Source organism: Heptranchias perlo, chromosome 35 (assembly GCF_035084215.1).
Source record: "Heptranchias perlo isolate sHepPer1 chromosome 35, sHepPer1.hap1, whole genome shotgun sequence".
NCBI lineage: Eukaryota > Metazoa > Chordata > Chondrichthyes > Hexanchiformes > Hexanchidae > Heptranchias > Heptranchias perlo.
Genome location: NC_090359.1, coordinates 3,476,931 through 3,549,019, shown reverse-complemented (window position 1 = coordinate 3,549,019; position 72,089 = coordinate 3,476,931). Strand labels below are relative to the sequence as shown.

At 45.3% G+C, this 72,089-nt stretch overlaps 1 protein-coding gene across 1 annotated transcript; it reads right to left on the bottom strand.

Moving 5' to 3' along the window:
• Positions 1-46,055: 46,055 nt before the first annotated feature.
• LOC137301985 (probable G-protein coupled receptor 139) lies at positions 46,056-50,899 on the bottom strand. Its single transcript, XM_067971700.1, has 2 exons — positions 50,803-50,899; positions 46,056-46,951 (listed from the first exon to the last, which is right to left on the bottom strand). The coding sequence occupies exons 1-2, from the start codon at positions 50,897-50,899 to the stop codon at positions 46,056-46,058; spliced, it is 993 nt and encodes a 330-aa protein (XP_067827801.1).
• Between the last annotated feature and the right edge of the window lie 21,190 nt (positions 50,900-72,089).

The following is a 72,089-nucleotide window of genomic DNA, read 5'->3' as shown; positions in this document are numbered from 1 at the left end:
CTATTACAAGCCCACCGATTCCAACAGCTACCTTGATTACAATTCCTCCCACCCCGCTTCCTGTAAGGATTGTAATCCCTTCTCCCAGTTTCTCCATCTCAGTCGCACCTCTTCTGATGATGTCACCATACACACCGATGCTTCTGATATGTCTTCCTTTTTCCTCAACTGAGGATTCCCCACCACTGTAGTTGACATGGCCCTCGATCGTGCCCATCCCATTTCCCGCAAATCTGCTCTCAACCCTTCGCCGCCCTCCCACAACCATGATAGGGTCCCCCTTGCCATCACCTTCCACCCCACCAACCACCACATTCAACTTATCATCCTCCGCCATTTCCTCGACCTCCAGCGCGATCCCACCACCAAACACATCTTCCCCTCCCCTCCCCCTTCAGCATTCCCGAGGAACTGCTCCCTCCGTGACTTCCTCGTCCACTCTTCCATCACCCCCAACACCACCTCTCCTCCCCACTGCACCTTCCCGTGCGAGCGCAGGAGATGCAACACCTGCCCTTTCACCTCCTTCCTTCCCACCGTCCAGGGCCCAAACCACTGCTTCCAAGTGAAATAGCGGTTTACTTGCATTTCTTTCAATTTAGTGTATTGTGTTCATTGCTCATGCTGCGGTCTCCTCCAAACTGGGGAGAACATACGCAGATTGGGTGATCGCTTTGCTGAACACCTCCGCTCTGTCAGCAAGCGTGACCCTGACCTGCCGGTCGCTTGCCATTTTAATCGCCCGATTAACTCCCACTCTGATCTCTCTGTCCTCGGCCTCTTACACTGTTCCAATGAAGCTCAACGGAAGCTCTAGGAACAGCACCTCGTCCTTCGATTAGGCATTTTACATCCTTCGGGACTCAACATTGATTTCAATAACTTCAGACCATAACCACTGCTCCCATTTTTTTCAATGTATATATTTGTGATTTATTGGACGGCAGCTGCTCATTATGTTGCTGATGTTGCTATTTACAGCCACTCCATACCGATCTTTTCCTTCTTAACTTGTCCCATTAAAACCCTCCTTGCCTTGCACCATCATCGCTTTTGTCATTTAATCACTCTTACCCTCTATCCTATCACAGACCTTCCCTTTTCTTCAGCTGTGTGTTTGCTCAAGCATCGATATTTAGCAGAGGAGAAAGAGGGGAAGCTGAAGGTATGGACGAGACAGAGCCGAGCCAAATTGGAAGGGCAGAATTGTCCAGTGCTTGCAGTTTTGCTGGCGGGACATGTTTGCCAGTCGCCGCGAGGGGTCAGTTGTGTATTGACATTGTCGGGCTGAGGAACGAGACCCCTGGGTACTGACCTCTCCACCGGGCCCCCGGGCACTTACCACCACACCCCGCCCAAGGCTCTGACGCTCCACCCCGCGACTCTGACAATCCCAGGGCACTGACCCCCAGGACACTGAATCCCCAGGAGCATTGATCCCCAGACACAGTCGAATCCCCCCAACGGACACTAAAGCCGCCGTGTACACTGATCCCACCTCGCCGGACACTGGCCAGCCCCCTCCCCAAGACATATGTCAAGAATGGAAAACTATAATTGGGCACAGACTTGAGAGACTGAGATTTCCCACTGGGGCAGAGAAGGCGAAGTGGTCATTTAACCAAGAAGATAGATGAGGGCTGTGCAGTCGACGTGGTCTACATGGACTTTAGCAAAGTCTTTGACAAGGTACCGCATGGTCCGGTGTTACATCAGGTTAAAACTCACGGGACCCAAGGTGAGGTAGCCAATTGGATACAAAATTGGATTGACGACAGAAACAGAGAGTGGTTGCAGAGGGTTGTTTTTCAAACTGGAGGCCTGTGACCAGCGGTGTGCCTCAGGGATCGGTGCTGGGTCCGCAGTTATTTTTTATTTATATTGATGATTTGGATGAGAATTTCGGAGGCATGGTTAGTAAGTTTGCAGATGACACCAAGTTCAGTGGCATTGTGGACAGTGAAGAAGGATATCTAGGATTTCAACGGGATCTTGATAAATTGGGCCAGTGAGCCGATGAGTGGCAGATGGAGTTTAATTTAGATAAATGTGAGGTGATGCATTTTGGTAGATCGAATCGGGCCAGGACCTACTCCGTTAATGGTAGGGCGTTGGGGAGAGTTATAGAACAAAGAGATCTTGGAGTACAGGTTCATAGCTCCTTGAAAGTGGAGTCACAGGTGGATAGGATGGTGAAGAAGGCATTCAGCATGCTTGGTTTCATTGGTCAGAACATTGAATACAGGAGTTGGGATGTCTTGTTGAAGTTGTACAAGACATTAGTAAGGCCACACTTGGAATACTGTGTACAGTTCTGCTCACCTTATTATAGAAAGGATATTATTAAACTAGAAAGAGTGCAGAAAAGATTTACTAGGATGCTACCGGGACTTGATGGTTTGACTTATAGGGAGAGGTTGGATCGACTGAGACTTTTTTCCCTGGAGACTCGGAGGTTTAGGGGTGATCTTATAGAAGTCTATAAAATAATGAGGGGCATAGATAAGGTCGATAGTCAAAATCTTTTCCCAAAGGTGGGGGAGCCTTTAACGAGGGTGCATCGATTTAAGGTGAGAGGGGAGAGATACAAAAGGGTCCAGAGGGGCAATTTTTTCACTCAAAGGGTGGTGAGTGTCTTGAACGAGCTGCCAGAGGCAGTAGTAGAGGCGGGTACAATTTTGTCTTTTTAAAAGCATTTGGACAGTTACATGGGTAAGGTGGGTATAGAAGGATATGGGACAAGTGCAGGCAATTGGGACTAGCTTAGTGGTATAAACTGGGCGACATGGACAGGTTGGGCCGAAGGGCCTGTTTCCATGTTGTAAACTTCTATGATTCTATAATCTATGATTCTAAAAGAGATGATTTAAATCATGAATTATTTTAATGGAGTGGATAGGGAAAGAGTATTTCCTCTATTGTGGAGGCAACGGTTAAAGACATGACAATTAGAGAGTTTGGAAGGGTTTTGGAGAAATGTCCTTGCACAAGGAGCGCACAATGGAATGCTTTCCCACAGTTCGTGGGGCAAGATTGGCACAGTTGGTTTCATTTTGGAACTTCGGAATAGGAGGAGGCCATTCAGCGATTAATTTGGCTGATCTGTATCTTAACTGTATTTACTTTAGGAAGGATGTTCTGGCACTAGAAAGGGTACAGCCGAGGTCTACTAGATTGCCAGCAAGGATGAAGGACTTGAGTTATGTGGAGAGACTGGAGAAGCTGCGGTTGTTCTCCTTGGAGCAAAGAAGATTAAGATAGGACTTAATCGAGTTGTTCAAAATCAAGAAGGGTTTTAATAAATAGGGAGAAACTGCTTCCAGTGGCAGAAAGTTTGGGAAACAAAGGACACAGATTGAAAGTACTTGGCATAGAATAAGAGAGGTGATGAGAAGATTGTCGTTAAGCAGTGAGTTGTTATGATCTGGAATGCACTGCCTGAAAGGAAGGTCTAAACTGATACACTAAAAACTTTTTAAAGGGAATAAACACATAAATACAAAGGTGACGTGAGGAAAACCATGTTTTACGCAGCGAGTGGTATTGGTCTGGAATGCTCTTCTTGAAACGGTGGTGGAAGCAAATTCAATTGTGACTTTGAAAAAGCAATTGGATAAATATTTGAAGGAAAAAAAATGACGGACTATGGGAAAGAGCAGGGAAATGGGACTAACTGGATTGCTATGACAAAGAGCCGGAAAAGGCTCGAGAGGCCGAATGGCCACCCTTTATGCTGTAACGATTCTATGATTCTATAATAATTGAAGGAAAAATAAAACTGTCAAAGACTAAACGTGGCCATTCTGAATGTTTCATTGCAGCCAATGTCATCGAGGGGGAGTCGGCCCAATCAAGGCGAGGCTTGCGTTCCCTGCAATATAGAAGGTTAAGACTCGATTTTATTGAACCTTTTAGAATTTTGAAAGGAATTGATAGGGCAGATGGAGAGAAAGTTTTGCCGCTGGTGGGGAATCTAAGGCAAAAATACATAACCGTAAAACCATAGCCAGGCCATTCAGGAGAGGTTAGGAAACACTTCTACATGCAAAGGGTGGGAGAAGTTTGGAACTCTCTCCCACAAAAAAACAGTAAATGCTTGCTCAATCAACAACTTTAAACCTGAGATCGATATATTGTTCTTGCCATAGGTATTAGGGGATATGGAGCAAAGGCGGGTGAAGGGAGTTAGGATACAGATCAGCCATGATCTCATTGAATGGCAGAACAGGCTTGAGAGGCTGAATGGCCTCCTCCTGTTCCAACGTTCGTAAAAGAGCATTCAAAGCTGGGCATTCTGGGTAAGTTTGTCTGCAAAGTCCAGCAGAGGCATTCGATCCATTGTATATTGGAAATCCTTGGCTTAAACTGTGCATAAGAGACAAAGGAGACTGCTAGCAATAATGAGAGTACATGGTATTGGAGGCAACGTGTTGACTGTGTAGGGAATTAGTTCGGAGGTGGGAGGCAGAGAGTAGGTGCTGCTTTGCATTGCTTTTCCAAACTTTTCCTGCAGAGCGGTAGTGGACCCGAGAGTAGAAGACTGAGATTGTGGAATAAAAGCAGCAGCAGACCAGCACCAAGAGACAACTACTGTACACATTTCAAAAAGTAACACCTTCCGCATGGGAAACGTAGGGATTGATTCAAAACATGCCCAACCGATTTCGAAGTCGGAGCTCTGGCGTCAGAGTCCCGAGCTCACCATTACACCATGGAATGCGCATACAATGATTGAACTCCTTGTCCAGATTTCAGATCATAAGCTCCATCTGTCTATTCTGAACCCGCCACCCCGACCCTGATCCCCTCCCTGGACGCTGACACCCTCCGGATACTGACCAACACCCCACCCCACCCACCCCCGTGGGAACTCACTGTCCCCCCACAGGCAATTATCTCCCCAGACACTGACCCCCACCAGGGCACAGACGCCCTCGACACTGAACACATTCCCGGACGCTGAACCCCACCTCCAGACACTGTCACATCACAGGCAATGATCACCACGGACATTTCTCCCTTCCAGGCACAGAGCACAACCCCCAACCCGCCCCCCGCCCAGACACTGACCTCCTCACAGACATGACGCCACCTTACCCTGACCCTGTCACTGAACCCCAGGGATCATGATGCACCCACGCTGATATTAACATCACCCACCCGAAACTGCAGCCCCCCCCCCCCCCCCCGCCCAGTACACTGAGAACCACCACCCCCCACCTGCTCCCTGGACGGTGAAAGCCTGCAGGAAACTGACTCATCCCAGGCACTGTTCCCTTTGATGCACTGACACCCCTGATGACTAAACCCCACAGAAAGTGATACCACACGGACATTGACCATCCGGATACTGACGACTCCCACGGCCACTGATCCCCCGACGTGCTCTGAACCTCAGAGCACTGAGAGCCCCAGGACACTGATAACAACAACGGACAATGTCCAACTCCCGCACACCCCTGACACTGTTATCCCCCGGACACTGAACATCCCACACTACCGCCCGTACACTGTTCTCCGCCGGACACTGACCCGCCGGATACGTTTCTCCCCCGGATACTGACACCCCGGCCACTGTTCTCCCGGGACACAGCCAGTCCCCGAGACAGTGACGCGCCCCTGGACACTGACCCTACCCCCGCCCAGGGCATTAAACGCCTAGGCACTTGCCCCCAGTCCCGGAATAATGATCCCACGCCAGTCGCTGACAGGGTACTGACACCTACGCCCCCCTCCCTGGGCATCGCCTCCACCCTGGACACTGAAACCACCGCAGAACACTGAACCCAGACACTGTCCTCTCCGGACACTGACCCCCAGGCACTGACCGAACCTCCCCTGGGCAATGATCTCCCCCTCCCCCAACCGCCTTAGTCACATGCCAAGAATCGGAAACTATAATTGAGCAGAGACTTGAGATACCGAGACTTTGCAATGGATCAGAGAAGGCGAAGTGCTGATTTAACAGATGTTTTAAATTATGAACTGTTTTGATGAAGTGAAAAGGGAAAGAAATGATTCCTGACATCACCCCTGAATGGCCTCGCTCTAATTTTAAAGTTATGCCGCCTTGTGGTCTGTATCAAGCTTATCAATTCCTTAAATCATCTTAAACACCTCAATTAGTTCACTTCTTAATCTTCAGTACTCAAAGGAATATTAATGTGGTCTCTGCAACTTATTCTCATAATTTAATCCTTTTAGCCGTGGAATCATTCTGGTGAATCTGTGCTGCAACCCCTCCAAGGCCAATACAGTTTATCCTTCCTGAGGTGTCGTGCCCACAACTGAATACAGCGTTCCAGATGAAATCTAACCAGAGCTCTGTACAGCTGTAACATTATTTCCACCCCATTTTATTCCAGCCTCCGTGAGATAAAGGACAACAGCTTTTTAAATTATTCTAGCTTTTCGTGATTTCTGGGCTCGGACCCATAAATCTCTCTCTCCATCCACAGTTACTAACTTCTTGCCATTTAGACAATGAGAAAATACTCTGATCTATCTTTCTCAGGTCCAACGTGGTGACCTTACACTTTCCCACTTTGAACTCCTTCTGCCACAGTTTTGCCCACTCATTTAATGTATCAATGTCCCTTTACAACTTTCTGCCCCCACTTCACGTTGCCAGCTAATTTGGTATCATCAGCAAACTTGGATATACAGCTGTCAATTCCTTCATCCATGTCATTTATAAATATAGTGAATAGCTGATGCTCCAGTGCAGATCCCTGGGGGACACCGCTTGTCACATCCTGCCACTTTGGGTACATATCTTCCGCGGCATACTGGATAATTTCCTTTATTAGCCGAGGCATAGACTATAAGGTAGGTTATGGTGGAACTGTATAAAACACGAATTAGGACTCAGCTTGAGCACTGCCTACAGCTCTGGTCACCACATTACAGGAAAAATGTGATTGCAGGAGAGAAGGTACAGAGGAGATTTACAATGATGTTGTCAGGGCTGCAGAATTTTAGCTATGAGAAAAGATTGAATAGGCTGGGGTTGTTTTCTTTGGAACAAAAGAGGCTGAGGGGAGATTTAATTGACGTGTATAAAATTATGAGGGGCCCAGATAGAATGGATAGGGAGGACCAATCTCCCTTTAATAGAGGGGTCACTGACCAGGGGGCATAGATTTAAAGTGATTCGTAGAAGAATTAGAGGGGAGATGAGGAGAAAGATTTTCACCCAAAGGGCGATGGGGGTCCGGATCTCACTGCCTGAAAGTGTGGTAGAGGCAGAAACACTCAGCTCATTTAAAAAATACTTGGATGTGCACTTGAGCCTGTAGGGTCTCGGACCAAATGCTGGAAATTGGGATTAGGCTGTAAATCTGTTTTTCGGCCTGCATGGACACGATGGGCTGAATGGCCTCCTTCTGTGCCATAACATTCTATAAATACAGTGAATAGCTGAGGCCCCTATATAAATCCCTGGAAGACACCACTCGTCACATCATGCCACTTTGAGTATATATCCCTATCCCATTATCACTACTCTATGTTATATTTTGTTAACAGTCTCCTATGTAGAACCTTATGGAAGTTCATATAAATATCATTCATAGATACATCCACCATCAAAAAATGCGGGGGGTGGGGGGCTGGGGGTACACCATCAAGAATAAGAAAGATTGGATAGGCCGGGGTTGTTAGCTCTGGAACAGACAATGCAGATGGGAGATTTAATTGAGGTGTGTAAAATTATGAGGGACTTGATAGAGTGGATAGGAAGGACCCATTTCCCTTTGCAGAGGAGTCAGTGACCAGAAGGCATAGATTTTAAGTAATTGGTGGAAGGATTATCGGGGAGCTGAGGAGAAATATTTTCACCCAGAGGGTGGTGCGGGTCTGGAACTCACTGTCTGAAAGAGTGGCAGAATCAGAAACCCTCATTGCATTTAAAAAGTACTTTGAAATGCACATGAAGTGCCGTAACCTACAAGGATACGGATCAAGAGCTGGAAAGTGGAATTAGGCTGCAAAAGCTCTTGTTCGGCTGACACAGACACGATGGGCCGAATGGCCTCCTTCTGTGCCGTAAATTTCGATAATTCTCTCACAATTCACACTGAACTGGAATCAGGAGAGATTCCAATGGCTGTTAATGATAGGAGAGCTGGCGAAAGCAGAATTTTCTAAGATCCGAGAGTTGCGCTTCCATGGTGTAATGGTGAGCACGCTGGATATTGAATCCAGTGATCGGAGTTCAAATTTCGGTGGAACGTCCATTCTTGCCCCATCTGTTTGAAAATATGGGACAAATAAATAAAATGCACCTGGTTGCCAATCGCTGCTGCTGGACAGTTTGCTGCCTTAATCAATGAGGGTTGAGCAACTTTTCTAGATTTCAGGTCATAAACTCAGCTTGTCTTTTCATCGTAATAAATGCTGGCCTTGCCAGCGACGCCCAAATCCCATGAACGAATAAAATAAAACAGAGAGGGTGGTGGAAATCTGTAATTTTCTCTCCAAAGGTCTGTGAATGCTGGGGGTCAATTGGAGCTTTCAAGACGGAGAAAAATAAATTTGTGTGACCCGCCTATGATTCATATCCCTTGATAACCTTACCAATAAACGTGTACCCATCGCAATCCAATTGTCCCCCAGCATCCAAAGCCTATTGGGGTGGAGAGTTTCATATTTCTACTGCCTTTTGTATGGAAAAGTGCTTCCTGATTTCCCTCCTCAATGGCCTAGCTGTAATTTTAAGATTGTGCAAATGTTTTCTTGATGCCAACACTAGAGGAAATAGTTCATCTGTTCATACCCCATCAAACCCTTTCCATATTTTAAACGCCTGGATCAGACCACTCCTCATTCTCCTGTACTGAAGGAAATACTTGCCAAGTTTATGTAACCTGTTTACATCATCTAGAATTCTGAGCCCCGGTACAATCCTGCTGAATCGTTGCTTAATTGTCTACCACCATTCACGTCTGGATGTGGCAGGACTCAGAGCTTTGATTTGATCCGTTCTTTGTGCGATCGTTTAGCTTTGTCTGGAGCATACTGCAACCGCTATTTAGCAAGCATTCAGTCCTATGCTGTTGCTTCACCAGGTTTACACCTCATTTTGAGATATATCTTCTGCACTCATCTGGCTTGATGATGACGAACTTGATAGAGGGTGTCCTCAATTTGAAGACAAGACCTGATCACAAAAGAACTGTGCAGTGTTCACTCCTACCAATACTGCCATGGAAAGGCGCATCTGCGACAGGTAGATTGGTGAGGGCGAGGTCACGTAGGTTATTCCATCGTCTTGGTTCTCTCACCACCTGTCGCAGCTGTTTCTTTCAGGACTCGGCCAGTTCAGTCAAGTTATATTCTACCGAGCCATTCCTGGTGATGGACATTGAAGTCCCCCTCCCAGAGTCACCTTGCTACCCTCAGTGCTTCCTTCAACTGGTGATGAATATGGAGGAGTACTGATTCATCGGCTGAGGGAGGGCGGTAGTTGGTAATCAGCAGGAGGTTTTCTGGCCCACGTTTGAGCTGAAGCCATGAGACTTCATGGGGCCCGGAGTCAATGTTAAGGACTCCCACGCTTATTCCCACTTGACTGTAAACCACTGCGCCCTCACCGCTGGTGGGTCTGTCCTGGCGGTGGCACAGGACAAGTTATGGGATTGTGTTAGAACGGTCTGGGACATTTGCTGTTAGCTATGATTCTCTAAGTTTTAATATGTCAGTCTGATGCTAGGCTAATTTGTGGGACATTGTTCCGTACTTGGGCACAAATCCCTACATATAAATGCGGCCGATTGTAGTTAATTGGGATCGGTGTGCCTCCGTCGTGTTCTTATTCATTGGTTAGGTTTCAGATGAGTGGTCCATCTGGTTTTATTCCTATTATTCATTGCATCGCTTTTGCAGAGCTGAGTGGTTTGCCGGGCCACTTCAGAGGACAGTTGATATTGGACAATAACTGTAGCTTTGGTAATGTTTCCCCCATCCCAGGAATAAATGTAAATATTGAGCTGATATACAGATACAGAAGTGATGAAAAGGATTAATGGAATATTGACTTTATCTCAAGTGGATTGGAACAGAAAAGCGAACAAGTGATGCTTCCGTTGTACGAAACCTTGGTCAGATCCAACCTGGAGTTTCTGCATTTATTTTTCTGCACCGCACCTCAGGAAGGATACAGTGGCCTTGGAGAGGGAGAAGGACAGATTCACCAGGATAATACCGGGGCTAAGAGTGGTAAACTATGAGGACAGATTGTATAAATTTGGACCGTATTTCCTTGAGTAAAGCAGGCAGAGTGATAATCTGATCGAGGTGTTTAAAATGATAAAAGCACGATTTGATAGAGCAGGTAGAATGCGACCATTTTCTCTGATGTGGGAGTCAAGAACAAAGGGCACAAATTTTAAATTAGAGCCCGTCCATTCAGGAATAAAATCAGCAAGCGTTTTTTTTTACAGGATGCACTGAATCAACTCGCGAAGGCTTCTTCGACAGCACCTCCCAAACCCGCGACCTCTACCAGCTAGAAGGACAAGGGCAGCAGGCACATGGGAACAACACAACCTGCACGTTCCCCTTCAAGTCACACACCGTCCCGACTTGGAAATATATCGTCGTTCCGTCATCGTCGCTGGGTCAAAATCCTGGAACTCCCTTCCTAACAGCATTGTGGGAGATTCTTCACCACATGAACTTCAGCGATTAAAGAAGGCATCTCACCACTACCTTCTCAAGCGCAATTTGGCATTGACAATAAATGCTGGCCTTGCCAGAGAGGCCCACATCCCAGAAACGAATGAAATAAAACACAGAGGGTAATGGAAATCTGTAATTTTCTCCCCAGAGTTCTGTGGATGCTGGGTTCAATTGGAGCTTTGAAGAGTGAGAGCAATGGATTTTTGTGACCCGCCTATGATCCATATCCCTCGATAACCTTACCTAATAAACGTGTACCTATCGCAATCCAATTGTCCCCCAGCATCCACAGCCTATTGGGATGGAGAGTGCTATATTTATAGTACCATTTGTGCCGTAAAGTGCTTCCTGATTTCCCTCATGAATGGCCTAGCTCTAATTTTAAGATTGTGCAGATTTGTTCTTGATGCCAACACCACATGAAATAGTTAATCTCTTCATAACCTATCATTCCATTTCCATATTTTAAACGCCTAAATCTGATCACACCTCATTCTCCTATACTCAAGGAAGTATATGCAAAGTTTATGTAACCTGTTTTCATCATCTGGAACTCTTAGCCCCGGTATAATTCAGCTGAATCTGCGCTGCACTCCCTCCAAGGCCAATATGTGCATCCTGAGGTGCGGTGCCCAAAACTGAAAGCAATACTCCAGATTGGGTCTGACCAAGACTCGATATAATTGAAGCATAACTTTCTCCACTTTGCATTCCAGCCCCCTTGAGATAAAGTCCAATATTCTGTTTGCATTTTCAATTGTTTTTTGTACTTTGAAATGATTTGTTTACATGGACTCCCAAATCTCTTTGCTCTTCTTCAGTTCCGACTTCATCACGATTGAGAAAATCTCCGATTTTACTTTCCTGACTCCAAAGTTGTTAAAGTCACACTTCCTCACATTGAACTCCATTTACATAGAATTACAAAGAATGGACAGCACAGAAATTGGCCATTCGACCAAACAGGTCCATGGCGGAGTTTATGCTCCACACTAGCCTCTACCCCGCTAATTCATCGAACCCGATCAGCATATTCTTCCATTCCTTTCTCCCTCATGTGTTTATCTAGCTTCCCCTTCAATGCATCTTTGCTAGTCGCCTCAGCTACGCCTTGTGGTAGCGAGTTGCTCATTCTAACCACACTCTGGGAAAATATGTTTCTCCTGATTTACTTATTCGATTTATTCGTGACCATCTTATATTTATAGCCCCAAGTTCTGGTCTCCCCTGCAAGTGGAAACATCTCCTCCACGTCTACCATATCTAACACTTCCATAATCTTAAAGACTTCTATCAGCTTACCTCTCAGTTTTCTCTTTTCTGGAGAAAAGAGCACCACTCTTTTCAATCGTTCCTGACGGGAAAACCTCTGAGTTCCGGAATCATCCGAGTATATCTTTTATGCACCTTTAGGAGCGAGTTTAGAAAACATTTCGACACACAAAGGGTGGTAGAAGTTTGGAACTCTCTTCCGCAAATGGTAATTGATACTAGCTCAATTGCTCAATTTAAATCTGAGATAGATAGCTTTTTGGCAATCAAAGGTATTAAGGGATATGGGCCAAAGACGGGTATATGGAGTGAAATCACAGATCAGCCATGATCTTATCAAATGGCGGAGCAGGCACAAAGGGCTGAATGGCCTACTCCTGTTCCCATGTTCCTATGTTCCTATATTCTCCATTGCGTCTATAACCTTTTTATAACATGGAGACCAGAACTGTTCATAGTACACCAAGTATGTTCTAACCATGGGTCTATAGAAGTTTAACATATCTTCTCTTTTTTTCAATTCTATCACTCTGGAAATGAATCTCAGTTCTTGGTTTGCTTTTCTTATGTCATTATTAATGCCCAGATCCTTCTGCTCCTCGACCCCGTTTAGACGTATTTTCCAAGCAGTATGAGGCCCCCTTATTCTTCCTACCAAAATGTAATACGTCACACTTAACTATGTTGAAATTCATTCGCCAATTACATGCCCATTTTACAAGTTTATTCATGTCTACCTGCATTGTGTCACAGTCGTCCTTGGTTTTAAATGTACCATCCAATTTGGTGTCATCGACTAATTTTGAAATTCTACTTCCAATTCCCGAGTCTCAATCTTTGATAAAAATAGTGAACAACAGTGGTCCCAACACCGATCCTTGTGGAAAACAACCTCCCACCTTTTGCCAGTCTGATTAACTTCCTTTAACCTCTACTCTCTGTTTTCTGTTTTCTCGCTGGCTTGCAATCCATTCTGCTACTTGTCCCCTGATTCCACATGCTCTGACTTTAGTCATGAATCTACTATGTAGTAGCTTATCGAAGGCCTTTTTATTATCAAATACATTACATCGACTGCATTACCCTTGTCTAACCTTTCTGTTGCTCCTTGGAAGAATTTAATAAGGTTGGTGAAGCATAATATTCCCTTTTCAAATCTGAGCTGACTGTTCTTTATTATATTTTCGGTTTCTTGATGTTTTTTCGATTACATCTTTGAATAAGGATTGCATTAGATCTCCTACCACCGATGTTAAGCTAATTGGGCTATAGATCCCTGGAGGGTTCTAACTCTTTTTTTAAACATAGGAATTACATTAGCTGTGCAGCAGCAGTCTGGCACTATTCTCTTCTTTAATGAATTTTTATATGTATGCAATGGTGCATCTGCTATCTCTTCCATTTACCATAATTTCGCACACTCACTTCATCTGTCCTGTTCATTTTACAATTTCCTGCCCCATGTACACAATTTAATGTTCCTCCTAACTCAGTGTCATCTACGAACGTGACAGTTCACAGTTCATGTGACCCATTATGTCCCGATCACTGAGTCGAGTCGGTGGTGGAAATGATAAAAGTCCAGGCGAGATTGAGTTCTAGTGTTGAGTTGTTTTCATCTTTTAATTAATTTAACAATTACAGTAAAAGGATATTTCAACAGATTGTTCAACTCATCTCTGAATTTGCGCTGCGTCACCGCATAAATACAGGTGTTGGTGCAACAACCCATGAGTTGAAACATGAACCCCAACTCCCGGACAAACACAGGTAGATACACATCCTCATAACCAAGGTAACCCATTCGCCAATAAATAGAATATATCATATATATCGTCCATAACAGTATAAAATTTGCTGATATAGCGTACAATATAATCATGGATTTCCTGCGGTTCTCCATCTCTGGGTCACTGGGACTCTCTCCACCGACGCGATTCAGGAGTCTTTTGCGGGCTCTGTTGGCCACTAAAATGTACCTAACTGTTAAAGCATTGAACAGCAAGACCAAAAGAAATGGAATGCATGGAGTTAAAATATAATGAAAGAATTCAAACGCGCCCCATACCTTAGACTCTGCAACGCTGTCTTTCACAACACAAAACCAAGATAGACTGCTGAAACCATATCTATTCGTGTACATAAAGAACCAGAAAATATTTTTGAAAGAGAAAAACACTGTAATTGTTGCTAGAACCACAGTCGCCGTTTTCTCCACACAATATTTAGTTGTCAGGTTCTGGCAACAAATGGCTATATATCGATCAAAGGTAAAACTGACCGTGAACCACACAGAACAGTCTGTGACTGTGTAAAGCAGGACGGCGTGGATATTGCACACTGGGATGTATCTTATGAAAGAGAACTCTACATTATAAACAACACGGGTATGACGCAGTATCACATCGATGATAATAACGAGTAGGTCCATTGCTGCCATTGCCACCAGGTAGCGAGTGACACATTTGGAGAGACCGCACTTTCCCCGAGATAGGATCACAATCGTCACCACGTTAACTGGAAGGAATAAAAAGAGAAAGGATCAGTATCAGGGCGAACGGCTGACGGAGTTATTGGCAAAAATGAGATCTTTGTTACTGCATGAATTGACGGAATCTAATTATTTCACCCGTCACCAGGAGTGGTTGCTCGATACATTTTATTTACCATAAAAGATTATATAGCTTCATAGAATTTACAGCTCAGAAACAAACTATTCAGCCCAACTGGTCCATGCGTGCGCCACGTGCGCCTCCTCCCACCTTTCACTGTCGAACCCGATCAACACATTGTTCTATTCCTTTCTCCCTCGGGGAGGAAAAGAGAGATCTGGTGGTAAATGTGCACAAATCGTTGAAGGTGACAGGGCAGGTTGAGAAAGCGGTTAAAAAAAGCATACGGGATCGTGGGCTTTACAACTAGAGGCATAGAGTACAAAAGCAAGGAAGTTACGTTGAACATTTATGAAACACTGGTTCGGCAACAACTGGAGTATTGTGTCCAGTACTGGGCAACGCACTTTGGAAAGGACGCGAATGCCTTAGACAGGGTGCAGAAGTGATTAACTAGAATGGTTCCAGAGATGTGGGACATCAGTTGCTTGGATAGGATGGAGAAGCTGGGGTTGTTCTCCATGGAGCAAATAAGTTTGAGAGGAGATTTGATAGAGGTATTCAAAATCATGAAGGTTTAGCAGAGTAGATAGAGAGAAACCGTTACCATTGGTGGAAGAGTCAAGAACCAGAGGACATAGATTTAAGGTGATTGGAAAAGAACCAAAGGTAACATGACGGAAAATGTGTTTTACACAGCGAGTGGTTAGGATCTGGAATGAATTAACTGAGGCGGTGGTGGAGGCAAATTCAATCGTGGCTTTCAAAAAGGAATTGGATAAATACTTGAAGGGAAAATAATTGCAGGGATACGGCGATAGAGCGGGGACGTCGGAATGGCTGGATTACTCTTGCAGAGAGCAGGCACGGACTCGATAGGCCGAATGGCCTCCTTCCGTGTTGAAACTATTCTATGATTCTTTGAGCTGACCTCGTTTCCTCTTAAATACAGTACATTAAATTGGAAAATAAATAAATGGCGACATATTAATCAGAAAAAGCGCAGTGATAAAATGAGCGCCTGAGATGCTTCAATTGCGAGAGCAAGAATGGTTGGAACAGGGCACTGAACTGCTCCAGAATGTGCCAAGCCAAGTTCTCGGTGGGAATTGAGTTAGCAGTCACAGTGATCTAATTGTTCTCAGTTACCCTGGATTGGCGAAGGTAAATGAGTCCCATATTGTGCTCTTGCTCACTATTAAGGAGGTCGACCAGCCACGTGTTCTGCTCCTGACCATTATCCAGTGACCCTGGGTTATGGAGGAGGAATCAGCCCATTTGCAGCTCCTGTTCGTTACCACCCCCATTTGCCTTGCACCATCATTGCTTTTGTCGTTTAATCACTTCTGCCCTCCACCCCATCACAGACCTTCGCTTTTGTACTTTCTTCCACTCCCCCTTTCCTTGGCCCTGTATATGCTTAAAAACTGCTTTACTTTAATTTACTGCTTCCAGTTCTGAGGAAAGATCATCGATCTGAAACGTTAACTCTGTTTCTCTCTCCATAGATGCTACCTGGCCGGAAGAGTATTTCCAGCATTTTCTGCTTTGATCAGATCATTGCCTCCATTAGGAAAGTGACCATATTTCAAGAATTGCTTTATTGGAGGTCCCAAGGTCGGGAAAGGCGCTATATAAATTCACCGTTTTCCTTTTCTTTCTTTAGAATGCGTGTTTCACTTCAGATAGTTTGATAACATCAATGATCACTGAAAACTATCTCTCGGGTTTCACAAACAAAATTTGCCAAAAATTTTGAATTTTCGTCTCCTGTATGTTTATACTTGTTAGTGAGGAATGAGAGTTTTCCTAATTGATACTGGAACATGAGCTTCAAATAACAAAGTAATAAAACTCTAGGTTCAAGCAACTAAGACCATTTTCATTAAATTAGAGTAAGCGATAATAGAAAGATACCCTCCGTTTCTCTGTTCTGTCCGTCAACTGTCCTGCACAGGTATGATATCACATTTCAGAACAATGATTGGGAATCAAATCACTGATGTATAATGATGAAACATTTTGTTGAACGAAAGCTACAATTTTAATGAAAACAGAAAATGCTGGACATACTCAACAATCACCTCCTGACTTCCCCAAGGCTTTCCACCAACTAATTTGCACAAGTCAGGAGTGTGATGGAATACTCTCCACTTGCCTGGATGAGTGCAGCTTCAACAACATTCAAGAAGCTGGGCACAATCCAAGACAAAGCAGCCCACTTGATTGGCACCCCATCCACAACCCGAAACATTCACTCCCTTCAGCACTGGCGCACTGTGGCTGCAATGTTTTCCAACTAAAGATGCACTGCAGCAACTCGAAAAGGCTTCTGCGACAGCACCTCCCAAAGAAGTGACCTCTACCATCTAGAAGGACAAGGGCAGCAACCACACGGGAACAACACCACCTGCACGTTCCCCTCCACACAGATCCTGACTTGGTAATATCGCGCCGTTCCTTCATCGTTGGGTCAAAATCCTGGTACTCCCTCCCTAACAGCACTGTGGGAGAACCTTCACCGCACGGACTGCAGCGGTTCAAGAAGGCGGCTCACCACAACCTTCTCAAGGGCAATTAGGGATGGGCAATAAATGCTGGCCTTGCAAGCGACGTCCACGTCCCAAGAACTATTTAAAAAGATGAAGATTTAAGTTTTTAAGCAAGTTCAGAGCAACGCAAAGTGGGTGGGGGAGGGAAGGAAAGGAAAAAGGGATAGGGTTGTGGGCAGGAGTGATTAAATGACAAAAGGAATGAAGGTGCAAGGCTATAATGGCGTTAATTGGACAAGTAAAGGAACAAAAAATGGGTCCAGAGGAGCTGTAGATGGCAACATCAGAACCATTACCAGCACCTGCTGTCCGAAAAAAACCTGAGCAGCGGTTATGATCTGAAGTTATTGAAATCAAGACACTGAGATCTCAGACTAGTGAATTCGCGACTGGGAAAGAATCATGTCAGGGGAACATGGAGCGTTAATATCCATACAACACACAGAATATACTCTACACAAGTAATCACCGATATCGTGACAGAAATAATCCGAACATATATAAAGTGAAAGCGAGTTTATAGAACTAATAGCTGAATATAGTGACTTACGTGGTACATTAACAGCAGCGAAGGAGGGATAACAAATGATAAGAACAGTCATTGAAATGAACATAGTTTCCATATGTTAATAGAGTGAATTACCTGGGTCACCAACAGTAGTGAGGATGGGTCAATAAATGGCAAGAACAGTAATACGTTAAAGCATGAATTACAGAAATAATATCTGGATAGACCAACTTACAAGGAACACCAAAAGCAGCCAGGATTGGATAGTAAATCCTCTGTATTTTCCGAAATTCAAACGATATCTTGAGCAGTGCCAAATAAGACCACCCTGACCTTTCACTTTGTTTCACACCTGGCGATCTGTGAATCCCCTGCATTTGACTGCGATCCATGTTCCCACTTTCTATGAGAAACACAGTCCGCTGACACTGCGAAATGAGCCTGCTTCCTTATATTACTGGGAAAACCCTCCAGTGAGTCAAATATGATCCATTGAGACTTACATTAATTACAGTCATTGAACAAACAGCTTCAGCTATTCCCCTGCACTCGGACTCGTTTCATGGAAAAAAGTCCATTTATCACAAGTTATGTTAACGTCAGTGGAAACGACCAGAAAATTATTCGAATGATTGATGCAAAAACAGGACATTGTGAAATTCTGTGTCTTAGAATCCAGATGACAAGTGAGAGGAGATTCGTTCATTTATTTGAGATTATTTATGAAATGCAATCCCTGTGATCTGAGAGAAATCTGATCCTACTCGGCTATTACTCCAGTCGACCGGATGAATCCAGAGAAAATTCCAGGGATCTTTTGCAAATATTCTTTGACTGGGGTACTCTCTGCAAATATTAACACTTTCAGGGACCTTGAAGGGAGAGAATTGCAGGACTATGGGGAATGAGCAAGTGCGTGGGTCCAATTGGGCAGCTCTTTATAAGATCCGGCACAAGCACGATGGGCCGAGTGGACTCCTTCTATGTTATAAAGTTCTATGATGATTCCATGACCTCTCCAAAAAAAGGCACACTACCTATGATCCCCTGCAAAAACCTGCACATTCTCAGGTTCGCCGATAAGTATTGGCGCTGTACACCCTGCCAGTGAGCCTAACATCAGTGGTAGGAAAATTATTGGAAAAAATTCTGAAGGACAAAATTAGTCTCCACTTGGAGAAGCAAGGATTAATCAGGGATAGTCAACATGGCATTGTCAAGGGAAGATCATGTCTGACTAATTTGATTGAATTTTTTGAAGGGGTGACTAGGCGTGTGGATGAGGGTAACGCAGTGGATGTGGTATACATGGATTTCAGTAAGGCCTTCGATAAAGTCCCGCACAGGAGACTGGTCAAGAAGGTACGAGCCCATGGAATCCAGGGTGCCTTGGCACTTTGGATACAAAACTGGCTTAGTGGCAGAAGGCAGAGGGTGATGGTCGAAGGTTGTTTTTGTGACTGGAAGCCTGTGGCCAGTGGGGTACCACAGGGATCGGTGCTGGGTCCCTTGCTGTTTGTGGTCTACATTAATGACTTGGATATGAATGTAAAAGGTATGATCAGTAAGTTCGCTGATGATACAAAAATTGGTAGGGTGGTAAATAGCGAGGAGGATAGCCTCAGTCTGCAGGACGATATAGATGGGTTGGTCAGATGGGCGGAACAGTGGCAAATGGAATTTAAACCGGAAAAGTGCGAGGTGATGCACTTTGGAGGGACTAACAAGGCAAGGGAATACACAATGAATGGGAGGACCCTAGGCAAGACAGAGGGTCAGAGGGATCTTGGTGTGCAAGTTCACAGATCCCTGAAGGCGGCGGAACAGGTAGATAAGGTGGTAAAGAAGGCATATGGGATACTTGCCTTTATTAGCCGAGGCATAGAATTTAAGAGCAAGAAGGTTATGATGGAGCTGTATAAAACACTGGTTAGGCCACAGCTGGAGTACTGTGTGCAGTTCTGGTCGCCACACTACAGGAAGGATGTGATCGCTTTGGAGAGGGTGCAGAGGAGATTCACCAGGATGTTACCAGGGCTGGAGCGCTTCAGCTATGAAGAGAGACTGGGAAGATTGGGTTTGTTTTCCTTGGAGCAGAGGAGGCTGAGGGGGGACATGATTGAGGTGTACAAAATTATGAGGGGCACAGATAGGATGGATACTAAGGAGCTTTTTCCCTTCGTTGAGGGTACTATAACAAGGGGACATAGATTCAAGGTAAATGGCGGGAGGTTTAGAGGGGATTTGAGAAAGAACTTTTTCACCCAGAGGGTGGTTGGAGTCTGGAACTCACTGCCTGAGAGGGTTGTGGAGGCAGGAACCCTCACAACATTCAAGAAGCATTTGGATGAGCACTTGAAATGCCACAGCATACAAGGCTACGGACCAAATGCTGGAATATGGGATTAGAGTAGACAGGGCTGATGGCCGGCGCGGACACGATGGGCCGAAGGGCCTCTATCCGTGCTGTATAACTCTATGACTCTATGACTCTAAATATTGTAAAATACTTTAGATTATTGTCACAATCCACTCCCCTGCGGCCATCCTGATAATATTGAAGATGATATCGTGATTCTCTCTAAAATATAGACTCAGTCCCAGAAATAATTGGATGTTTGATTGAATCCCCTTCTCGGGAACACCTGTGAGAAAGGAACACTGTTGTGGTTCCCGCCTGTGAATACTGGCACATTTCTGGGAACTCGGTGACCGCCACTGTCCTGTGTGAAGACTATCACACTTTGGGGTTGGGCGCGGGTGGAACTGTCTGACACGCCCTCCAAATATTGACTCACTCTCACGGACCCCAGCAAATATCGAACTTTATCCTAGATCTCCCTCTGGGGACTCCTTGGGGGGAAAGAACTGACACACTCCTCTGACATACCTCCACAAACCGTTGGAAATACTCTCATGAATGGGAACTGCAAGAATGTGTAAAGTCTCCTCTACTCCATGTAAAAAGTGACAAAATCCCAGATCTCTTGCAAATCTTGATGCACTGCCGTGGAATATTAACACTCCTACAAACCTCTGAACACAGTGACACAAAACTGAATATCGAAAGGCTCCAATAAATTGTACCTGAATATTAAAATGTTCCCCGACTGACATGTAAAAATGGTAAATTCCCCCAAATCCCCTGAGAATTGTGATTCCCTCCTGCAGACATCCCGCCTCCTATAGTCTGCAGACGACCTCAATGCATACGGACCACCGGACACCAAAAGAAATATTGTCTCAGTTCCACATGCTCCATTAAAGATGGAGCTCTTAGTAGAGCTATCTCCATTTGTAAACTCACTGCATTCCCTGAAAATACTGTTGCACTGCTCTCTAAAGATTGACACAATCTGGGGCTGCTTGAATGTGTGCACTCCATGTTGCCACCTGAAAATATTTGCTCACACCTCCGGCCTTGTTCCCAGCAGCTGAACTAAATCTGTTTACAAAACTTGGAAATAAAAATCTGGTCTCAATGGAAGTGACCGTGAAGCTGTCGGATTGTCATAAAAACCCAACTGATTCATTAATGTCCTTTTTAAGGAAGGAAACAGGGTTGATTCTTAACTGTCCTCTGAAGTGACCCAGCAAACCATTCAGAGATATCAAACCCACTACAGAGAAGAACAAAAATAAAACCACTCGGACTGCAGCGCATAAAGATGTCCCACCACCACCTTAAGGCAACATGAGATGGGTATTAAATGCTGGCCTTGCCAGTGACGCCCACATCCCGAGAATCAATTTAAAAATATGTTGGTTTTGAATGTTAATAAAGTTATCCATTTTCATTCAATCTTGGATTGAACGAAAAGCTTTTCTTTTTAAGCCCTCCACTGCAGGGCGGTCTGTGGCGTGGCATTTATGAAGATCTCAACTGTTTAGATAACTTTCATCTCCACCTATTGCACCAAATATGTGGCCAACCATGCAGGTTGTTACTTTTCTTGGTACTGTGTGTTCACTCTGCCATTGGTGGTCCAGTCTTCATTCACGACACTCTAGAATCCGTTTCCTAAACTCTTCCCATTTGACAACACTTCCCATCTCACTCCCTGATCCTTCCACCATTCGTTGTGTGCACTTATACAGAGATGGGGGAAACCACGTCTTAGGCCTGTTTCTGCTCTGCGTAACTGGAACTCTGTTTCACTGGAGCTCTGCCAGTTTGTGATCTCCCTCCTCACAACAATGCATTTAACGGAGTAAAACATCCCAAGTTGCTTCAGAAGGGCAATTATCAAAAATGTAACATCAAGCCACAAAAAGGATAAAAGCGTTACAGTGGTTATATGACTGGACTAGTAATCCAGAGGCCTGGACTAATAATCCGGAATCATGAATTCAAATCCCGTCATGGTGGCTGGGGAATTTAAATTCAATGAAATAAATGTGGTATAATAGAAAAACTAGGATCAGTAATGGTGGCCATGAAACTACCGGATTGTCATTAAAAAAAAACCATCTGGTTGACTAATGCCCTTCAGAGAAGGAAACCTGCGGTCCTTATCCGGTCGGGCCTATATGTGACTCAAGACCCACGGCAACGTCGTTGATTCTTAATTGCCCTCTGAAATGGCCCAGCAAGCCACTTAGTTGTACAATCTCGCTACAAAAAGTCAGAATAAGAATAAAAACAGATGGATCACTAGGCACTGGAGACGACAAGGGCAAACCAGGCCCAGTCGACCCTGCAAAGTTGTCCTCAATAACATCTGGAAACTTGCACCAAAATTGGGAGAGCTGTCATACAGACTAGCGAAGCAACAGCCTGACATAGCCATACTCACAGAATCATACCTTTCAGCCAAAGTCCCAGACTCTTCCATCAGCATCCATTGGTATGTTCTGTCCCACTGGCAGGACAAAGTCACCAGAGGTGGCGGCACAGTGATATACATTCAGGAGGGAGTGGTCCTGAGAGTCCTCAACATTGACTTCGGATATCGTGAAATGTCATGGCATCAGGTCAAACATGGGCAAGGAAAACTCCTGCTGATTACCACCTACCGCCATCCATAAGCTAATGAATCAGTGCTCCTCCATGTTGAGCACCACTTGGAGGAAGCAATAAGGGTAGCAAGGGCACAGAATATCCTCAGCTCGGGGCCTTCAATATCCATCATCAAGAGTGGCTTGGTAGCGCCACTACTGGCCGTGTTCTGAATGACAAACCTCCGGACTGGGCCTGCGGCAGGTGGTGAGCGAACCCAAATGAGGGGGAAACCGACTTAACCTCGTCCTCACCAATCGAACATTTAGCAGATGCATCAGTCCATGACAGTATTGGTGGGAGTGACCATCGCACAGCCCTTGTCGAGACGAAGTCCGGTCTTCAAACTGTGGACACCATACAACGTGTTCGGTGGCACAACGAATGTGCCAAATGGGATAGATTCAGAACAGATCGAGCAGCTCAAAACTGGGCATCCACGATGGTGGTAGACAATTAAACAACTGACGGGAGGAGGATGCTCTGTAAATATCCCCATCCTCAATGATAGCGGATTTCAGCAGGTCAGTGCAAAAGACAAGGTTGAAGCGTTTCCAGCCATCTTCAGCCAGAAGTGATGAGTGGATTTTTTTTTTATTCGTTCATAGGATGTGGGCGTCACTCGCGAGGCCAACATTTACTGCCCATCCCTAATTGCCCTTGAGAAGTTGGTGGTGAGCCGCCTTCTTGAACCGTTGCAGTCCGTGTGATGAATGTTCTCCCACAGTGCTGTTAGGAAGGGAGTTCCAGGATTTTGACCCAGCGACAATGAAGGAACGGCGATATATTTCCAAGTCGGGATGGTGTCTGACTAGGAGGGGAACACGAAGGTGGTGGTATTCCCATGTGCCTGCCGCTCTTGCCTTCTAGGTGTTAGAGGTCGCCGGTTTGGGAGGTGCTGCAGTGCATCCAGTGAATGGTACACACTGCAGCCACTATGCGCCGATGTTGAAGGGAGTGAATGTTTATGGTGGTGGATGGGGTGTCAATTAAGCGGGCTGTTTTGTCCTGGATGGTGTCGAGCTTCTTGAGTGTTTTTGGAGCTGCACTCATCCATGCAAGTGGAGACCATTCAATCACACTTCTGACCAGTGACTTGTAGATGGGGGAAAGCCTTTGGGGAGTCAGGAGGTGAGTCACTCGCCGGAGAATACCCAGCCTCTGACCTGCTCTTTCAGCCACAGTGTTTATATGGCTGGTCCAGTTAAGTTTCTGGTCAATGGTGACCCCCAGAATGTTGATGGTGGGGGATTCGGCGATGGTAATGCAGCTGAATGTCAAGGGGAGGTGGTTCGGCTCTCCCTTGTTGGAGATGATCATTGCCTGGAACTTGTCTGGCACGAATGTGAATTGCCAGTTATGAGCCCAAGCCTGGATGTTGTCCAGGTCTTGCTGCACGGCGGCTCGGACTGCTTCATTATTTGAGGGGTTGCGAATGGATCTGAACAATGTGCAATCATCAGCGAACATCCGCATTTCTGAACTAATGATGGAGGGAAGTTCATTGATGAACCAGCTGAAGATGTTTGGTCCTAGGACACTCCCCTGAGGAACTCCGGCAGCAATTTCCTGGGGCTGAGATGATTGGCCTCCAAAACCACTACCATCTTCCTTTGTGCTCGACATGACTCCAGCCACTGGAGAATTTTCCCCCTGATTCCCATTGACTTCAATTTTACTTGGGCTCCTTGGTTGCACACTCGGTCAAATGCTGCATCTCGTCCTCCTCCCGATATCCCCACCTTCACAGAAGCCAGTCTTCAGCCAATTCGATTCACTCCACGTGATTGAAGAAACGGGTGAGTGCACTGGATACAAAAAAAAGGCGATTGCCCCGACAACAACCCGGCCGCAATGCTGAAGATCTGTGCTCAAGGACTAGCTGCACCTCCAGCCAAGCTGTTCCAGTACAGCTACAACACTGGTGTCTACCCGCCAATGTGAAAAATTGCACAGGTATGTCCTGTCTACAAAATGCAGGACAAATCCAATCCGTCCAATTACCGCCAATTAGTCTACTCTCAATAATCAGTAAAGTGATGAAAGATCTGGTCGACAGTGCTATCAACATCGTTGGTCCACATATGGAAAAAAAGAGCTGAATTCCAGAGGTGAGGTGAGAGTGACTGGCCTTGATATCAAGGCAGCATTTGACCGAGTGTGGCACCAAGGAGCCCTCGTAAAATTGAAGTCAATGGGAATCAGGGGCAAAACTCTCCAGTAGCTGGAGTCGTACCTAGGACAAAGGAAGATGGCAGTGATTGTTGGAAGCGAATCATATCAGCCCCAGGACATTGCTGCAGAAGTTCCTGAGGGCAGTGTCCTCGGCGCAACCATTTTCAGCTGCTTCATCAATGACCTTCCCTCCATCGTAAGGTCGGAAATGGGGATGTTAGCTGATGATTGCACAGTGTTCAGTTCCAGACACAACTCCTCAGATAATGAAGCTGTCCGTGCCCGCATGCAGCAAGACCTGGACAACATGAAGTCTTGGGATGATAACTGGCAATTTACATTCTTGCCAGACAAGTGCCAGGCAATGAACTTCTCCAACAAGAGAGAGAGTAACCACCGCCCCTTGACATTCAATGGCATTACCATCGCTGAATCCCCCGCTATCAACAACCTGGGGGTCACCATTAACCAGAAACTTAACTGGACCAGCCATATAAATACCTTGGCTACAAGACCAGGTCAGAGGCTCGGTGTTCAGCGGCGAGTTACTCACCTCCTGACTCCCCAAAGTCTTTCCACCATCCAAAAGACACAAGTCAGGAGTTTGATGGAATGCTCCCCACTTGCCTGGATGAGTGCAGCTCCAACAACACTCAAGAAGCTCGATACCATTCAAGTCAAAGCAGCCCGCTTGATTGGCACCCCATCCACCACCTTAAACATTCACTCCCTTCATCACCGGCGCACTGTGGCTGCAGTGTGTACCATCCACAGGATGCACTGCAGCAACTCGCCAAGGTTTCTTCGACAGCACCTCCCAAACCCGTGGCCTCTACCACATAGAAGGACAAGGGCAGCAGGCACATGGGAACAACACCACCTGCACGCTCCCCTCAAAGTCACAAATCATCCCCACTTGGAAATATATCGCCGTTCCTTCATCGTTGCTCGGTCCAAATCCTGGAACTCCCGACCTAACAGTACTGCGGGAGAGCCTTCACCACACAGACTGCAGCGGTTCAAGGAGGCGACTCACCATCACCTTCTCAAGGGCAATTAGGGATGGGAAATAAATGCTGGCCTTGCCAGCGACGCCCACATCCCATGAACGATCAAAAATATTGATCCTATGAAGCACCTTGGGATATTTTACTGTGTTAAAGACTATATAAATGCAAGTTGCTGTTGCTGTGTTTGCCGATACTGCCTGTATCTGTGGTTGGGTTTATATCTGTCTTTCGATCTGATAGTTGATTCTGAATGTATAACTGTGCTTACGTTTACACTGGGGAACCAATGAGCCCAATTTGTGACAATCCCCTCAATTGAAAACCGGTGCTCGGAATTTGGATGAGTGTCTATTCACATTTCCTCCATGAAGCTTCCACCTGTCAATTGAGTGGAGGGGACAATTCCTCCCAAATGGACCCGCCCTCCATTGATCCACCTCCTGGGGCAGGAAATCGGAGGCCTCGACATCAGAATTAGCCACTCTATTTTAACGAAATCAATAATTGATCAGCTTCTCTAACACCATTATTTCCGCTTTAGTGCGGCGCCGCAGTCCTTTAAAATCTGCTGCCCGGCCTGATTCTGAGCTCTGCGGCCAAGTGTGCTGTCGGCAGAGCCAACGGGCAATGTTTCCATGTTTCATGGCAAGTTTTACATTTTGATCATCTTGGTTATCTGCAGAGTGGATACACAAAGAAGAGAAATTCGTTCGCTTCATTATTAGCCGTGTCTCTGTGGTATCCCTCTCCCCTCTGAGTCAGAATTTTCTGGGCTCAAGCCTCAGTCCAAGAGACTTGAGCATATAATCCAGGTTGACACTCCCAGTGCAGTACTAAGGGAGTATTGTACTGTCGGAAGTGCCATCTTTCAGATGGGATGTTGAAGCTAGGCCCAAGGCACGAGCGGGAGAAGAGCAAAGCAGTCCTTCTCTGCTGTTCTGGCCAATTTTTATTCCTCAAACAACACCTTTAAAAGCCAGATGACCTGGTCATTGCTGGTTGAGGGATCTTGGGATGCGAAAATTGGCAGCTACATTTCCTACATTACAACAGAGACTACACTTCAAAAGTGGGCATTGACTGTAAACCGTTTTGGGACGTCGTGATTGGCTTTATATAAATGCAAGTCTTTCTTCAGTGTCATTGCAAGTCATTTGTTATTGTTGGCCCGCAATGATGACCAGCCAGCAATGCAAATACCGGCACAAAACCATCAATATCATCCCGTCTTTACAATTTACAATGAATTTGATTTACTAATATGATGTAGAATGGTAATCAGAAGATTCACGCTTCTCCTTCACAACAGCCTGAAATTCACAACCTTACCGCTCTTCCTGCAATCTGCTTTATTCTCATTCTTGATCTTCCTCCTCTTTATGCTGCTTTTAATCCTTTTATTGTTGTTCTGTTTATCTGCCGTGGAATTCCTCCTGCCCCGGATGGTCTCTCTGATGCTACTTTGTGAGGTGAATTCTCTTTCCTTGTACTTCCCCTCACTCTCAGCCTGGCGTCATTTCTCCTCGGCCGCCGATCACACTGAATCAATGTCTTCCTCTTTTAATCCACATGATTCTTTTAGATATTTCAGCTTTGTTTTATTCACGTTTCAAAGTAAACGAATTAAATCACCATGATCACTGGTATTACACACTACCCCAGGTAGCTGTCACCAATTGTTAAAAGTTTGGGTCTTGCATTAGACATTCTCTCAGGTCCAGCGGTGTTGGTCACTCCCGTTAGGTGACTGAGCATCTTAAAACTAGTGATTTGTGCTTACTGCCCAGTATCTAACTTTGCAATAGGATAATCATCATGTGCCGGAACAATAGTACCAGCTGGAAATCTCAAGTGGACCTCTCTATATTTTGCAGGTACACGCACTTCTACAAACCATTTTAAAGGCGTACAGAATGGCAAAGATGCCCATGGATGGTGTTTCAAGCAAAGGAACTGCCTAAGGAGCTGATAGCCTAGGAGCCATAATAACAGTTCCATCTTTAAATTTAAATAAGGTAAACCTCGAAGGGTTAAGAAATAAATTGCCGAGAGTTAACTGGGCTGAGCTGTTAATGGATATCCATACAGACTAAGTGTGGGAAGTGCTCAGAGGATTATTTGGGATAATACAAAACCAATCCATACCTCTAAAATGCAAAACCGTGACCAACAAATGAATTAAGAGACAGCATCGAGCGAAAAGAAAAGGATAACAATTACAAGAAAACTGGAAATCCAATGGACGGAGAGAACGATAAAAAACCTTAAAATGCATGAAGCATTTAGAAACGACAATCCGGGACAAAATAAAGGATATATGAAAAGAAATGTGCATTGGATATCAAAGCTAAGAGCAAATATCGTAAGAAAAATAGATTGGTAGGAGGGAACTTCGGCTCAATAAAGATAGATGCAGGCGAGACGATAATGGATAATAAGGAAATGGTCGTCTTTTTAAATTAATAACTTTTATCTGTTTTCATAGTGACGGAAAAGGATACAATATCAGTTGGACAGTGGAACCAAAAAAATAATTCAAGGGGTGGTGATATACTGGATTTAATATGTTAAATAATGATAAATGGAGAAAATAATGGAACTTAAGAAAGAAAATTCTCCAGAACCTGATTGTTTCCACCTCAGAGTATTAAAAGGAATAGGTGAGGAAATTGCAAATTCGTTAGTTATAAATTTCCAAAGCTCCCTAGATTCAGGAATAGTGTTTTTCAATTGGAAAATTCCAAATAGCACTCCATTAGCAAAAGAAAGGAGGGAAAGAGGAACCAGCAAACTACGGACCTGTCAGTTTAACATTAGTTGTAGGGATGTTACTGCAATCTATCAATGGGAACAGTGTCTGATCATTTGGTCCCGTATGAATTGATCACAGCTTCAGCATGGATTTGTGAATGGTAGACATGTCTTGATTAATCCAATTGAATTTTTAGTAAGAGCTGTATTAGCGTGAAGAGGGCTGTGTCCATTGATGTTGTCCTAATGGACTTACGGAAGCTTTTTGATAAGTGTCCTCACAAGAGGATTATTGACAAAATTAAAAGTGCATTGAATTGGAGGTAAGCTTGCGAAATGGTTTCGTAATTGATGAAAGGTACGAGACAGAACGTAGGGATAAATGGAGACTAGACGAGTTAGGGTTGTTCTCAATAGAACAAGAAGGTTAAAGGGAGATTTAATGGAGATGTTAAAATCAAGAAAGGTTTTCATTACGCAAATATTGAGAAACTGTTTCCAGAGGCAGGAGGGTCTGTAACCAAAGGACACAGGTTTATGGTAATTGGTAAAAGAAACGAGGTGAGATGAGGAAAATTTTATTTACACAGCGAGTTGTTATGATCTGGAATGCATTTCCTGAAAGCGTGCTGGAAGTAGATTCAATAATAATGTTCAAAAGAGAATTGGATAAATCATTGAAGGGGGATAATTTGCAGGGCTATGTGCAAAGGGCAGGGGAGTGAAGCTAATTGCAAATCTTTGCAAAGAACCAGCATAGACACAATGACCGAATAGACTCCTTCTGTGCTGCATCATTCTATGATGCTATGATTCTATGAATGTATTCTGATTGGCAGAATGTGACAAATGGTGTTGAACGAAGGAATAGAGAGTTCTCCAAATTTTCGGACAACACGAAATTAAGAGGCGCAGTAACGTTTGTGGATGGGAGTAGGAAGTTACAAGCGGACGTCACCACACAAAGTGAGAGGGCAAAAGTGAGGAAGATGGAGTTGATTTTGAGGAAGTGTGAGGTCATCCGCTTTGGACCTAAGAATGACAAATCGGAACATTATCTTAATGGTGAGAGACTAAGAACTGGGGAGGAGCAAAGGTATTTAGGTGCCATGGATCAAAATCACTAAAATCTACTGTACAGGTAAAAACGTAATCAAAAAGGCTAATGAAGTGTTGGCCTTCAACTCAAGGGGGCTGGAAAATAAATGTGAGGAATTGGTGCTTCAGTAGTTCAAATCGTTGGTCAGGCTCCATCTGGAGTATTGCGTTCATTTTTGGGCACTGCAACTCAGGTAGGATATATTGTGTTTGGATGGAGTGTATCACAGATTCACGAGAATGATACCCAGGTTTAAATGATAAATTACTAGGACAGGTTGCATAAACATGATTAGTATCCCCTTGAGTTTATAAGGTTGAAGGGCGATCTTGTCGAGGTGTTTGAAATGATAAGGGGATTCGACGGGTTCGTAACAGATAAGCTATTACACCTGGTGGGGAAATGCCGAAGAAGTGAGCATATCCTTGCCCTTAAGAACTAGGCCGTTCAAGAGTGATGTCAAGAAGCATATTGTCATACAAAGGGTTGTGGAATTCAGCGGATGCTGGTTCAATTGAAATGTTCAAGAATGCGATAAAAAGATTTTTGTTAGGAAAGAATCATAGAATCATAGAATCATAGAAGTTACAACATGGAAACAGGCCCTTCGGCCCAACATGTCCATGTCGCCCAGTTTATACCACGAAGCGAGTCCCAATTGCCTGCACTTGGCCCATATCCCTCTATACCCACCTTACACATGTAACTGTCCAAATGCTTTTTAAAAGACAAAATTGTACCCGCCTCTACTACTGCCTCTGGCAGCTCGTTCCAGACACTCACCACCCTTTGAGTGAAAAAATTGCCCCTCTGGACCCTTTTGTATCTCTCCCCTCTCACCTTAAATCTATGCCCCCTCGTTATAGACTCCCCGACCTTTGGGGAAAGATTTTGACTATCGACCTTATCTATGCCCCTCATTATTTTATAGACTTCTATAAGATGACCCCTTAACCTCCTACTCTCCAGGGAAAAAAGTCCCAGTCTGTCTAACCTCTCCCTGTAAGTCAAACCATCAAGTCCCGGTAGCATCCTAGTAAATCTTTTCTGCACTCTTTCTAGTTTAATAATATCCTTTCTATAATAGGGTGACCAGAACTGTACACAGTACTCCAAGTGTGGCCTCACCAATGCCCTGTACAACTTCAACAAGACATCCCAACTCCTGCATTCAATGTTCTGACCAATGAAACCAAGCATGCCGAATGCCTTCTTCACCACCCTATCCACCTGTGACTCCACTTTCAAGGAGCTATGAATCTGTACTCCTAGATCTCTTTGTTCTATAACTCTCCCCAACGCCCTACCATTAACGGAGTAGGTCCTGGCCCGATTCGATCTACCAAAATGCATCACCTCACATTTATCTAAATTAAACTCCATCTGCCATTCATCGGCCCACTGGCCCAATTGATCAAGATCCCGTTGCAATCCCAGATAACCTTCTTCACTTTGCACAATGCCACCAATCTTGGTGTCATCTGCAAACTTACTAACCATGCCTCCTAAATTCTCATCCAAATCATTAATATAAATAACAAATAACAGCGGACCCAGCACCGATCCCTGAGGCACACCGCTGGACACAGGCATCCAGTTTGAAAAACAACCCTCTACAGCCACCCTCTGTCTTCTGTCGTCAAGCCAATTTTGTATCCAATTGGCTACCTCACCTTGGATCCCATGAGATTTAACCTTATGTAACAACCTACCATGCGGTACCTTGTCAAATGCTTTGCTGAAGTCCATGTAGACCACGTCTACTGCACAGCCCTCATCTATCTTCTTGTTTACCCCTTCAAAAAACTCAATCAAATTCGTGAGACATGATTTTCCTCTCACAAAACCATGCTGACTGTTCCTAATTAGTCCCTGCCTCTCCAAATGCCTGTAGATCCTGTCCCTCAGAATACCCTCTAACAACTTACTCACTACAGATGTCAGGCTCACTGGTCTGTAGTTCCCAGGCTTTTCCCTGCCGCCCTTCTTAAACAAAGGCACAACATTTGCTACCCTCCAATCTTCAGGCACCTCACCTGTAGCGGTGGATGATTCAAATATCTCTGCTAGGGGACCCGCAATTTCCTCCCTAACCTCCCATAACGTCCTGGGATACATTTCATTAGGTCCCGGAGATTTATCTACCTTGATGCGCGTTAAGACTTCCAGCACCTCCCTCTCTGTAATATGTACACTCCTCAAGACATCACTATTTATTTCCCCAAGTTCCCTAACATCCATGCCTTTCTCAACCGTAAATACCGATATGAAATATTCATTCAGGATCTCACCCATTTCTTGTGGTTCCGCACATAGATGACCTTGTTGATCCTTAAGAGGCCCTACTCTCTCCCTAGTTACCCTTTTGCAAAAACGTGTAAATGGAGTTCAGGTGCAGATCAACCATAAAAAGATTGAATGGTGGAACAGACTCGTGGGGCTGAATGGCCTACTCCTCTTCTTATGATCCTTTGTAAGTAACGGAGATTGTCTAAACATTTCTCCAGCGTAGGACACTCGACACACGTCATGGACAGAGATAAAAACAGAAAGTGCTGGAAACAATCAGTAAGCCAGGCAGCACCTGTGGAGAGCGGAAGGTAGAATAACGTTTCAGGTCGCTGACCTTTCGTCAGAACGTTATCCGACCTTCCTCTCCACACAGACGCTGTCGGACTCGCTGAGTGTTTCCAGCATTTTCTCTTCTTATTTCAGATTTCAACCATTTTGCTTTATACATTCTGTGCGATGCATGTCCGGACAATAAAGGTGCAGGTTGGAACCGCATTTCTGAATCAATCACTTGCTGAATTAGGAAGAAACGCAAAGCCCTCGCTGAAAAATCACAAATGGGGGAATGGAACCAATTGAAAAGAATGATGTCCCGCTGGGATTTAAAGACAAAAACTCGGAGCTCGAACCAACGAAGGCAAGGAGCCCTGCAGTCGCCCCGAGTCCCACTTTCGGTCACCACAATCTCTAATAGCCTTCTGTTACTGTCTTTCGGGGTTTATGACAGGTGTTTCTGGGCAAACCTCTTTGTTCTTCTCTTTCTGTTGTCGACTCCCCTGTGTTTCCGGATACTTCCTGTATCTCGGGCTGTGTTTATCTCTGTGTCCATCCGTGTGTTGACTCTGGGTCAATCCGTGTGTCTGGGTTTGTTTCGGAGTGAGCCCCAGACTTTGAGAAATGTTCTGAAACTTCCCTTGTGAATCATTCAGCGGTGACCAATTTTCCCGAGATTTTCCTGTCTTAACTTTAAGAACGGATCAGACACTTATCTGCCTTACACTGGGAAACTAACGAGTCGGATCTTCTGACAGTATCCTGTTTATTGGGAGGCAGCAGATAAAGCATTCAGACTGTAATTATTAGTCGATTAACGTTTTTGTTAACTGACGCGAAGATAGCTTCGGAACTTTTCACAAGCCGAACAACAAGTAATGGACAGTTTCATTTCCGCATTTGTACTCTGGGCCAACTAGTTCTGGTCCGTATTTTCAGTTCTATACTTGCCAGTTCTATTTGAAGGCAGATTAAAACAGCTTTAAGAAGTTTATTTCGCTTCATGAGATCGCTCTTATCGGCTGTACGAATAAAAGCGTCCATTCCTTGCAGGACTCTAAAGGACACCAATCAGCATGGAATGAAACATCCAGCCTGAGAGGAATGGAACAGTGTGAGCAACAGCTGGCATTTGAAGAGCAGCCTTTTGACCTTTTACAATATTCTTCTTCGGGAAAGATTAGACGGGACAGGAAATCTGTCTTATACAGCGCTTCAACTGAAAGAAAACCAAGTTCTGTTGCACCAGTCACATGAAGCCCGGTAGAACAGGAAGCTCTCTGAACCGCTTCATGAGGAAAGGGAGAAAGGAAACAGAACATGCCCAGGTTTTGAGCCGAGATGGATCCTTTCAACTTAAGAATTAACATTCACTGCAAGAAAAAAAAAATCTGTCATCATGCAAGGATTTGGACTAAGTGCTCCAGTAACGTGGATTGCATTAGCAGCTCACATGGCTAGATGATTTTTGAAGGTTTTTCTCGTGAATCGATCTGTGTAAACATTTTGAAAGGTGTCTCCCTTTATAATGGAAACATAAGGATCGACCCAGATATGAATTCGGATTGCTCAAGTCAGTGTCTGGAATGTTCACCATTACACCACGGAACTGACACATGAAATGCGTTGAGCACACACAATTCGAAGAACCCTGACTCGTTTCTCAGCCAATACACACATAGACACGCAGACATATGCACATATGCAAACAGATACGAACACATGAACACACGCACGCACACGTACACACACGTGCACACACGTACAAATGCAAATGCAAACATTCACACATTTAAGCACACACTGACACAAGCATGCTCACGTACTACACATACACTCATGCACACACACGAACTTGTGGAACGACTGCGTGTGAATAAACATGGCTTTGCGAACAAACTTAATAAGAGCAGGAGGACGCCATTCAAGAAGGTTCTGGCTCACCTTTGGCATCAACTTCACTTTCTCGCCCGATCCCTATATCCGTTGATTCCCCTAAAGTGCAAAAATATATCAATCTCAGCCTTGAATATATTCAACGACTCAGCATCCTCAGCCCTCTGAAGTAGAGAATTCCAAAGATTCAAACCCTCTGAGTGAAGACATTCCTCCTCATCTCAGTCTTAAATGGCAGACCCCTTATTCTGCGACCGTGCCCCCAAGTTCTCGAGGTTGGTGAAGCTGGCGTTAATCTCCTTAGAACAGAGAATGTTAAAGGGAGGTTTGATAGAGGTGTTCAAAATCATGAAAGATTACGTTCGAGTAAATAAGGAGAAACTATTTCATTTGGAAGAAGGGTCTCTCGCCAAATTGTTCCAGTACAGCTATAACACTGGCATCTAGACGACAATGAGGAAAATTGCTCAGGTATGACCTGTCCACAAAAAGCAGGACCAATCTAATCCGGCCAATTACCGCCCCAATCAGTCCACTCTCAATCATCAGCAAGGGGATGGAAGGTGTTGTCGACAGTGCTATCAAGCGGCACTTACTCACCAATAACCTGCTCACCAATGTTCAGTTTGATTTTCGACAGGACCACTCAGCTCCAGACCTCATTACAGCCTTTGTCCAAACATGGACAAAAGATCTGAATTCCAGAGGTGAGGTGAGAGTGACTACCCTTGACATTAAGGCAGCATTTGACCGAATTTGGCAACAGGGAGCCCTCGTAAAATTGAAGTCAATGGGAATCAGGGGGAAAACTCTCCAGTGGCTGGAGTCATACCCAGCGCAAAGGAAGATGGTAGTGGTTGTTGGAGGCCAATCATCTCAGCCCCAAGACGTCGCTGCAGGAGTACCCCAGGGCAGTGTCCTAGGCCCATCCATCTTCAGCTGCTTCATCAATGACCTTCCCTCCATCATAAGGTCAGAAATGGGGATGTTCGCTGATGATTGCAGTTTTCAGTTCCATTCGTAACCGCTCAGATAATGAAGCAATCCATGGCCGCAATCAGCAAGACCGAGACAACATCCAGGCTTGGGCTGATAAGTGGCAAGTAACATTCGCGCCAGACAAGTGTCAGGAAATGACCATCTACAAAAAGAGAGAATCTAACCACCTCCTCTTGACATTCAACGGCATTAGCATTGCAGGATCCCCCACCATCAATATCTGGGGGGTTACCATTGACCAGAAACTTAACTGGACCAGCCACATAAATACGTTCGCTGCACAAGCAGGTCAGAGGCTGCGTATTCTGCGGCGAGTGACTCAACTCATGACTCCCCAAAAACTTTCCAACATCTACAAGGTAAAAGTCAGGAGTGAGATGGAACAATCTCCAGTTGCCTGGATGAGTGCAGCTCCAAAAACACTCAAGAAGCTCGACGCCATCCAGGACAAAGTGACCAGCTTGATTCGCACTCCATCCACCACCCGAAACATTCACTCCCTTCGCCACCGGCGCACCGTGGCTGCAGTGTGTACCATCCACAGGATGCACTGCAGCAACTCGCCAAGGCTTTTTCGACAGCACCTCCCAAACCCGCGACCTCGAGCCCCAAGAAGGACAAGAGCAGCAGGCACATGGGAACAATACCACCTGCACATTGCCCTACAAATCACACACCATCCCAGAAATATATTACCGTTCCTTCATCGCCGCTGGGTCAAAATCCTGGTACTCTCTCCCTAACAGCACAGTGGGAGAACCTTCACCACACGGACTGCAGCGGTTCAAGAAGGCGGCTCACCACCACCTTCTCAAGTGCAATTCGGGATGGGCAATAAATGCTGGCCTCGCCAGCGACGCTCACACCCCATGAACAAATAACAATAAGTAGTATTGTCATCAAAGTTGAAGCCCATGGAATAAAGGGGGCAGTAGCCGCATGGATACGAAATTGGCTAACAGAGTAGTGGTGAACGGTTGTTTTTCGGATTGGAAGGAGGTGTACAGTGGTGCTCCCAGGGGTCGGAACTAGGACCACTTCTGTTTTTTATATATATTAATGACTTGGTCTTGGGTGTACAGGACACAATTTTCAAATTTGCAGATGATACAAAACTTGGACAGGTGGTGAACAGTGAGGAGGATAGTAACAGATTTCAAGAGGACATAGACAGGCTGTTGGAATGGGCGGACACGTGGTCGATGAAATTCAACGCAGAGAAGTGTGAAGTGATACTGTTTGGTCGGAAAAACGAGGAGAGGCAATATAAACTAAAGGGTACAATGCCAAAAGGGGTACAGGAACAGAGAGATCTGGGGGTATGTGTGCACAAATCGTTGAAGATGATAGGGCAGGTTGAGAAAGCGGTTAAGAAAGCATACGGGATCCTGGGCTTTATAAATAGAGGAATAGTGCACAAAAGCAAGGAGGTTATGCTGAACGTTTATAAAACACTGATTCTACTGCAACTGAATTATTGTGTCCAGTCCTAGGCACCGCACTTTTGAACGGATGCCGAGGTCTTAGAGAAGGTGGAGAAGAGATTTAAGAGAATGATTCCAGGGATGAGAGTCCTCACTTACGTGGATAGACTGGAGAAGCTGGGGTTGTTCTTCTTATGACAAAGAAGGTTGAGAGGAGATCTGATAGAGTCATTCGAAATTATGAAGTGTCTGGACAGACCAGATAGGGAGAAACTGTACTCATTGGCGGAAAGGTCAAGAACCAAATGACATCGATTTAAGTTGATTGGCCAATGAAACAAAGGCGACTTGAGAATAGTTTTTAACACAGCGATCGGTTGTGATCTGGAATGCAGTGTCTGTGGGGTGGGGGCCGTGATGGAGGCAGATACAATCGTGACGTTCAAAGGGGAATTGGATAAGTACTTGAAGGGAGAAAAACTGCAGGGCTATTGGGATAGGGCCGGGGAGTAGGAGTTGCTGGATTGGTCTTGCAGACAACTGGCACGGACTCGAAGCACCCAATGGCCTCCTTCAGTGTATTAACCTTTCACGGATTCTAAGACTTGCATTTCTGTAGCGCCTTTCACGACCTCAGGATGTCCAAAAGCGCTTTATAGCCAATTAAATATTTGAGGTGTAGTCACGGTTCGAAATTAGGAAATACATTACATAATATATAAGGTAGTAATTTAGTAATACTTACTGATCCTTCTTTTTTCTTCGCTTTCTCTAAGAGCAGACTTTTGGGAAAGTGAAGTGAAATTCAGTGACGGTAAAATCACCCTGGCTTCGGGCTCAACAAGATGGAACTGGCGACAGCTGTATCTGAGAGGCTGAAATTGTTAACAATGTTCGCGAGACAGGACGGAAAGATTTGTAGCGCTGAATGTCTCTGTATTCTATCATCCACCCGGATGGTGATTGAAGTGTGAGTGTGGGTGTTAAAAAGTATCAGACTTGTGAGAAGAAAAAATCAGATCAGCCCAACTGAACTCAGTATTAACCATCCAATTGACAAGTTTCAAATACAAGCGGCCTGAGGTTTAACCAGACTGTTCGCAGACTTGGCGTCCTATTTGATCCTGAGCTGAGCTTCCGACCCCATATCCGCTGCATCACTAAGACTTCCTACTTCCAGTTCCATCATATCGCCGGTCTGTACCCTACCTCAGCTGATCTGCTACTGAAATCTTCAGTTATCTTTAGGCTCGGCTATTAAAATAATCTCCTGTCCGGACTCCCACCTTGCACCCTCTCTAAAATGCAACTCATCCAAGACTCGGCTGCACGCATCGAAACTCACACCAAGTCCCCTTCACCCATCTCTCCTGTGCTCGCTGACCTACATTGGCGCACATTCCGGTAACGTCTCGATTTTAAAATTCCCATCCTTGTTCCAAATCGCTCCATGGGCTCGCTCTCCCCATCCCTGTAACCCCCTGCAGCCCGACAACCACCCGAGATCTCTGAAATCCCAGAATTCTGGCCTCTTGCACATCCCCGATTTCCTTCGCTGAACCATTGGTCGCAGTGCCTTCAGGTGCCTAGGCCCCAAGCTCTGGAATTCGCTCCCTAGACCTCTCCCCCTCTCCACCTCCCCCTCCTTCTTTAAGACGCTCGTAAAAACCTACCTCTTTGACCAAGCTTTTGGTCACCTGTACCAATATCAACTTATTTGACTCGGTGTCAAATTATGTTTGATAATCGTTCCTGTGAAGCGACTTGGGGTGTTTTACTACGTTAAAGGCGCTCTATAAATGCAAGTTGTTGTTTAAAAGGTTTTGAAGCGAGCACTGTCAGCTCACTGCCTCGTCAAAAATTGCTGCTTGAGAGACCGAGATACTTCAGCACCACACTTGCTCAGATCACATAGAATTTACAGCACTGGGACAGGCCATTCGACCCAACTGATCTATGCCAGCGTTTATGCGCCGTCCGAGCCTCCTCGCACCCATTCGATTTTTTTTTATCAAACCGCTTCATTTGCGGCCTCTTAAGTGTCAGACTCGGAATACACATCAGGGACCGTTTCCAAAATTCTCAGCAACGTGTTCAGGAGAATCTTTGTTCCTGTTGAAAATGATGTATCACATCTTCTCGTTTGTGCCAAATGTTTTTTTCATTTGTTAGAACCAAGTAAAAATAAAATAAACATTTTTTTTTAGAAAATAACGATTAGGAGCAGGAGAATGCTTCTCAAAGCTTTCTTTCCCACCGAGCTTTGTGCCGAGAGACACGTGAGTAAGATGCATGGGGATCTGGGAGTTTGCGGTATGGTGACAGGGCGGTGGTCAGTACGGGGACCCGGGGGTGTGATGTTTGGGTGTGCGGGTGTTCACTATATGGGAGAAAGTAGTCTGCTGTATGGGGATCCGTGAGTGTGCTGAATGGGGATGCGGGAGTGTGCTGTATGGGGCCCAGAAGTGTGCTGTATCTGGAAGTGGCGTGTGCTGAGTGGGGTATTGGAAGTTTGCTCTATGGGGATCCGGGAGTGTGCAGTATGGAGATCCGGCAGTGTGCTGTATGGGGACCTGTGATTGACCTGTACAGGGACCCCGGATTTTGTTGTATGGGGAACCGGGTGTGTGCTGTATGAGGTTCGGGGAGTGTGCTTTACCAAGACCCGGGATTGGGCAGTACCTGGGTCTGTGAGTATGCCGTACCGGGACCCGGGATTGTGCTGTACCTGCGTCTGTGAGTATGCCGTACCGGGACCCGGGATTGTGCTGTACCTGGGTCTGTGAGTATGCCGTATCGGGACTCGGTATTGTGCTGTCCCTGGGTCTGTGAGTACGCCGTACCTGGACCCGGGATTGTGCTGTACATGGGTCTGTGAGTGTGCCGTACCGGGACCTGGGATTGTGCTGTCCCTGGGTCTGTGAGTACGCCGTACCGGGACCCGGGATTGTGCAGTACCTGGGTCTGTGAGTACGCCGTAGCGGGACCCGGGATTGTGCTGTCCCTGGGTCTGTGAGTATGCCGCACTGGGACCAGGGATTGTGCTGTACCTGAGTCTGTGAGTATGCCGTAGCGGGACCCGGGATTGTGCTGTACCTGGGTCTGTGAGCATGCCGTACCGAGACCCGGGATTGTGCTCTACCCGGGTCTGTGAGTATGCCGTACCGGGAGCCTGGATTGTGCTGTACCTGGGTCTGTGAGTATGCCGTACCGGGACCCGGTATTGTGCTGTACCTGGGTCTGTGAGTATGCCGTACCGGGAAACGGGATTGTGCTGTACCTAGGTCTGTGAGTATGCCGTACCGGGACCCGGGATTGTGCTGCATGGCGGCCTGGGAGATTGCTGTATGGGGACCTGGGACTGTGTAATATGGGGACCCGGGAGTGTGCTGTATGACCATAAGATCATAAGAGAGATAGGAGCAGGAGTACGCCATTCGGCCCCTCGAGCCTGCTCCGCCATTTAATGAGATCAATGACGACCTGATTTTTACCTCAACTCCATTTTCCCGCCCTTTTCCCATATCCTTTGAATCCCCTGCTGATCAAAAATTTGCCCAACTCAACCTTGAATGTATTCAATGACTCAGCCTCCACAGCTTATTGGGGTAAAGAATTTCAAAGATTCACGACCATCTGGGAGAAGAAATTCCTCCTCATTTCCGTCTTAAACGGGTGACACCTTATTCTGAGACTATGGCCCCTAGTTTTAGATTCCCCCATGAGGGGTAACATTTTCTCAGCATCAACCCTATCGAGTCCCCTCAGAATCTTGTATGTTTCAATGCGATCTCATCTCCTTCTTCTAAACTCCAATGAATATGGACACAACCTGTTCAATCTTTCTTTTTAGGACAACAGTGTGTATGGAGACCGAGGAGTGTATTTTAAGGTGTTCCGGGAGTGTGCTGTATGGGGTCTGGGTGTGTGTTGTATGGGACCCGGGAATCTGCTGTATTGTGATCCAGGGGTTTGCTGCACTGGTGCCCTGGAGTGAGCGGGACTGCGATCGGGAGTGTGCTGTACTGGTATCGGAGGTTTGCTGTATCGGGACCATGGAATCTTCTGCATCGGAGCCGGGGAGTGTGCTGCACGGCGAGCCGGGAGTGTGCCTTAGCGAGACCCGGGAGCGTGCTGCTCATGTACCCGGGAATGTGCAGCCCATGGCCCGGAGTGTGCTGTATGGAGACCCGGGAGTGTGTTGTATGGAGTTCCGGGAGTGTGCTGTATGGAGACCCGGGAGTGTGCTGTATGGAGACCCGGGAGTGTGCTGTATGGACACCCGGGAGTGTTCTGTATGGAGACCCGGGAGTGTGCTGTGTGGAGACCCGGGAGTGTGCTGCATGGAGACCCTGGAGTGTGTTGTATGGAGATCCGGGAGTGTGCTGTATGGAGACCCTTGAGTGTGCTGCATGGAGATCCGGGAGTGTGCTGTATGGAGACCCGGGAGGGTGCTGTATGGAGACCCGGAGTGTACTGTGTGGAGACCCGGGAGTATGCTGTATGGAGACCCGGGAGTGTGCTGTATTGGGATCCGGGAGTATGCTGTATGGAGACCCATGTGTGTGCTTTAAGGGGTGCCGGGAGTGCGCTGTATGGCGAACCAGGGGTGTGCTGTCTGGGGACGTGGGAGTTTTATGTATTACAATCCAGGATTTGCTCTTTGAGAGGCGCAATGTGATCTATATGGGGACGCAGGTCTGATCAGTGTGGGGACCCGCGAGTGTGCTGTATTCGGAACCATGAGTTTGCTGCACTGGTACCCGGGAGTGTGCTGGATTGCGAACAGCAGTCCACTGAACCGGTCCCGGGAGTTTTTTGTATCGGGACCATATTATCTCCTGCATCAGAACCGGGGAGGTTGTTGTACGGCGAATTGGGAGTGTGCAGTATCTAAACCTGGGAGTGTGCTGTATGGAGACCGGGGAGTTTGCTGCACGTGTCGCCGGGAATGTGCTGTGCAGGGTCCCAGGTGTGTGCGGTTTGGGGACACGGGTGTGTGCTCTACTGCAACCCGGGAGTGTGCTTTACCGAGACCCGGGAGTGTGCTGTACCTGGATCTGTGTGTGTGCTGTGAGGAGATCCGGGAGGATGCTGTATCAGGACCAGGAAATATGCTGTACCTGCACCAAAGAGTGTGCTGTATGGGGAACTGGGATTTAGTTGTATGGGGATCCAGGATCCTGCTGTATTGGGACCTGGGAGTGTGCTGTATGAAGACCAGGGAATGTGCTGTACCGCGACCCGGGGGTGTGGGGTATGGAGACCCAGGAATTTGCTGCATGCAGACCCGGGAGTGTGTTTATGGGACCCAGGAGTGTGTTGTCGGCGGCACCAAGTCTGTGGTCCATTAGGCCCGGGTACGTGCTGTATGGGACCCGGGATTGTGTTGAATCGGGACCCAGGGGTCAGCTTTCTGGGGACGTGGAAGCTTGCTGTACCGGGAACCGTGTGTGTGCTGTATGAGGATGTATTCGTTTGCTGTATGGGGAGCGGGAGAGTGATTTCTGGGGACCCCGGTGTTTGCTGTATGGAGACCCGGGTGTGTGCTGTACTGAGGCTCGGGAGTGTGCTTTACCGAGACTCGCGTGTGTGCTGTACCTGGATGTGTGTGCGTTGTGTGGATACCCGGGTGTGTGCTGTCTGGAGACCCGTGTGTGCGCTCTATGTGGACGCTGGGGTTTGCGCTATGGGGCTCCAGGTGTGTGCTGTACTGCGACCGGGAGTGTGCTGTATCAGAACCAGGGAATGTGCTAAACCGAGACCCGGGTGAGTGCTGTACCGAGCCAGGGGAATGTGATATATGGGGACAAGGGAAAGTGCTGTATTTGGACCCGGGCATGTGCTGTCTGTGGGCCAGGATTTGAGCTGCACCAGAACCACGGAGTGAGCTGCATGAGGATCCTGGATTGTGCTTTATGGGGTCCCGGGTGGATGGTGTACCGGTACCGTGATTGTGCTGCAATAATGTCCCAGAAATGTGCTTCATGTGGCCAGGATGTGTGCTGCATGGGACCCAGGAGTGTGCTGTATCGCGAACCAGGGATGTGCTGTCTGGGAACGTGGGAGTTTGCTGTACCGTGAACCCTGGATGTGATGTATGGGGATGTAATAGTTTGCTGTATGGGGATCCGGGAGTGTGCTGTATCGGGACCGGGAATGTGCTTTATCGGAACCCGGGAGTGCTGTACAGCGACCCGGGATTGCACAGTCGCGTGAGCCGGAAGTGTGCTGTACTGCGACTCGGACACACTCCCGGGTCTCCATACAACGCACTCTCAGGCTCCCATACAGCACAATCCCAAATCCCCATGCAGCACACTCCCAGGCCCCCATACTGCACACTCCCAGGTCCCATACAGCTCACTCTGGGGTCCCAGGGGGGCTCGATTCCTAGTCCACACACATAACTCTATGTTTATAAAAGACGTTTGGGTTCCCTTTTATGTTAGCAGCAAATCTTTTCTCATACTATCTCTTTATCGGTGTTATTCCCTGTTTTATATCTCCTCTGTGCTTTGTGCATTCAGTCTGCTTCTCTACTCTATTATGAAGCTTATATTTTTATAAGCCTCCTTTTCCTGTTTCATTTTAATCTCTATATCTGCAGCTTCCACGGATCTCTCGCTTTGAATGCTCTTCCTTTCCATAGGAATTTGTCTGCTTTGTACCAGAGATAACTGCTCCTTAAAGGCCTCCCATTGTTCAATTACTGTTTTGCCGACCAATTTTTGATTCCAATCCACCTGGATAAGATCCCTTTTTAACTCACTAGATTTGCCTCCTCCAGTTAAGTATTTTCACGTTTGATTGTTCCTTGCCCTTTGCATAACTATTCTAAACCTAATGATATTATGTTCACTGTTCCCCTAATGCTCCCACACTGAAACATGCTCCACCTCCCCTCTTCATTCCCCAGAACTAGATCCAGTACAGTTTCCTTCCCAGTTGGGCTGGAAACACACTGTTCCAGAAAGTTCTCTTGAATTCATTTCAGGAATTCCTCCCCATCGTTGTCCTTTACAATATAAACGGCAATAAACCAAGATATATCGGATGGTGATCCCAGTAAACTCTGACAAACACAGTTATATAGGCTGGTGATCCTTGTAAACCCCGGAACGGATATATAGGATGATGATCGCAGTAAACCCCGATAAACGAGATACATAGGCTTGTGATCCCAGTAAACACCAACACAGATATATATGTTGGTGATCCCAATAAATCTATATACACTCAGATATGTGAACCGATAATCGCAGTAACCCTGATAAACGCATATATATATATGGTCTGGTGGTCCCAATAAACCCCGATATAACCAAATATAGACGCTGGTGATGGCAGTAAATCCTAATAATCATATATATAGGGTGGTAATCCCAGTAAATTCTCGCATCACGCACTAACCTTTGATATGCAAGGTAATACAAGCCTAGTTGATGTCATCTTTCCTCACAACTGAGCCCTCGGCATCCAGGCAACATTCTGGTGAATCTGCGCTATACTCCTTCCAAGGGCAATACATCCTTTCTTAGGTGTGGTGCCCAGATCTGCACAGAGTACTCCAGAGGTGGTCTAACCAGGGTTTTGTATAGCTAGAGCAATGCTTCCTCCTCTTCATATTCGAACACTCGAGTTACAAAATCTAACATTCCTTTAAAAGTTTTGATTATTTTTTGTACCTGTCCACTACATTTTAGTGACCTGTGTAAATGGATTCCTACATTTATTTGGACCTCCATTTTGCTGGCTTTCCACCATTTAATACATTCTCAGATTCATCCTTTTTAGTCCAAAATGGTTGACCTCACATCTTGCTGCTTTGAAATCCATCTGCCACCGTTTTGGCCACTCAATTCATTTATCAATGTATCTTTGTAAATTTATGTTCCCATCTTCAGTACTTGCAATGCAACCTATCTTTTTGTCATCAACAAACTTGGATATATGGCTACCCATTATGTTATCTCAGTCATTAATAAATGCAGTGAATAGTTTATGCCTCAGCACAGATTCTTGTAAGAAACCAGTGATCGAATACAAACCAATTCGAGCATAGTCACATGATCCCTACTCTGTGTCTTCTACCGCCGAAACAATCGCCTTATCAGGTCAATAATTTGCCTTCAATTCCATGAGCTTCAATTTTAGCTAGCAATCTCTTCTGTTGAACTGTATCGAATGCCTTTTGAAAGTCCATATAAATTACATTTATAGACATTCCGCTGTCTGCTGCTGTAATTACTTCCTCAAAAATTCAATTAGGTACGTTAGACATGACCTACCCTTTACAAATCCATGTTGGCTCTCTCTAATCAGGTCACATTTCTCGAAGAATTAAGTCCTATTGTCCTTAATTATAGATTCCAGTAACTTCCGTACAACCAGTGTTAGACGAACAGGTCTATGATTTCCTGGTTTCTCTCACCTTTCTATAATTATGGAGTTACATTTGCAATTTTCCAATCTGAATGGACAATTCCTGAATCGAGGGCACTTTCGAAGGTTATGGCTAAAATATCTTCAATTTCCTTTAAAATCCTGGAGTGGAAACCAACATATCGGAGGGGTTTATCAGTACTTTAGGGCCTATGGGTTGAATGTTGCAGTGAGTGATAAACGAAAGCCACCAGCCGTTCATTAGACTTACACTTGCCCATTGATTTTCCATGAGCTTTTGCACCGCAAGGTCGTGAAAATTAGAAATCCACAATGCACGGTGCACTCGACAGGGCATGTGGGACCTGTGTGAACAGGACAAGCAGCTGTGTGTTTCCTTAATGCATCAGATTATAGCGGTGCAGTCAGAACCAGGAAGTATCAGTTAGATTAGTGAATTCAATGTTAAATCAGGCACACAAAACAAAATCAAGAGAGGGTAAAAAGTTTGTGTTATTAGACAGAGTTAAAAGAAGCAAAAAGAAAAAGTGAAAAAAATAATTAATTTAATTATTGTTTTAACGCCCAACAATAATTAAAATCAGAAGTAAATATACTCCACACTTGTAAAAGTTAATGTTCGGAAGTAATTGAGACTTACCACGTCGCTAAAAGCTAAATGACTTGATCCCTTTTGTCGGCGAGTTCAGTCTGAAGCTGCGACGTCAGTACAGGAACTTTCGGTGGTTCAATACATTCAAACGGGGAGCTAACCGGCGAGACACCGATTTGGTACAGCTTTTTGGAGGAGCATCATATTTCCGAGAGCAAGTTCTGGATTTGCGCTGCTAACTGCGAATGTGTGCCCGCCAGCAGCAGCTTTCCGATTTCCACATAAATACCGTGAGCCCTGTTAGCCTCAGCGATATGTTCATACCAAAATCCGGCTCATTATTTTTACTATTACTGTTTTCTTGCTTACCTTTACATTAGTGAGTTCCAATCCTTGATTCATTATTTATTTCCCTGGTACATCAGGTATATTATCCTCTTCCTCGACTGTGAAGACTGACACAAAGTAATTATTGAACAAGTCTGCCATTTCCTTATTTTCATTTATTTTTCTTCTCATCTAATTAATTTGACCATCATTGCGAGGGGATATTTCACTCCATTCCTCAACTCCTCTCTGAATTTCCTTTGGGTCACTGCATAAACAAAAGTGTTCGTGCAGCAACTCAGGAGCTGGAGCATGAAGCCGATTTCTGTAACAAATGTGGGCAGGGGAACAGGATATCCCAAATAATCCAACCGTCTCAATATAGAACACGCAGTGAACACCACCCATAACAGGATGAAATTCCCCGATATAACAAATAGTAAAACTATGGATTTCCTTCGGTTCTCCATCTCTGGGTCACTGGGACTCTCCCCACTGCTGGGACCCCGGATTCTCCTGCGTGCTCTGCTGGCCACGACAATGTGCCTGACCGTTAATACATTGAACTGTACAATCAAAAGAAATGGAATAAATGGCGTTAACACATAATGCATTAATTCAGTGACCGTCCAGACCAGCGAATGAGCTACAATGGGTGGGACACGGCAAAACCAGGGACTATTAGAAAGCCAATACTCATTTGTATACAGAAAATACCAGAAAATGTTCTTCAAGCCGCTCAGCACAGTCACTGTTCCTAGAACCAAAGCCGCCGTCTTCTCGGTGCAATATTTAGTTTTCAGCTTCTGGCAACAAATGGCCACAAATCGATCAAAGGTGAAAGTGACCGTGAACCAGACTGAACAGTCTGTGGCTGCATAAAGCAGGACGGCGTGGATATTACACATTCTAATTACCCGCAGAAAACTAAATTGTTCCCGATAAACAATCGGAATCTGCCTTAATATCAGATCGATGATAACGACCAGTAGATCCGCCGCTGCCATGGCCACCAGGTAGCGAGTGACACATTTGGAGAGACCGCACTTTCCCCGAGACATGATCACAATCGTCACCACGTTAACTGTAAGCAAGACAAAAATAGAAAAATGATTCACCAGACTCAGGAAAAACACTAATTTGATGCGTTTCCAGTGGAAGAAAGGAGCAGGTTATAGAACAGGGACATTATTGTTCTTCACAATAAACTGAAATGCGCCAAGAAATTTGCAGCTTCTCTTTTATTCCAATGATGGAATTGGATTATTTTAGCTGTGACGGGGCGTCCTGGAGATAGGGTTTGTAATCAGAGTAATGAATCGGCAAATAAGTGAAGCAACGGGATCAAATTCAATATGTTTAAAAACAGAAACTTAGTTTGGAATTAATACAAATGCAACCAATCGGAAAATGAAAGCCTCACTTTCACCTGAGCCAACGGGAAAGGAAAAGGTTGGACGTTTGCGGGATTGAATTGCAGCGTGTGTGAGTTCGCTATTGGAGTGATACACGTGACGTCAACATCCCGAGGTGGGGACGTGATGAAAGAGCCAGAGGAGGAAAAGGAATGGTCGAATCGCTGACGCCCTTTGAATGGAATCGTCAGCAAAGAACACCCATTGTCTGTGTTCATACATTGACCTTGGTCACTTGTTCAAGGCAGTGAGAGCATCTGTGCAATGACACAAATCAAACCCTCCCATCCAATGATTGTAATATTCACAAGAGATGGGAATATATGAACATAAACATTGCAAGAAGAAAAAACACCAAGGTCCATCGAGTTTGCCTTCTACCTTCCTGCTAATCGCATGATACAACGACAATAGAGTTGGTGGCTAATCATAGCAATCAATCTCTCTCAATTAATCTACAACAGACCCAGACATGAGGTGAGGAAAGCCCCAGTGTTGGAAACCTTTGGGAACCATAGATCCAAAATCACCTTTTCCTCCCAACGACGTTACACTTACCATATGTCATGTCTCACATCACTCATCCACTGTCCCCAAAATGTTATTTTCAGAAAGAAACCTAGGTAATTTGTGTTTCAATGAATCAATACTAACTGCTTCCACCAATTCGCAGAAGAGCCTGTTCCATAGATTGACCACTCAAACACTGAAGTACTATTTCTGTAGCTTAGCTTTGAATTCACCTCCGCCACTCACCACACCCCACCCTTCAATTGCAGACTGCGTCCTATGGTTCTACAGTTCTGCACAAAGTGAAACAGAAGCAGCCTGTCGTGGTCCACATTATCTAGTCTAGAGATAGTTGTTCCACTTTTCTGCTCTTGGTCTAAAATATTTTATATTTTAATTCCTGTTTGTTTTATATATTAGAAGTGAGGCGCAAGCTGATACTGTGCTCTCTGATTCGCAATGGTCAATCATTGGATGGACGGAGTTGGAGTCACGCTAAGCTCCATGAGCGGCAATTGTATATTTAGGGTCATGTGTGATGCTCCGCACCAAAAATACAAAGGTAGAAAATGACAGTATAATGTAATCAATTTTGCAGGCAAGTTTTCTAATTACATTCCAGGTAATATTGTAACAACAATCATTTGCTTTATATTGTTTAATAATATGGCTGGCAGTATAATACACCAACCAGCGAATTCAAAACGATCTGTATTCTCGTCAAATATTGTTAACATTGCTCTTTTCCATCGGTGGTGAGAATTGAATAAGCTTCCAATTCATATAGGGAATAACACACAGTGCAATATCGAATGAGTTCACTGTCAGAATACGCAACTAACAATGATTGTGGCGCCGATGAACATAGGAACATCGGAACAGGAGAAGCCATTCAGCCCCTCCTGCCTGCTCCGCCATGCCTGATCTGTGATCTAACTCCATGTACACGCCTTTGGCCGAAATCCCTTAATACCTTTGATTGCCAAAAAGCTATCTATTACAGATTTAAAATGAGCAATTCAGCATTATCAACTGCATTTTGTGGAAGAGAGTTCCAAACTTCGACCAACCTTTGTGTGTAGAACTTTTTTTCTAATCTCGCTCCTGAAAGTCTGACTCTAATTTTTAGACTGTGCCCCCTACTCCTAGAATCCCCAACCAGCGGAAATAGTTTATCTCTGTCCACCCTATCTGTTCCCCTTAATATCTTAGAAACTTCGATGAGATCACCCCATAACCTTCGAAACTCCAGAGAATACAACCCCAATTTGTGTAATCTCTCCTCGTAACATAACCCTTGCAATCCGGCTATCATTCTAGTAAACCGACGCTGCACTCTCTCCAAGGCCAATATGTCCTTCCAAAGCTGCGGTGCCCAGAACTGCTCACAGTACTCCAAGTGCAGTCTAACCAGGGTTTTGTATTGCTGCAGCATAAATTCTGCCCCTTTGTACTCCAGTCATCTAGATATAAAGGTCAACATTCCATTAGCCTTATTGATTATTTTCTGCACCTGTTCATGATACTTCAATGATCTATGTACCTGAACCACGAAGTCCCTTTGGACATCCACTGTTTTAAACTTTTTACCATTTAGAAAGTAACCTGTTCTATCCTTTTTTGATCCAAAGTAGATGACCTCACATTTGTCTACATTGAATTCCATTTGCCACAGTTTTGCCCATTCACCTAATCTATCAATATCGCTTTGTAATTTTATGTTTTCATCTACACTGCTTACAATGCCACCAATCGTTGTGTCATCTGAAAACTTTGATTTGAGACTTTGTATGCCTTCATCTAAGTCGTTAATAAATATTGTGAATAATTGAGGCCCCAAGGCAGATCCCTGCGGCACTCCACCAGTTACATCCTGCCCATTATTCCTACTCTCTGTCGCTTTTCGCTCAGCCAACTTCCTAACCAAGTCCATACGTTTCCTTCGATTCCATGGGCTTCTTTTTTAGCTAACAGGCTCTTATGTGGGACCTTATCAAATGCCTTCTGGAAGTCCATATAAATAACATCCATTGACATTCCCCTCACCACTACTTTAATCACCGCTTCAAAACATTCAATCAGGTTTGTCAGGCACGACCTACCTTTCACAAATCCATGCTGGCTCTCTCTGATTAACTGAAAAATATCGAGATGTTCAGTCACCCTATCATTAATTATGGACTCCAGCATTTTCCCCACAACAGATGTTAGGCTCACTGATCTATAATTCCCTTGTTTTCCTCCCTCTTCTTTCTTTAAAAGCGGCGTAACATCCTGATCAGAGATACGAAGAACTGAACCAGTCAGGCACGGTTATTAATACAGGTTATTTTTCGAAATAAATCCATTAAATGACCGGAATAAAAATAAACTGTAGCTCACTTAACCATTCTAACTTAACCAGTCAGGAACAGTGACACCAACGTAGAAGATGAAACGATGGAAAGCGTGAGAGCTGAACCAGATTGGTTCATCAATGCATGTTTAATTTTTCTGGCAGGTGTTATTCGTAGAAAAAAAACTAAACATGTCCTGCCAAAATTGCAGACAGTGTGAGTTCAGAAAACGTTTCTCACCTGACACTCGGACTCAGTATTTACAGAAGAATGTACATTTTTAATAAAGAGAATGAATTAGTCACATGACATGACCTGTCGTCTGAAAGATCACCGGGATCTTAATAAGATCGCCTGAAATGATACTAATAATGACCACTGAGGACACACTTTTCATTGAACTGACACCAATGAATGGGAATTCACATCAGTGGAGCATGGACCAATGTCAAACACACACAATCAATGAAAAGAAAGGAAGAAAGAATTGCATTTTGGTAGCGCCATTCACAACTTTAGGACGTTCCAAAGTGCTTCACAACCAATGAGGTTTGCAGTGCAGTCACTGTTGTAATGTAGACAGAGTAACTAAATAAAGAGCTGGACAGGCTAACGAAGATGTCACTACAGATAAACTCGGCTTCCTGAAGTACCAGGTGCAGATAGTAACTTACCCGGGACACCGAACGCAGCCAGGATGGGGAAGTAAATCTTTTGTATGTCATTAAGCGCCCATAGAATCTGGAGCTTGATCATGTAACTAAGATACATTATTTCCCCTTCTGCAAGAAACGATGATTCGATGGTTGGTCCTGATCCTGGGATAAATTCTCCGATTGACACAAACAGTGGATTTTCCTTAATTATAGCAGAGTGAATCCAACCGGGCAGAAAATCAGGTCCCGTGCTGACTGGGTTTAATTACAGTCACTGAACTAACAGGTGAAGTAAACAACTCTCATTCCATGATCTCGAACAAGAACAACAGAACTTCCATTCAGATGAAGCCCCGGAGACCAGGTTAAAAGCTGCACCTTCATACACGCATACAAGTACCACAATAAGTTGTATTGGCCGCAATTAGTGTGGGAGTGGGATTAGGTCGCTGATAGGATATGGGCAGCTGAGTTTCGCATGATCAGAATTTCACGGATGGTAAAGGATGGGAAGCCGATCAGTGGAGAATTGGAACAATGGATTATGGAGATGAAAATGAAAAAAATAACGGTACGTTAACATTGTGGGTATGTTACTGGACCATTAATTCAGAGGCCTTGATGAGTAATCCGGAGACATGAGTTCAAATTCTGCCACGGCAGCTGGGGAATTAAAATTATGTTAATTAATTAAAATCTGGAATAAAAAGCTCGTATCAGTCATGGTGTTCATAAAACTACCCGGTTGTGGTGAAAACCCATCTAGTTCATTAATGACTTTTGGGCAGGAAACCTGCCGTCCTTACCTGGTCTGGGCCGTTATTTGACTTCAGACCCACAGCATTGTGGTTCATTCCAAAGCCTGTTAAAAAAGTCATAACAAGAATTAAACCGGACAGGCCACCCGTCGTCGGACCACGAGGCACCGGACACGACAAAGGGGAAGGCAAATCATGCCCAGTCGACCCTGCAAAGTCCTCCTCACCAGCATCTGGGGACTTGTGCCAAAATTAGGAGAGTGGTCCCACCGACGGGTCAAAAAGCAGCCTTAAATAGCCATTCAAACATAATCATACCTTTCAGCCAACGTCCCAGACTCCTCCATCACCATCTCTGGGTATATCCTGTTCCACCGGCAGGTCAGACACACCAGAGGTGCCGGAACAGTAGTGCACAGTCATGACAGAGTGGCCCTGGGAGTCCTCAACATTGACTCCGGACCCCGTGACTTCTCATGACATCAGGACAAACATGGGCAAGGAAACCTCCTGCTGAATATCAAATACCGCCCTCAGCTGATGAATCAGTGCTCAACTTTATTGAACACCACTTGGAGGAAGCACTGAGGGTAGCAAGGGCACAGGATATACATTGGTTGGTGGACTTCAATGTCCAGAAACAAGATTGGCTCGGTAGCACCACTATTGACCGAGCTGGCCGAGTCCTGATGGCTATAGCTGACAGACTGGTCCTATGGCAGGTGGTGAGAGAACCAACACGAGGGGAAAACCTACTTGGCCGCGTCCTCACCAATCCACCTGCAGCGGATGCATCTATCCATGACAGTGTTGGCAGCAGTGACCACTGCAGATTCCTTGTGGAGACAAAGTCCCATCTTCACACTGAGGACATCGTCCATCGTGCTGCGTGGCACTACCACTGTGCTAATTAAATCGGAACAGACCTAGCAGCTCAAAACTGGGCATCCACGAGGCTCTGAGGGCCATCAGCAGCAGCAGAATTAGCATTCCACCAAAATCTGTAACATCTTGGACTGGCATATCCCTCACTCTACCTTTTGCAGTAAGGAAGCCTTGTTCAATTAGGAGTGTAGAAGAGCTTGCCAGGAGCGGCAACAGACGGACCTAAAAGTATGGTGCCAACCTGGTGAAGCTACAACACAGGACTACATGCATGCGAAACAGTGGGCGCAGCATGGTATAGGCAGAGATAAGTGATCCCACAACCAATGGATCAGGTCAAAGCTCTGCAGTCCTGCTGGATCTATCCATGAATGGTGGTGGACAATTAAACAACTAACGGGAGGAGGAGGCTCTGTAAATATCCCCATCCTCAATGATGGCGAAGTCAAGCACGTGAGTGCAAAGGAGAAGGATGAAGCGTTTGTAACCATCTTCAGTCCGAAGTACCGAGATCCCAACCATCACAGAAGACAGTCTTCAGCCAATTAGATTCACTCCACTTGATATTAAGGAAAGGCCGAGTGCACTCGGTACAGCAAAAGCGAATGGCCCCAAAAACATCCCGGCTGTCGTGCTGAAGTGTTGTGCTCCACAATTAGCCGCGCCTTTAGCCAAGCGACAAAACTGGCATTTACCCGACAAAGTGGAAATTTGCCCAGGTTTTCCCTGTCCATAAAAAGCAGAACAAATCCAATCCTACCAATTACCGCCCTATCAGTCTACTCTCAATCATCAGCAAAATGATGGAACGTGTCGTCGACAGTGGTATCAAGTGGCACTTATTAACCAATAACCTGCTCACCGATGCTCAGTTTGGGTTCCACCAGGACCACAAGGCTTCAGACGTGATTACAGCCTTGGTCCATATATGGAAAAAAGAGCTGAATTCCAGAAGTGAGGTAAGGGTGACTGCCCTTGACATCAAGGCAGCTTTTGACCGAGTGTGACATCAAGGAGCACGAGAAAAAATGAAGTCAGTGGGAATCAGGGGGAAAATTCTCCAGTGGCTGAAGTCATGCCTAGCACAAAGGAAGATGGTAGTGGTTGCTGGAAGCCAGTCATCTCAGTTCCAAGCCATCGCTGCAGTCGTTTCTCAGGGCAGAGTCCGAGGCACAACCACCTTCAGCTGCTTCATCAATGACAAAAGGCTGTTCGCAGAATTGGGTACTAAATATTCCTCGATACAAAGTGTTCAGGAAAGATATTGAAGGCAAAAGAAAGGATGGGGTGGGGGTCGGGGCGGTGGCAGTATTGATCAAGGAGAACATTGCCGTGCTGGAGAGAGAGGGTGTCCTTGAGGAGTCAAGGACAGAATCTATTTCGTTAGAGTTAAGAAACTGCAAGGGTGCCAGTAAACTACTTATTGTATTCTACAGGCCACCAACCACTGGGAAGGATATCGAGGAGGAAATTTGAAGGGCGATTACAGGGAGGCCCAAGAGATAGAGCGTAGTGATAATGGAGGAATTCAACTATCCTTATATAGATTGGGATAATAATAGTGCAAAGGGCAAAGAGGGGGAGGAATTTCCGAAGTGCGTTCAGGAGAACTTTCTTGATTGGTATGTTTCCGGTCCAACGATGATGGAGGCATTGCTGGATCTGTTTCTGGGGAATGAGGTGGATCAAGTTGAGCAAGTGTCAGTAGGGGAGCAGTGATAATAGTATCATAGGGTTTAGAATAGTTGTGGAAAAGAACAAGGAGCAATCAACAGTAAAAAAATACTTAACGAGAGGAGAGACAAAGTCAAAGATTTGCAGGCAAAACTGTATTCGAAAAATGAGCAGCCTTTAAAGTGGAAATGATTCTGCTACATTCTAGGTACATTCCGAGGAGCAAGAGAACGAGGGCAACTAAAGCTAGAGCTCCCTGGATGACGAAAGAGGTAGAGAGTAAATGCGGCAGAAAAGGGGGCCTATGGCAGTTATCAGGTAGATAATACAAGTAAGCACGTGGCTGAATATAGAAAGTACAGAGGAGAAGTGGAAAAGGAAATAAGAGGGGCAAAGTGAGAATGTGGTGGCGAACGTAAAAGGGAATCCAAATGTATTTTATAGGCATAACAACAGTAGACGGGTAAAACGCGGAGGGTTGGGGCCAAACGGGGACCAAAAAGATCTACGCATGGAGGCAGAAGGCATGGCTGACGCACTAAATGAGCACTTTGCATCTGTCTTTACAAAGGAAGAAGGTGCTGCCAAAGTCATAGTAAAAGGGGAGGTAGTTGAGATACTGGATTGGGTTAAATTTGATAAAGAGGAGTTACCAGAAAGGCTGGCTGTACTTAAAATAGATTGGTCAAGCGGTCTGGATGGGATGCATCCTAGGTTTCTGACGGGAGTAATGGTGTAAATTGCAGAAGTGCTGGTCATAATCTTCCAATCCTCCTTAGATACGGGGGTGGTGCCAAAGGACAGGAGAATTGAAAATGTTACACCCTTGTTCAAAAATAGGTCGCAGGATCAACCCGGCAGCAACATGTTAGTCAGTTTAAACTTGTCAGTGGGGAAGCTTTTAAAAACTATAATCCGGAACAAAATTAATAAACACTTGAACAAGTGTGGATCAATAAAGAAAAGCCAGCACGGATTTGTCAGAGGCAAATCGTGTTTCCGAACTTGATCGAGTTTTTGATGAGGTAGCAGAAAGGGTTGATGAGGGCGATGCGGTTATTATTGTGTATATGGATCATCAAAAGGCGTTTGATAAGTGCCACATCATCGGCTTCTCAGCAAAATTGGAGCTCACGGAATAAAAGTGGCAATGGCAGCATTGATACGAAATCGTCTAAGTGGCAGGAAACAGAAGGCAGTGGTGAACGGTTATTTTTCGGAATGGAGGAAGGTGTACAGTGGTGTTCCCCAGGCGTGGGTAGTAGGGCCGCTGTTTTTTTTTGATATATATAAATGACTTGGACTTGGGTGTACAGGGCACAATTTCAAAGGTTATAGATGACACAAAACTTGGGAGTGTAGTGAACAGTGAGGAGGATAGTAATAGACTTCAGGAGGACATAGACAGGCTGGTGGAATAGATGGACACATGACAGATGAAATTTACAGCAGAGAAGTGCGAAGTGATACATTTTGGCAGGAAGAACGAGGAGAGGCAAAATGCACTAATTTGCACACTACGAATTGTAGTGCAGAAACAGAGAGACCTGGGGATATATGCGCACCAATCTTTGAAAGTGGCAGGACTGGTTGAGAATGTGGTTAAAAAGCATACGGGATCCTGGGCTTTGTAGATAGAGGCATAGACTACAAAAATAAGGAAGTTATGTTGAACCTATCTAAAACACTGGTTCGGCCACAATTGATTGTGTCCAATTCTGAGCAACGCACTTCAGGAAGGTTGGGAAGGCCTTAGAGAGGGTGTAGAAAATATTTATTAGAATGGTTCCAGGCATGAGGGACTTCTGTTACGTGGATAGACCGGAGAAGCTCTGGTTGTTCTCATCAGAGCAGAGGCGTTTGAGAGAAGATTTAATAGAAGTGTTCAAAATCATTACCGGTTTAGACAAAGTAAATACAGAGAAACTGTTCCACTTGGCGGAAGAGTCAAGAACCAGAAAAAACAGATTTAAGTTGAGTGGCAAAAGAATCAAAGGCAACGTGAGGATTGTTTTTTATGCAGCGAGTAGTTATAATCTGGAATGCACTGCCTGGAAGGTTGGGAGTGGATGCGGATGCAGTCGTGGTTTTCAAAAAGGAATTGGATAAATATTTGAAGGGGAAAAAAATGCAGGACTACGGGTAAAGAGCGGGGGAATGGGACTAACTAGATTGCTCTTTCAAAGAGCAGACACAGATCCAATAGTCTGAATGGCCTCCTTCTGCGCTGTAACGATATTTATGATTCTATGGTTCTATAAAACCGGACACATAGTCTGGTGATTCCAGTTTACCCTCATAAATCCACTAATTTTCTTGGCAATCCCAGTAAATCCTAATAAGCTCAGATATATAGATTGGTGACCCCAGTAAACCGTATTAAATCCATGTATATCGGCTCGTGATCAAAGTAAACGGTAATAAACCAAGATATACAGGCTGGTGATCATAATGAACCCCAATCAACCTAAATATGTAGGCAGGTAGACAGAGTAAACTCCGATCAAGCCAGATATATTGGCTGGTGATCACAGTAAATGGTAATTAATGAAACTATATACGCTGATGATCAACGTTAACCCCATTGAATTTACATGCAAAGGCGGGTGATCACAGTACAACGCGATAAACCTAGATATACAAGCTGGTGATCGCAGTCAATCCAGATGCACCCATATGCAATGATAGTATCGTAAAAAATTAACGGCACAGAAGGAGGCCATTCGGCCCATCATGTCGGCGCCGGCTAAAAAACGAGCCACCCAGCTGAATCCCGCTTTACCTTATTTGTTCCGTAGCCCTGCAGGTCGCGGCTCTTCATTTGCACAACCAGGTATTTTTCAAACGAGTTCAGGAATTCTGCCTCTACCACCCTCACAGGCAGAGAGTTCCAGACCCCCACCACCCTCTGGATGATTTGTTTTCCACATTTCCGATCCAATTATTCCACCAATCACTTCAAATCTATGCCCTCTAATTATTGACCCCTCCGCGAAGGGAAATAAGTCATTCCTATCCTCTCTATCTAGGACCATCATAATTGTGTACACTTCAAACAAATCATCCCACACCCTCCTCTGTTCCAAGGAAAACAATCCCAGCCTATCCAATTATTTATGATAGCTACAATTCTCCAGTCCTGGCAAAATCCTTGTAAATCTGCCCTGCACTCTCTGTAGTGCAATTACATCCTTCCTGTAATGTGGTGACCAGAAATGTGCCCAGTACTCATGCTGTGTCCAAACTAGTGTTTCATACTAAAATATACTTGAAGAAAAACGGAGAGATCACCCGGCATCGGACCACTAGGCATCGGACACGACAAAGGCAAAACAAGCTCAGTCGACCCTGCAAAGTCCTCCTCCCTAACATCTGGGAACTTGTTCCAAAATTGGGAGAGCAGTCCCACAGACTAGTCAAGCAACAGCCTAACATAGCCATACTCACAGAATCATACCTTTCAGCAAACGTCCCAGATTCTGACATCACCATCCCTGGGAGGTCCTGTCTCACCGGCAGGACAGACCCACCAGAGGTGGCGGTACAGTGATATACAGTCAGGAGGGAGTGGCCCTGGGAGTCCTCTACATTGACTCCGGACCCCATGCAATCTCATGGCATAAGGTCAAACATGGGCAAGTAAACCTCCTGCTGATTAACACCTACCGCCCTCCCTCAGCTGATGAATCAGTCCTCCTCCATGTTGAGCACCACTTTGAGGAAGCACTGAGGGTAGATAGGGCACAGAATGTACTCTGGGTGGGGGACTTCAATGTCCATCACAAAGAGTGGTTTGGCAGCACCACTACTGACCACGCCGGCCGAGTCCTGAAGGATATAGCTGCCAGACTGGGCATGCGGCAGGTGGTGAGAGAACCAACACGAGGGAAAAACCTACTTGACCTCTTCCTCACTAATCTATTGTCGCAGATGCATCTGTCCATGAAAATATTGGTAGCAGTGCCCACCGCACAGTTCTCGTGGAGACGAAGTCCCGTATTTGCACTGAGGACACCATGCGACGTGTTGTGTGGCACTACCACCGTGCTAAATGGGATAGAATCAGAACAGATCTAGCAGCTCAAAACTGGGCATCCATGAGGCGCTGTGGGCCATCAGCAGCAGCGGAATTGTATTCCAGCACAATCTGTAACCTCATGACCCGGCATATTCCTCACTCTACCATTAACAACAAGCCAGGCGATCAATCCTGGTTCAATGAGGAGTGTCGAAGAACATGCCAGGAGCAGCACCAGGCGTACCAAAAAATGAGGCGCCAAATTGGAGAAGCTACAACTCAGGACTACATGCATACTAAACAGCGGAAGCAACAAGCTATAAACAGAGCTAAGAGATTCCACAAATAACGGATCCGATCAAAGCTCTGCAGTCCTGCCACATCCAGTCGTGAATGGTGGTGGAAAATCAAACAACTAACGGGAGGAGGAGGCTCTGTAAACATCCCCATCCTCAATGATGGCGGAGTACAGCACATGAGTGCAAAAGACAAGGCTGAAGCGTTTGCAAACATCTTCAGCCAGAAGTGCCGAGTGGATGATCCATCTCAGCCTCCTCCCGATATCCGCACCATCACAGAAGCCAGTCTTCAGCCAATTCGATTCACTCCTCGTGATATCAAGAAACGGCTGAGTGCACTGGATGCAGCAAAGGCTATGGGCTCCGAAAACATCCCGGCTGTAGTGCTGAAGACTTGTGCATCAGAACTAGCCGCGCCTCTAGCCAAACTGTTCCAGTACAGCTACAAAACTAGCATCAACCCGACAATGTGGAAAATTTCCCAAGTATGTCCTGTCCACAAAAAGCAGGAAAAATCCAATCCGGCCAATTACCACCCCATCAGTCTACTCTCCATCATTAGCAAAGTGATTGAAGCTGTCGTCGGCAGTCCTATCAAGCGGCACTTACTCACCAATAATTTGCTTACCGTTGCTCTGTTTGGGTTCCGCCAGGACCACTCGGCTCCACCTCATTGCAGCCTTGGACCAAATATGGACAAAAGAGCTGAATTCCAGAGGTGAGGTGAGAGTGACTGTCCTTGATATCAATGCAGCATTTGACCGAGTGTGGCACCAATGAACCCAAGTAAAATTGAAGTCAATATTAATCAGGGGAAAACTCTGCAGTGGCTGGAATCATACCCAGCACAAAGGAAGATGGTGGTCGTAGTTGGAGGCCAATCATCTCAGCCCCAGGACATCGCTGCAGGAGTTCTTCATGATGTGAAGATGCCGGTGATGGACTGGGGTTGACAATTGTAAACAATTTTACAACACCAAGTTATAGTCCAACAATTTTTATTTGAAATCTACAAGCTTTTGGAGGCTTCCTCCTTCGTCAGGTAAATGTTTACCTGACGAAGGAGGAAGTCTCCGAAAGCTTGTAGATTTCAAATAAAAATTGTTGGACTATAACTTGGTGTTTTAAAATTGTTTACAAGGAGTTCTTCAGGGCAGTGTCCTAGGCCCAACCATCTTCAGCTGCTACATCAATGACCTTTCCTCCATCATAAGGCCAAAAATGGGAAATTCGCTGATGATTGCACAGTGTTCAGTTGCATTCGCAACCCTTCAGATAATGAAGCAGTCTGAGCCCGCATGCAGCAAGACCTGGACAACATCCAGGCTTGGGCTGATAAGTGGAAAGTAACATTCGCGCCAGACAAGTGCCAGGCAATCACCATCTCCAAGAAGAAAGAGTCTAACCACCTCCCCTTTACATTCGACCGCAGTATCATCAACGAATCCCCCACCGTCAACATCCTGGGGGTCACCATTGTCCAGAAACTGAACTGGACCAGCCACATAAATATCGTGGCTGCAAGAGCGGGTCAGAGGCTGGGTATTCAGCGGCGAGTAACTCACCTCCTGACTATCCAAAACCTTTCCACCATCTACAAGGTACAAGTCAGGAGTCTGATGGAATACTCTCCCCTTGCCTTTTGAGTGTTGTAGGAGTGCAGCTCCTACAACACTCAAAAAGCTCGATACCGTTCAGGACAAAGCAGCCGCTTGTTTGCCACCACATCCACCACCCTAAACATTCACTTACTCCACCAATGGCGCGCAGTGGCTGTAGTGTGTACCATCCACAGGATGACTTCTTCAACAGCTCCTCCCGAACCCGCGACCTCGACGAACTGGAAGGACAAGGACAGCAGTCTCATGGGAACAACACCACATGCACGTTCCCCTCCAAGGCACACACCATCCCGACTTGGAAATATATCGCCGTTACTTCATCGTCGCTGGGTAAAAATCCTGGAACTCCCTACTTAACAGCACTGTCGGAGATACTTCACCAAACGGACTGCAGCGGTTCCAGAAGGCGGCTCATCACCACCTTCTCAAGGGTAATTAGGAATCGGCAATAAATGCTGGCTTCGCCAGAAACGTCCGCATCCCATGAACGAATAAAAAAAATTGCTTCTGTGAAGCACCTTGGGATATTTTATTATGATAAGGACGCTATATAAATGTAAGTTGCTGTTGCTGTGTTTGCCGATACTGTCTGTATCTCTGGCTGGGTTTATCTCTGTGTTTCGATCTGACGGTTGATTCTGAATGAATAACTGTGCTTACGTTTACACTGTGGAACCAATGAGCCCAATTTGTGATAAACTCCTCAATTGCAAACCGGTGTTCGGAACTTGGATGAGTGTCTATTCACCCTTTCTCCATGAAGCTTCCACCTGTCAATTTAGTAGAGGTGTAAATTCCTCCCAAATGGGCCCACCCTCCTTTGATGCACCTCTTGGGGCAGGAACTCGGATGCTTTGACATCAGAATTCGCCGCTCTGCCCATAGGTCTCTAATGTATCAATGTCAATCATTGGTCAGCTCCTCGAACACCATTAACAGCTGCCTTAATGGAGAGCAGCAGTCCTTTAAAATGAGTTGCCCTGACGGATTCTGAGGTCCCCTGCCCTGTGTGCTATCGGCAGAGTCAAGTTTCACAATTTGATCATCTTGGTTATCTGCAGAGCAGATACACAGAATGAAGAGAGATTCGTTCGCTTCATTGTTAGCCGTGTCTCTGTGGTATCCCTCTCCCCTCTGAGTCAGAATTTTGTTGGCTCAATCCCCAGGCAAAGAGAATTTAGCACATAATCCAGGGTGGCACTCCCAGTGCAGTACTGAGGGAGTACTGCACTGTCGGAAGTGCCATCTTTCAGATGGGATGTTAAACCTCGACCCAAGGCACTACTGGGAGAAGAGCAAAGCAGTTCTTCTCTGGTGCTCTGGCCAATATTTATTCCTCAAACAACACCGTTAAACGCCAGATAACCTGGTCATTGCTGGTTGAGGGAACTTGCTATTCGAAAATTGGCAGCCACATTTCCTACAGTACAACAGTGACTACACTTCAAAAGTGGGCATTGACTGTAAAGCGCTCTGGGACGTCGTGATAGGCGTTAGATAAATGCAAGTCTTTCTTCATTTTCATTGCAAGTCATTTGCTATTGCTGGCCCGCTATGATGACGAGCTAACAATGCAAATGCTGGCACAAAACCACCAATATCATCCCGTCTTTATAATTTGGAATGAATTTGATTAAATAATATGTTGTAGAATGGCAATCAGAAGATTCACGCTTGTCCTTCACACCAGGCTGAAATTCACAACCTTACCCCTCTTCCTGCAATCTGATTTACTCTCATTGTTTATCTTCCTCCTGTTTGTGCTGTTTTTTAATCCTTTTATTGTTGTTCTGTTTGTCTGCCGTGGAATTCCTCCTGCCCCTCATGCTCTCTCTGATGCTACAGTTGTGAGGTGAATTCCCTTTCCTTGCACTTCCCCTCACTCTCAGCCTGGCGTAATTTCTCCTCTGTCGCCGATCACACTGAACCAATGTCTTTCTCTTTTAATCTGCATGATTTATTTTTAGATATTTCAGCTTTGTTTCATTCATGTTTCAATTTAAACGAATTACTTCACCTTGATCACCGGTATTACATGCTACGCCAGGTAGCTGTCACCAATTGCTAAAAGTTTGGGTCTTTCATTCGACATTTTCTCAGGTACAGCGGTGTTGGTAACTCCAGTTAGGTGACTGAGCGTCTTACAACTAGTAATGTGTGCTTACTGCACAGTATCTAACTTTGCAATTGGATAATCATCATGTACTGGAACAACAGTACCAGCTGGAACTCTCAAGTGGACATACCTATATTTTGCAGACACACGCACATCTCCAAACCGTTTTAAAGGCGTACTGAAAGCACACTTGTCAAGATGAGACCAGATATAAATTGCCAAGATACTTTGATTCATATCCAGGATAAACATATAGCATCAGTTATTATTATAATTAATAATATTTTCTTAACTTTTCTTGGCATAATGATGCAAAATATTGAACACGCTACACTTCCTCACCTCTGTGGGTCGTCTTGACTTAAGCATTGCAAATTCTAACTGCCCCCATGCATTATTATCTTCTGAATCCAGCTTAAGATTGAGCTTGGAGTTTTCTATTTGAAGGCTTTGATTGCGAATGAATGTTTCTGACCCTGCTTTTATCTCATTCTGTACATCACCAGAGGCTCGGAACTATGGCAAATAACAATCATCCAAATGCCCGGGACAAAGACCATATTACCCAAGGTTGTTATGACATGGTATTTAATGGTTTTTTGTTTGATGTCTTGTTAAAAGAAACACAATTCAATGACGAGCACATTATCACTTTAGGCACAGTCCATGCGAATACACTTTGATTTAGAACACAACACTTAAATACAATTCTTTTGCAATTCTTTTTTTCTGGAAAAATGGTTAAAAATCCTAAAACGTTCCTGTCAAGTTGTGTTCTGTTCGGTTATGTTGTGATGTATTATGTTATGGGACTTTGGTGACACCATGTACAGGGTTTTGGTGAGGCCACACCTGGAGTACTATGTACAGTTTTGATCTCCTGATCTAAGGAAGGATATATTTGCTTTGGAGGCGGTGCAACGAAGATTCACTAGATTGATTCCTGGGATGAGATGGTTGTTCTGTGAGGAGAGATTGAGCACAATGGGCCGATACTTTCTGAAGTTTCGAAGAATGAGAGGTGATTTCCTTGAAACATGTAAGAATCTGAGGGGGCTTGACAGGGTAGATACTGAAAGATTTTTTCCCCTGGCTGTCGAGTCTGGAACGAGGTGACATATCCTCAGGATAAGGGGTCGGCCAGTTAAGACTGAGATGAGGAGGAATTCACTCAGAGGCTTGGGAATCTTTGGAATTCTCTACCACAGAGGCCTGTGCATGTTGAGTGATTGAAAAACAAAATTTGACACCGAGCCACATGAGGAGATATTACCATTATAAAACACTGGATCGGCCACAACTGGAGCATTGTGTCAAATTCTGGGTACAAGACTTCAGAAAGTATGTGCACGCCTAAGAGAGGTTGCAGAAAAGATTTACTCGAATGTTTCCAGGGATGAGGGACGTCAGTTAAGTGGAGGGACTGCAGGATATTGGGTTGTTCTCCCTCGAACAGAGAAGGTAGAGAGCAGATTTGACAGAAGTGTTCAAAATCATGAAGGGTTTAGATAAAGTAAACAAAGAGAAACATTTCCCATTGGCGGAATGGTCGAGTGCCAGAGGACACATTTTTAAGGTGACGGGCAAAAGAACCAAAGGCAACGTGAGGAAAAATGTTTTCACACAATCAATAGTTATGATTTGGAATGTACTGCCTGGAAGTTTGTTGGAAACAGATTCAATCGTGGCTTTCAAAAAGGAATCACCCGCAACCCCATGATCCCTAATCTTGTGTAACAACCTCTTGTGTGGCACCTCATCGAATGACGTTTGAAAATCTAAATATTCGACATCCACTGGTTCCCCTTATCTGGCTTGCTTCTTACACCCTCAAAAAACTCTAATAAATTTGTCAAATACAATTTCCCTTCTATGGAAAGTGTTGACACTGCCTAAACATATTATGATTTTCTAAATTCCTGTTTCTCTGTCCTTAAATAATACACTCCAGCATTTTCGCTAATACTGATGTCAGCCCAAGTGGCCTATGCTTCCCTGTGCTTTTTTTCCCTCCTTTCTTGAATAGCGGGGTTACATTTGCTAACTTCCGATCGACGGTGACCGTTCCAGAATCGAGGGAATTAGGGTCGATCAAAACCAATGCATCCACCTATTTCTAATGTCCCTATCCATGACATTTTATTGATCTATGTACATGAACCCTAAGGTCTCTTTGGACCTCCACTGCTTCGAGATTTTCACATTTAGAAAATACTTTGATCTATCCTTTTTAAGTCCCAGTGGGTGACCTCGGACATGATGTGATTTGTCGGCTCCTCGTCCCGTTAATTTCTCCAGTATTTTTTCTTTGTTAATCTTAATTACTTTAAGTTCTTCATTCTCATTAGACCCTTGGTTCCCTATTATTTCCAATATGCTTTTTGTTTCTTCTACTTTCATGGCAGATACAAAACATTTGTTCAACATCTTTGCTATTTCCTTAATCCCCATTTTAATTTCTCCTGCCTCTGCCTCTAAGGGACCCATGTTTATTTTCGCTAATCTGTCCCTTGTTATGGACATGTAGAATGTCTTACAATCTGTTTTTTTTATTTCTTGATAACATGTCCTCGTGTTCAATTATCTCCCTCAGCCTATATATCTGGGTTTCTCAGAGTTTACTGAGATCACCAGCCGATATTATCGAGTTTAGTGGTATCAGCAACGTATATGTCTGGGTTTCCCAAGGATTGATGGGGTCACCAACCTATATTTTTGGTTTTCTCATGGTTTTCTACTATCACTATCCCATATATCGGGTTCATCTGGGTTTCCTCGGATCACCAGCCTCGATATCCGTGTTTAATGGAGTTTACCGGGATCACCAGCGTCGTAATCCAATTTATTGTGATCACAAATCGAGACATCGGTATTTATTCGGATTAGCAGCCTATTTATCGGGCTATGCTTGGATCAGCAGCCTCTATATCGTGGTTTATCGGAATAGGACCACCAGCCTATTATTTGTGTATATGCCGTTTTACTGATATCACCAGTTTATATATGTGAGTTTAAAGGGGAGTTGACTATTATCACCAGCATAAATATCTGAGTTTCTTAGGGTATACAGGGATCATCAGCCTTCATATCTGGGTTTATTGGTGTTCACTGCGATCACCAGCCTATATTTGCTTTTATTCGTTGATGAGATGTGGGCTTCGCTGGCAAGGCCAGCATTTATTGTCATCCCTAATTGCCCTTGAGAAGGTGGTGGTGAGCCGCCTTCTTGAACCGCTGCAGTCCGTGTGGTGAAGGTTCTCCCACAGTGCTGTTAGGAAGGGAGTTCCAGGATTTTGACCCAGCGACTATGAAGGAACGGCGATATATTTCCAAGTCGGGATAATGTGTGACTTGGACTAGAACGTGCAGGTGATGTTGTTCCCAAGTGCCTGCTGCCATTGTCCTTCTAGGTGGAAGAGGTCGCAGGTTTGGGAGATGGCTGTAAATGGCAACAATAGAACCATTGGCAGCACCTGCTGTCCAACGAAAAATGGGAGCAGTGTTGATGATGTGAAGTTATTGAAATCAATGTTGAGTTCAGAAGATTGTAAAGTGCGTAATCAAATGCTTTTCCACGAACTTCCATTGAGCTTCATTGGAACAGTGTAAGGGGTCGAGGACAGAGAGGACAGAATGCGAGTGGGACGGGGAATTAAAATGGCAAGTCACCGGCAGGTCAGTGTCACGCTTGCGGACTGAGCAGAGGTGTTCAGCAAAGCGATCACCCAATCTGCATTTAATTTCCCCACTGTAGGGAAGTCAGCGTTATGAGCAATGAATACAGTATAGTAAATTGAAAGAAGTACAAGGAAATCTCTGTTTCACCTGGAAGGAGTGTTTGAGGCCCTGGACGGTGGGGAGGGAGGAGTTTAAAGGGGCAGATTTTGCATATCCTGCTCTCGCACGCGAAGGCGTTGTGGGGAGGAAAGCGGGTATTGGGAGTGGTTGACGAGTGTATCAGGGGGTCACAAAGGGATCAGTCCCTTCGGAATTCTTAAAGGAGAGGGAGGGTGAGATGTGCTTGGTGGTGGGATTGTGCTGGAGGTAACGGAAATGGCGGAGGATGATACGTTGAATGTGAAGGCTAGTGGGGTGAAAGGTGAGGGTAAGGGGACCCTATCTTGGCTCTGGGAGGGAGTGGAAGCGGTTAGGACAGAAGGGTGGAAAATGGGATGCAGAAGATCGGGGTCCCTGTTAACTACACTGGAGGGGAATCCTCGGTTGAGGAAAAAGGAAGAAATGCAGGAAGCACTGGTGTGGAAAGTGGCATCGTCAGAACAGATGGTACAGAGAGTGAGAAACTGGGAGAATGGAATAGAGTCCTTCCAGGAATCGGGGTGGTCGGAAGTGTAATCAAGGTAGCTGTGGGAGTCCGCGGGCTGATAATTCATATCGGTTGACAGCCTATCCCTAGGAATGGAGATAGAGAAGTCGAGGAAGGGAAGGGAACCTTCGGAGATGGACCTTGTGAAGTTGAAGGAAGGGTGGAAATTGGAAATACAGTTCACGAAATTTTCTACTTCGCATCGAGACCACGAATCCATGTTACAGCTATTCCTGAAACATGGCTAAGGGAGGGGCAGGACTGTCAGCTCAATGTTCCAGGGTACAGATGCTACAGGAAAGATAGAGCAGGAGGTAAGAGAGGAGGGGGAGTTGCGTCCTTGATGAGGGAGAACATCACAGCAGTAGTGAGAGGGGATATATCCGAGGGTTCGCCCACTGAATCGAAATGGATGGAACTGAAAAATAAGAAGAGAGAGATCACTTTGATAGGATTGTACTACAGACCCCCAAATAGACAACGGGAAATTGAGGAGCAAATATGTAAGGAGATTACAGACAGCTGCAAGAAAAATAGGGTGGTAATAGTAGGGGACTTTAACTTTCCCAACATTGACTGGGACAACCATAGCAATAAGGGCTTGGATGGAGAGAAATTTGTTGAGTGTATTCAGAAGGAATTTCTCATTCAGTATGTGGATGGCCCGACTAGAGAGGGGACACAACTTGACCTCCTCTTGGGAAATAAGGAAGGGCAGGTGACAGAAGTGTTAGTGAGGGATCACTTTGGGACCAGTGATCATAATTCCATTAGTTTTAAGATAGCTATGGAGAAGGATAGGTCTGGCCCAAAAGTTAAAATTCTAAATTGGGGAAAGGCCAATTTTGATGGTATCAGACAGGAACTTTCAGAAGTTCATTGGGAGAGTCTGCTGGCAGGCAAAGGGACGTCTGGTAGGTGGGAGGCTTTCAAAAGTGTGTTAACCAGGGTTTAGGGTAAGCACATTCCTTATAAAGTGAAGGGCAAGGCTGGTAGAAGTAGGGAACCTTGGATGACTCGGGAGATTGAGGCCCTAGTCAAAAAGAAGAAGGAGGCATATGACATGCATAGACAGCTGGGATCAAGTGGATCCCTTGAAGAGTATAGAGATTGCCGGAGTAGAGTTAAAAGAGAAATTAGGAGGGCAAAAAGGGGACAAGAGCTTGCTTTGGCAGATAATGCAAAGGAGAATCCAAAGAGCTTCTACAAATACAAAAAGGGCAAAAGAGTAACTAGGGAGAGAGTAGGGCCTCTTAAGGTTCAACAAGGTCATCTATGTGCGGAGCCACAAGAGATGGGTGAGATCCTAAATGAATATTTCACATCGGTATTTACGGTTGAGAAAGGCATGGATGTTAGGGAACTTGTGGAAATAAATAGTGATGTCTTGAGGAGTGTACAGATTAAAGAGAGGGAGGTGCTTGAAGTCTTAACGCGCATCAAGGTAGATAAATCTCCGGGACCTGATGAAATGTATCCCAGGACGTTATGGGAGGTTAAGGAGGAAATTGCGGGTCCCCGAGCAGAGTTATTTGAATCATCGACAGCGACAGGTGAGGTGCCTGAAGATTGGAGGGTAGCAAATGTTGTGCCTTTGTTTAAGAAGGGCGGCAGGGAAAAACTTGGGAACAACAGACCGGTGAGCCTTACATCTGTAGTGGGTAAGTTGTTAGAGGGTATTCTGAGAGATAGGATCTACAGGCATTTGGAGAGGCAGGGACTGATTAGGAACAGTCAGCATGGTTTTGTGAGAGGAAAATCATGTCTCACGAATTTGATTGAGTTTTTTAAAGGGTTAACCAAGAAGATAGATGAGGGCTGTGCAGTTGACGTGGTCGACATAGACTTAAGCAAAGCCTGTGACAAGGTACCGCATGGCAGTTAGTGACATAAGGTTAAATCTCACGGGATCCAAGGTGAGGTAGCCAATTGGATACAAAATTGGATTGATGACAGAAGACAGAGGGTGGTTGGAGAGGGTTGTTTTTCAAACTGGAGTCCTGTGACCAGCGGTGTGCCTCTGGGATCGGTGCTGGGTCCGCTGTTATTTATATTAATGATTTGGATGAGAATTTAGGAGGCATGGTTAGTAAGTTTGCAGATGACACCAAGATTGGTGGCATTGTGGACAGTGAAGAAGGTTATCTGGGATTGCAACGGGATCTTGATAAATTGGGCCAGTATGCCGATGAATGGCAGATGGAGTTTAATTGAGATAAATGTGAGGTGATGCATTTTGGTAGATCGAATCGGGCCAGGACCTACTCCGTTAATGGTAGGTCGTTGGGGAGAGTTATAGAACAAAGCGATCTCGGAGTACAGATTGATAGCTCCTTGAAAGTGGAGTCACAGGTGGATAGGGTGGTGAAGAAGGCATTCAGCATGCTTCGTTTCATTGGTAAGAACATTGATTACAGGAGTTGGGATGTCTTGTTGAAGTTGTACAAGACATTAGTAAGGCCACACTTGGAATACTGTGTACAGTTCTGGTCACCCTATTATAGAAAGGATATTATTAAACTAGAAAGAGTGCAGAAAAGATTTACTAGGATGCTACCGGGACTTGATGGTTTGGAGAGGGAGAGGGAGAGGTTGGATAGACTGGGACTTTTTTCCCTGGAGAGTAGTGGGTTTAGGGGTGATCTTATAGAAGTCTATAAAATAATGAGGGGCATAGATAAGGTAGATAGTCAAAATCTTTTCCCAAATGTAGGGAAGTCTATAACGAGGGGGCATAGATTTAAGGTGAGAAGGGAGAGATACAAAAGGGTCCAGAGGGGCAATTTTTTCACTCAAAGGGTGGTGAGTGTCTGGAACGAGCGGCCAGGGGCAGTAGTAGAGGCGGGCAAAATTTTGTCTTTTAAAAAGCATTTGGAGAGTTACATTTGTAAGATGGGTATAGAGGGATATTGGTCAAGTGCAGGCAATTGAGACTAGCTTCGTGGTATAAAATGGGCGACATGGACATGTTGGGTCGAAGGGCCTGTTTCCATGTTGTAAACTTGTATGATTCCATGATACTATGAAACGGCATCGGTAAAGTCATCCATGTCCAATAAGAAGAGGTGAGGGAGGGGACCTGAGTCGGAATGGAAAATGATATTTGCCACGAATCCCACGAAAATGCAGGCGTAGCTCGGGCCTATATGGGTTCCCATCGGGACACCTTTTATTGGGGAAGGTGAGTTAAATCAAAGGTGAAGTTACTCAACATAATGACCAGTTCAACCAGGCAGAGGAGGGTGGTGGTGGATGGGGACTGGTTGGGCCTCCGTTCAATGAAGCAGGGGAAGGCCGGCAGGCTGTCCTGGTTGCGGATGGACTTGCAGAGGGATTGGTCACCCATGGTGAAACTTTAATGCTGCGGGCTGGGGATGTGGAAACAATTAAAGTGGCGGCAGGCGTTGGAAAAATTGCGGATGCAGGTCGCTAGATTCTGGATAAGGGGAGAAAAATTAGTGTTGACAGAGGAAGAAATAACTTCCGTGGGGGAAAAACAGGCTGAAATAATGGGTCTCCAGGAACAGTCCTGTTTGTGGAACTTGGGAAAGAGGTGGAAGCGGGCTGTGCGGTGTTGGGTGGCTTTGAGCTTGTTTTTGTCCCATTCATTTGCAACTGCAGGGCGAAAAAAACAAAATGCCCCTTGAATCCACTCCCTGCTGTTGGGAAGTTGCTGCCTCAATCAATGAGGTTCCAGTTGCTTCTCTCGGTTTCAGTTCATAAGCTCAACCGGACTTTTGTTTTCCCAAATCAGCAGAATAGAATGTTGTATTTTGTTTAATGCTGAGTTTCAGTGCACCAAAGAATGGTCTTTGCTGAACATTTCTTTGCAATCTGGATTCAGCAGTCAAACATGTAGAAATTCAAACTATGGTTTCTTGAAAGGCAGGCATTGCTTGGATCGTGTCCTCGGGCAAAGTTTACATTTTCTTTTCAAGAAGTTGCAGTTTTGCTGAAAGTAGAGGTTTGTCGGTAGCCTCGAGCTGTCAGTGATGTGGCATTATGGCAGTGCGAAGAAAGGAGCCAGGTGTCTTTGACTGGTGGGTGCCAGCTGATTTAATCAGTTGGATTCCATCGTGCAATGATGAGCATTATGGACTTGTACTCCAGCGATCCAAATTCAAATCTCGATTAAACCTCGAATTTTGTCCCTTTCGTTTGCAATTTGAGGGCAAACGAGTAAAAAGCACTTGGACTCCAATCCCTGTTTGTGGGGAGTTCGCAGCTTCAATCAGTGAGGATCGAGCTGTTTTCTTTCCACCCCGAACTTCATGCATCAGTGCCTTGCAATGTTTATGCACTGATTGTCCAACAAGACGAGCTGCGCTGAGCAGTGTGAAACAGAAGCAGCAACGAGGGAACCGATGCATTTGACAGTCGCTGTGTGATTGGCTAATCATCCATACTTATCAGAGGAGAAAGTGGGGAAGCTGAAAGTAAGGATGAGAAAGGGCGGAGCCAAAATGGCAGGTTGGGATTGACCAGTGCTTGCAGTTTTGTTGATGGCAGAAATAGGAGCAGGTGTCGGCCAATCGGCCCCTCGAGCCTTCTCCGCCATTCAATAAGATCATGGCTGATCTGATCCGAACCTCAAATCTAAATTCATGTCCAATTTCCTGCCCGCTCCCCGTAACCCTTAATTCCCTTTACTTCTAAGAAACTGTCTATTTCTGTTTTAAATTTATTTAATGATGTAGCTTCCACAGCTTCCTGGGGCAGCAAATTCCACAGACCTACCACCCTCTGAGTGAAGAAGTTTCTCCTCATCTCAGTTTTGAAAGAGCAGCCCCTTATTCTAAGATTATGCCCCCTCGTTCTAGTTTCACCCATCCTTGGGAACATCCTTACTGCATCCACCCGATCAAGCCCCTTCACAATCTTATATGTTTCAATAAGATCGCCTCTCATTCTTATGAACTCCAATGAGTAGAATCCCAATCTACTCAACCTCTCCTCATATGTCCGCCCCCTCATCCCCGGGATTAACCGAGTGAACCTTCTTTGTACTGCCTCGAGAGCAAGTATGTCTTTTCTTAAGTATGGACACCAAAACTGTATGCAGTATTCCAGGTGCGGTCTCACCAATACCTTATATAACTGCAGCAATACCTCCCTGTTTTTATATTCTATCCCCCTAGCAATAAAAGCCAACATTCCGTTGGCCTTCTTGATCATCTGCTGCACCTGCATACTAACTTTTTGATGTTCTTGCACTGGGTCCCCCAGATCCCTTTGCACTGCAGTACTTTCCAGTTTCTCGCCATTAAGATAATAACTTGCTCTCTGATTTTTCCTGCGAATGTGCATAACCTCACATTTTCCAATATTATATTGCATCTGCCAAATCTCCGCCCACTCACCCAGCCTGTCTATATCCCCTTGCAGGTTTTTTTATGTCCTCCTCACTCTCTACTTTCCCTCCCATCTTTGTATCATCTGCAAATTTTGATATGTTGCACTCGGTCCCCTCCTCCAAATCGTTAATATAGATTGTAAAGATTTGGGGTCCCAGCACCGACCCCTGTGGAACACCACTGGTTACTGGTTGCCAGTCCGAAAATGAACCATTTATCCCAACTCTCTGCTTCCTGTTCGATAACCAATCCTCC

What these genes read in the sequence shown, in the direction of transcription:
- LOC137301985 (XM_067971700.1), bottom strand. Translation starts at nt 50,899, where the DNA reads ATGTATCTTAGTTACATGATCAAGCTCCAGATTCTATGGGCGCTTAAT. An exon ending in GGCTGCGTTCGGTGTCCCGG is followed by an intron (nt 46,952 to 50,802) that starts GTAAGTTACTAT and finishes TCTTGCTTACAG; the next exon opens with TTAACGTGGTGACGATTGTG.